Here is a 72089-nt window from a genome sequence, read left to right on the forward strand (position 1 = left end):
GGGAACAATTTATCAACGGGGTGTCTAGTGAACAAATAAGGACCCAATTAAAGATGCTGTCCGCCCAGCACCCTAACAGTACCTTTCTGGACTTTAAAGAACTGGCTATAAAAATTCTGGGGTCCGCAGTATCTCCTGAGTTGAGCACCCCACCTGAGTCACCAGCCTGCAGGCCAAAACCGCTTATCACTAACCGAGCTGAGGCCGGCCAAGCTGTTCAAGTGTCAGCTACCGATACTATTGCCATGCTGACAGAGCAAGTAAATCACCTCACTAAAAGTCTAGAGAAAGTGTGCAGAAAAATAGAGGAATGGGAAAAACCCATAATGCTAGATGAAGAATTCCTGTCACCTCCTAGGCCGTTCCCACCTCCTTACCAAGAGACTCACCCCAGGGATCCTGGGAGGCGTAATAGAGATCGCAAGCGGCCCGTGTGTACATACTGCAAAAAGCTGGGACACACAGAATCCACGTGCTGGCAGTTAAACGGGCAACCCCTGAGGCTGAGGACCACCCCTCGGGAGGTAGAACACTAGGTCCAGAGGATCCAAATTGGATGCCACGTTATGTAGGATCCCATCCTAAAATCAATTTAGAGATCAACGGGGTCCCCTTTGAAGCCCTATTAGATACTGGGTCTCAGGTCACTACTATTCAGCTGCCTGCATTTGAAAAGTTCTGGGACACCAACCAGTTGACCCAACCGCCTGAATCCTGGGTGGAAATTATCGCCAGCAATGGCAAACCAGTAAAGATTCATGGATACTGGGAACCCACCCTGCAGGTGGGAGAAGTAACCCTGCCTCAACAGGGAGTGATCGTAGTACAGGCCGGTGACAGAGGAGGACATCCTGTCATTCTAGGCACCAATGTCTTCAAAAACTGTTATTCAGAGATACTTGCTGTATTACATCAGACTTTGCCCACTGCTTCCTCTGCATCCAGGAGGGTGATTCAAAAGACTATTACTGTGTTAAGTGCCCAACAGAGGTTTGCTAATGGGAAAGGAGAAATTTGTACTGCCAGGATTAGTGATATTAAGCCTGTGACTTTGCCTCCTAATTCTCTAACTCTTTTATGGTGTTGTGCTGTCCTGGGAGTCCAAGGCCGAGATTATCCAGCCCTGGTAGAACCAATCCAGATGGAGGATTACCCTTATGTGAGAGCTGCCAAGTGCCTGGTGACCGTCTCCCAAGGTAAAGTGCCTGTCCGTCTGATTAACCTGAGTGATCATCCTGTTGCGCTTACTAAGCATTGCCGTGTTGCCCAGCTGTCCCAGGTGTCCTTCCAAGACGTCATTCGTCTTCCAGTGACAGAAAAGCCGCCAGCTGCAGTCAGCGGATGTTCGCCGGTGACCCAGCCACAAGTGCCCTGGTGGGAAGAGCTCCATGTGGGGGACGAGACTACCCCCCAACATCAACAAGAAGGGATCCTACAGCTGGTCAAAGAGTACCACGAGGCGTTCAGTAAGCATGCTACTGATTATGGGGAGGTGAGTGCCATACAACACACCATACCTACTGGCTCTCATCCTCCTATCAAGGAGAGATACAGACCCTTACCACCTACTTCATATCAGACTGTAAAAGAAATGATCCAAGAGATGAAAGACTCTAATGTAATCCGGGACAGCCGTAGCCCGTGGGCTGCACCCCTGGTCCTTGTAAAGAAAAAGGATGGTGGTATCCGTTTCTGTGTGGATTATAGGAAAATTAATTAAATAACCCACAAAGATGCATACCCACTGCCCCGCATTGAGGAGTCACTAACTGCTCTGGGCTCCTCTGCCTATTTCTCCACATTGGACTTGACCAGTGGCTACTGGCAAGTACCCATGGCCCCTGCAGATAGGGAAAAGACTGCTTTCACTACTCCCATGGGCCTGTTCGAATTCAATTGTATGCCGTTCGGGCTATGTAATGCCCCAGGAACTTTCCAGAGACTAATGGAGCGGTGTTTGGGTCACAAAAACTTCGAAACAGTGCTGCTGTATCTAGATGACGTCATTGTGTACTCAAAAACATATGAAGACCATCTGAAACATTTGGCAGAAGTATTTGAAATCCTTATCAAATATGGCTTGAAGGTAAAGCCACCCAAGTGTCACCTGCTCAAACCTGCAGTAAGATACCTGGGGCATGTAGTAAGCGGAGAGGGAGTACAACGTGACCCTGATAAATTAGCAGCTGTCCGTAATTGGCCGGTTCCTACTACCGTCAAAGAGGTGAGGAGTTTCCTTGGTTTTGCCGGCTACTATAGACGTTTTATCCCCCATTTTGCTCAAATAGCTGATCCTATCCAGGAACTCTTGAGGGGGCAACCCAAAAAGAGTCCTAGAACTCCTGTGCCCATTGAGTGGAATGAGGAAAGAGAGATAGCGTTCCAATTGCTAAAAAAGAAACTGACCGAGCCTCCCGTGTTAGGTTACCCAGATTATAGCAAGCCTTTCCATCTTTATACCGATGCTAGCAAGCGAGGGCTGGGAGCGGTGTTAGCCCAAATCCAAGAGGGAAAAGAGAGAGTGATAGCATATGCAAGCCGCTCCCTGAAAGGAGCTGAGAAAAATGACCAGAATTATAGTTCCTTCAAACTAGAGTTCCTGGCATTAGTGTGGGCGGTGACAGAAAAATTCAAGGATTATCTAGCCGCCACCCCGTTCATTGCATTCACTGACAATAACCCTCTGGCACATCTAAATACAGCTAAATTGGGGGCCTTGGAGCAGAGATGGGCCTCCCGCCTTGCCAACTATAATTTCTCTGTAAAGTATCGTGCTGGACGTACTAATGATAATGCTGATGCTTTATCCAGGCTTCCCACAGAGACAGCTCCTGATGATGTGCGAGATGCTTGGGAAGATGTAGAGATGCCGGCTTTCTATAACAAATTTGCTCAACAGGATCAGGCTCGAGCTACCAATGACAGAGCTGCAGTTCCTTCACCCTCCAGTAGGCCTGATCCTAAAGAAGAAAGGTGGGTGAAACTACAGTCTGAAAGTAGAGTGCTGGGTGAGTTGTTGGACTTCATTACTAGTGGCAGAGCCCCTGAGAGGATTCGGCGTAAGAGTGCAGATCCTGAGCTCATCAAACTGTGGAGACAGCGCCATCAACTCTTCATACAAAAGGGCCTATTGCTACGGAGAAGCCTAGACCCAGTGTCCAACGAGAGAGTGCACCAGATTCTCATACCCCGACGAGATGCAGGTATGGTGTTGGAGATGTACCACAATCAATCCGGTCACTTTGGGGTCCAAAAGACTGAGGCTACTATCCGCCAGCGGTTTTACTGGGTGGGCATGAGAGAAGACATGGAGAAGTGGTGTCGGGAGTGTGTAGCCTGTGCCTTAAAACGAAGTGAGCACCATGATCAGAGGGCACCACTGAGACCCATTGTAAGTACCCGTCCTCTTGAACTTGTCGCCATCGACCATGTGAAACTGGAGCCTAGTCGCTCAGGGTATGCTTATGCCATGACTATTATTGACCATTTCACAAAGTTTGTTGTAGCAGTGCCTGTGAGAGACCAGACAGCCAAGACTACAGCCGAAATGTTCTGGAAGCACTTCCTCCTGCCCTATGGATGTCCGGAAAAGATCCTCACCGATCAAGGACCTGCTTTTGAGTCCCATCTGTTCCATGAACTGTGCTGCTTACACAACTGTAAGAAGATCCGGACAACGGCCTACCATCCTCAAGGTAACGGATTATGTGAAAAAATGAATCAGACCTTGATAGAGATGCTGAGGGCCGTGCCTCCTGAGAACAGAGGAGATTGGCCCAGTCTGTTGCCACAGCTCATGTTCACATACAATCATACCATACATTGTTCCACCGGGTATACCCCTTTTTACTTGATGTTTGGGCGCCAAGGGACATTGCCTGCTGATCATTCATTGGACATACACGTACCTGATTGCATTAACCCATTACCTAACACCGACTGGGTTGCTGAACATCAAAGGCGACTGAATACAGCCAAAGCCATTGTTCAGGAGCGTATGGACTATGCTAGGGACCGACAGCAGAGAGACTATGATCAAGCAGCCCATGCAGAACCCTTGACAATAGGGGCCGTGGTATGGTTAACCTCCTCAGGACCGCCGTACGCAGGATTGCGTCTTTGCGGCGGTCCTGTTGTTCTGGGTGGACGCGCCGGTGCGTCCTCTCGCGAGACGCGAGATTTCCTGTGAACGCGCGCACACAGGCGCGCGCGTTCACAGGATCGGAAGGTAAGCGAGTGGATCTCCAGCCTGCCAGCGGCGATCGTTCGCTGGCAGGCTGGAGATGTGATTTTTTTAACCCCTAACAGGTATATTAGACGCTGTTTTGATAACAGCGTCTAATATACCTGCTACCTGGTCCTCTGGTGGTCCCCTTTGTTTGGATCGACCACCAGAGGACACAGGCAGCTCAGTAATATGTTGCACCAAGCACCACTACACTACACCCCCCCCCCCCGTCACTTATTAACCCCTTATTAGCCCTTGATCACCCCTGATCACCCCATATAGACTCCCTGATCACCCCCCTGTCATTGATTACCCCCCTGTCATTGATCACCCCCCTGTAAAGCTCCATTCAGATGTCCGCATGATTTTTACGGATCCACTGATAGACTGATCGGATCCGTAAAAATCATACGGACGTCTGAATGCAGCCTTACAGGGGAGTGATCAATGACTGTGGTGATCACCCCATATAGACTCCCTGATCACCCCCCTGTCATTGATTACCCCTCTGTCATTGATCACCCCCCTGTAAAGCTCCATTCAGATGTCCGCATGATTTTTACGGATCCACTGATAGACTGATCGGATCCGTAAAAATCATACGGACGTCTGAATGGAGCCTTACAGGGGAGTGATCAATGACTGTGGTGATCACCCCATATAGACTCCCTGATCACCCCCCTGTCATTGATTACCCCCCTGTCATTGATCACCCCCCTGTAAAGCTCCATTCAGATGTCCGCATGATTTTTACGGATCCACTGATAGACTGATCGGATCCGTAAAAATCATACGGACGTCTGAATGCAGCCTTACAGGGGCGTGATCAATGACTGTGGTGATCACCCCATATAGACTCCCTGATCACCCCCCTGTCATTGATTACCCCTCTGTCATTGATCACCCCCCTGTAAAGCTCCATTCAGATGTCCGCATGATTTTTACGGATCCACTGATAAACTGATCGGATCCGTAAAAATCATACGGACGTCTGAATGCAGCCTTACAGGGGAGTGATCAATGACTGTGGTGATCACCCCATATAGACTCCCTGATCACCCCCCTGTCATTGATTACCCCTCTGTCATTGATCACCCCCCTGTAAAGCTCCATTCAGATGTCCGCATGATTTTTACGGATCCACTGATAGACTGATCGGATCCGTAAAAATCATACGGACGTCTGAATGCAGCCTTACAGGGGCGTGATCAATGACTGTGGTGATCACCCCATATAGACTCCCTGATCACCCCCCTGTCATTGATTACCCCTCTGTCATTGATCACCCCCCTGTAAAGCTCCATTCAGATGTCCGCATGATTTTTACGGATCCACTGATAGACTGATCGGATCCGTAAAAATCATACGGACGTCTGAATGCAGCCTTACAGGGGAGTGATCAATGACTGTGGTGATCACCCCATATAGACTCCCTGATCACCCCCCTGTCATTGATTACCCCTCTGTCATTGATCACCCCCCTGTAAAGCTCCATTCAGATGTCCGCATGATTTTTACGGATCCACTGATAGACTGATCGGATCCGTAAAAATCATACGGACGTCTGAATGCAGCCTTACAGGGGAGTGATCAATGACTGTGGTGATCACCCCATATAGACTCCCTGATCACCCCCCTGTCATTGATTACCCCTCTGTCATTGATCACCCCCCTGTAAAGCTCCATTCAGATGTCCGCATGATTTTTACGGATCCACTGATAGACTGATCGGATCTGTAAAAATCATACGGACGTCTGAATGCAGCCTTACAGGGGAGTGATCAATGACGGAGGTGATCACCCCATATAGACTCCCTGATCACCCCCCTGTCATTGATTACCCCTCTGTCATTGATCACCCCCCTGTAAAGCTCCATTCAGATGTCCGCATGATTTTTACGGATCCACTGATAGACTGATCGGATCCGTAAAAATCATACGGACGTCTGAATGCAGCCTTACAGGGGAGTGATCAATGACTGTGGTGATCACCCCATATAGACTCCCTGATCACCCCCCTGTCATTGATTACCCCTCTGTCATTGATCACCCCCCTGTAAAGCTCCATTCAGATGTCCGCATGATTTTTACGGATCCACTGATAGACTGATCGGATCCGTAAAAATCATACGGACGTCTGAATGCAGCCTTACAGGGGGGTGATCAATGACAGTTGGGTGATCACCCCATATAGACTCCCTGATCACCCCCCTGTCATTGATCACCCCCTTGTCATTGATCCCCCCCCCCCTGTAAGGCTGCATTCAGTCTTTTTTTTGGCCCAAGTTAGCGGAATTTTTTTTTTTTTCTTACAAAGTCTCATATTCCACTAACTTGTGACAAAAAATAAAATCTCACATGAACTCACCATACCCCTCACGGAATCCAAATGCGTAAAATTTTTTAGACATTTATATTCCAGACTTCTTCTCACGCTTTAGGGCCCCTAGAATGCCAGGGCAGTATAAATACCCCACATGTGACCCCATTTCGGAAAGAAGACACCCCCAGGTATTCCGTGAGGGGCATATTGAGTCCATGAAAGATTGAAATTTTTGTCCCAAGTTAGCGGAACGGGAGACTTTGTGAGAAAAAAATAAAAAATATCAATTTCCGCTAACTTGTGCCAAAAAAAAATAATTTCTATGAACTCGCCATGCCCCTCATTGAATACCTTGGGGTGTCTTCTTTCCAAAATGGGGTCACATGTGGGGTATTTATACTGCCCTGGCATTCTAGGGGCCCCAAAGCGTGAGAAGAAGTCTGGTATCCAAATGTCTAAAAATGCCCTCCTAAAAGGAATTTGGGCCCCTTTGCGCATCTAGGCTGCAAAAAAGTGTCACACATCTGGTATCGCCGTACTCAGGAGAAGTTGGGCAATGTGTTTTGGGGTGTCATTTTACATATACCCATGCTGGGTGAGATAAATATCTTGGTCAAATGCCAACTTTGTATAAAAAAATGGAAAAAGTTGTCTTTTGCCAAGATATTTCTCTCACCCAGCATGGGTATATGTAAAAAGACACCCCAAAACACATTCCCCAACGTCTCCTGAATACGGCGATACCAGATGTGTGACACTTTTTTGCAGCCTAGGTGGGCAAAGGGGCCCACATTCCAAAGAGCACCTTTCGGATTTCACTGGTCATTTACCTACTTACCACACATTAGGGCCCCTGGAAAATGCCAGGGCAGTATAACTACCCCACAAGTGACCCCATTTTGGAAAGAAGACACCCCAAGGTATTCCGTGAGGGGCATGGCGAGTTCCTAGAATTTTTTATTTTTTGTCACAAGTTAGTGGAAAATGATGATTTTTTTTTTTTTTTTTCATACAAAGTCTCATATTCCACTAACTTGTGACAAAAAATAAAAACTTCCATGAACTCACTATGCCCATCAGCGAATACCTTGGGGTCTCTTCTTTCCAAAATGGGGTCACTTGTGGGGTAGTTATACTGCCCTGGCATTCTAGGGGCCCAAATGTGTGGTAAGGAGTTTGAAATCAAATTCTGTAAAAAATGACGAGTGAAATCCGAAAGGTGCTCTTTGGAATATGGGCCCCTTTGCCCACCTAGGCTGCAAAAAAGTGTCACACATCTGGTATCTCCGTACTCAGGAGAAGGTGGGGAATGTGTTTTGGGGTGTCATTTTACATATACCCATGCTGGGTGAGAGAAATATCTTGGCAAAAGACAACTTTTCCCATTTTTTTATACAAAGTTGGCATTTGACCAAGATATTTATCTCACCCAGCATGGGTATATGTAAAAAGACACCCCAAAACACATTCCCCAACTTCTACTGAATACGGAGATACCAGATGTGTGACACTTTTTTGCAGCCTAGGTGGGCAAAGGGGCCCACATTCCAAAGAGCACCTTTCGGATTTCACTCGTCATTTTTTACAGAATTTGATTTCAAACTCCTTACCACACATTTGGGCCCCTAGAATGCCAGGGCAGTATAACTACCCCACAAGTGACCCCATTTTGGAAAGAAGAGACCCCAAGGTATTCGCTGATGGGCATAGTGAGTTCATGGAAGTTTTTATTTTTTGTCATAAGTTAGTGGAATATGAGACTTTGTATGAAAAAAAATAAAAATAAAAAAATCAGCATTTTCCACTAACTTGCGACAAAAAATAAAAACTTCCATGAACTCGCCATGCCCCTCACGGAATACCTTGGGATGTCTTCTTTCCAAAATGGGGTCACTTGTGGGGTAGTTATACTGCCCTGGCATTCTAGGGGCCCAAATGTGTGGTAAGGAGTTTGAAATCAAATTCTGTAAAAAATGACCTGTGAAATCCGAAAGGTGCTGTTTGGAATATGGGCCCCTTTGCCCACCTAGGCTGCAAAAAAGTGTCACACATCTGGTATCTCTGTATTCAGGAGAAGTTGAGGAATGTGTTTTGGGGTGTCTTTTTACATATACCCATGCTGGGTGAGATAAATATCTTGGTCAAATGCCAACTTTGTATAAAAAAATGGGAAAAGTTGTATTTTGCCAAGATATTTCTCTCACCCAGCATGGGTATATGTAAAATGACACCCCAAAACACATTCCCCACCTTCTCCTGAGTACAGAGATACCAGATGTGTGACACTTTTTTGCAGCCTAGGTGGGCAAAGGGGCCCATATTCCAAAGAGCACCTTTCGGATTTCACAGGTCATTTTTTACAGAATTTGATTTCAAACTCCTTACCACACATTTGGGCCCCTAGAATGCCAGGGCAGTATAACTACCCCACAAGTGACCCCATTTTGGAAAGAAGAGACCCCAAGGTATTTCGTGATGGGCATAGTGAGTTCATGGAAGTTTTTATTTTTTGTCACAAGTTAGTGGAATATGAGACTTTGTAAGAAAAAAAAAAAAAAAGAAAAAAATCATCATTTTCCGCTAACTTGTGACAAAAAATAAAAAGTTCTATGAACTCATTATGCCCATCAGCGAATACCTTAGGGTGTGTACTTTCCGAAATGGGGTCATTTGTGGGGTGTTTGTACTGTCTGGCCATTGTAGAACCTCAGGAAACATGACAGGTGCTCAGAAAGTCAGAGCTGCTTCAAAAAGCGGAAATTCACATTTTTGTACCATAGTTTGTAAACGCTATAACTTTTACCCAAACCATTTTTTTTTTACCCAAACATTTTTTTTTTATCAAAGACATGTAGAACAATAAATTTAGAGCAAAATTTATATATGGATGTCGTTTTTTTTGCAAAATTTTACAACTGAAAGTGAAAAATGTCATTTTTTTGCAAAAAAATCGTTAAATTTCGATTAATAACAAAAAAAGTAAAAATGTCAGCAGCAATGAAATACCACCAAATGAAAGCTCTATTAGTGAGAAGAAAAGGAGGTAAAATTCATTTGGGTGGTAAGTTGCATGACCGAGCAATAAACGGTGAAAGTAGTGTAGTGCAGAATTGTAAAAAGTGGCCTGGTCTTTCAGGGTGTTTAAGCACTGGGGGCTGAGGTGGTTAAAGAATAACCGCCGTACCAGTAAATTGGACAGTAAATGGGAGCGAAGTCCCTATGTTGTCACGGCAATCCCAAATGTTGGAACTCACACTTATGAGATCACCCGGGAAGACAAGGGATCCCAAATTGTACACCGAAACCGGTTAAAGCTCTGCCTGACACCAGAACCTAGTGCTGAGAGTTCTGGATCTGAATATCCTGTGTCAGAGTCAGCAATACAGCCCGAGGATCCTATGCAGGCTGTCAGTAATCTAAGGTATGACGCTGATCCCATGCATTGGCTTCTGACACCTTGGTTGAACTTGCTGGTGCCTGCTCCGGCACCTACTGTAGCTTCACCTCCGGAAGAGCTGGTTCAAGATGCACCGGATCCAGTTCCCCCTCTAGTGGATCTAATTGTTCCAGTTGTTCCTGACCAAGATCTCCCTGATGGAGACCCTCCTGTTGCTCCTCTCTCTTCTACCTCGTTGCTAAGGGAAGAGGAGACCCCTGTTTTGAGAAGGTCTACCCGGATGACCAGGGGACGCCCGCCAGTCCGTTTAGGAGACTTTGACTATTCTGGTGGTGTCTCCTCCCAAACAGTTGCCACTGGCAATACCTTACTTGACATTTGTGCGCAAGAATGGACTCCTCCACGCGAGCCCTTGCCTGTGTTACACCCACAGGAAACTCCTGGGTAGTTCCGTTTTTATACTGTTTTATCTATTGTGCTGTTCTATTATGGACTTATTCATTGTCATGGACTATCCTGGTTATAATGTTACGCTGTGCCAGGTCAGCGCCCCAGTTCCATTCACTATCCTGAGGAGAAGAGAACGACGCCCCTTGTCACCACCCTTCATCTTTGCCAATTGGACCTGATATGAATGTAAATGCAGATGAATTACATGTATGTATGTCTGCATGTCTCTTTTTTCTGTTTCAGGTAGAGATTCCAGTTGGGCGAGCCCTGATGGAGTACGAGGTCGTACTCAGCTTAAAGCAGTGGGGTATGTAGTGTACGGGGACTGTAATGCCCGTCACTACAAAAGTGTCACTTGGTGTGCTGTCGTCCCCCCTTAATTATGGGGAAGTTGGTATATGTCATCTTTATAAATTGTCATGTAATGTAATGTTATGTATTTCCCTGTTACTGTGACACTTGCATGTACAGGCCTGCTAGGGGTGTCATTCCAGCTTCTAGTCACTAGAGGGAGCTAGAGAGTCCTAGTTTATATAAGGCCCAGACAGAGAAGCAAAAGTCAGTCTAGTCTAGAGCTCAGAAGTTTCTAGAGTCTGAGGAAGCTGAGAGAGAGACAGAGGCAAAAGCGCAGAAAAGCAAAAGGTACTCAAGATAACAGAGGAGGTACTTTATAAAGCTAAAACCAAGGATATACGCCAGAGTTAAGGTATTGGGCCTTGGAGAAGATTTGCTATGTTCCAGGATCAGTCAGAGATAGAGTGCAAGCTCCTGTACTGCAAGTCCTGTGTGTTTAACACTCTGTAGTCACCTTGCTCAATCTGTATTGCCTGCATCAACCGTATTGAAAAATCGACTGTATGCAAAGGAACTGTGCTTCCGTGAATGTCTCTATATTTAAAACTACTAAAGTTGGAGTTCTGTTTTAACATCACGGTGTTCCTCATTTATTCCTGCTATCAGCAAACGGCGTGCCACCGTTTAATTGGCACTGGCGTCACGAACATTTTCCTACCATCACCTGCCTATGCAGAGAGTCAGCCGTCTCAGGTTAGTGTCTATTGCACTACTACACCCAGGAACACATTTCTACACACAACTTGAGTACGCTGCAAATGCCCCCCTGTAGTGCTCCAGCCTGTAATGCCCCCCTGTAGTGCTACAGCCTGTACTGTGCTCCAGTTGTATACAGCCTGTAATGCCCACCTGTAGTGCTCCAGCCAGTAATGCCCTCCTGTAGTGCTCCAGCCTGTAATGCCCCCCTGTAGTGCTCCAGCCTGTAATGCCCCCCTGTAGTGCTCCAGCCTGTAATGCCCTCCTGTAGTGCTCCAGCCTGTAATGCCCCCCTGTAGTGCTCCAGCCTGTAATGCCCCCCTTTAGTGCTCCAGCTTGTAATGCCCCCTTGTAGTCCTCCAGCCTGTAATCTCTCCTGTATTGCTCCAGCCTGTACTGTGCTCCAGTTGTTTACAGCCTGTAATGCCCCCTTGTAGTGCTCCAGCCTGTAATGCCCCCTTGTAGTGCTCCAGCCTGTAATGCCCCCCTGTATTGCTCCAGCCTGTACTGTGCTCCAGTTGTTTACAGCCTGTAATGCCCCCTTGTAGTGCTCCAGCCTGTAATGCCCCCTTGTAGTGCTCCAGCCTGTAATGCCCCCCTGTAGTGCTCCAGCCTGTACTGTGCTCCAGTTGTTTACAGCCATGACCACCTTCATGCAACTTTGTGCAAATATGGAATCCTTTCACTTAGCATAAATGCAACTTCACATGTATTCCTTTTAACCCCTCTAGAAGTCATAAAACATGTGGTGTGGACACCACAGACCCACGTGCCACTGTATGTGATTGAATGGGCTCCATGAAATGCTTGGGGTTTTATAAAGGATATGTTTCTAGGTTGTGAAGTTTATTTTTGCTTACTAAGCTACGATTGCCTTCCAATCACACATGATAATAGCCTAAGAATACAAGCATGAAAGTGGCCTTTAATAGAGGGCCAGAGCATACAAAACGTCTTTTATATTGTGTTCTGCCCGTGGAAGGGCCAAATGCCAATTTTTGCATATAATGGCCGGGAGTGTGATGGGTGACATCAACACAGAAGCAGAAGAAAAGAATTCTCAGTGCTTTGTGTGCGTTCAGTACACAAAGGATTAGATGTGCGCTGTGTAAATCACCCCATGAGATCATACCAGGAGTAGCATGGTACTGGGTGTGTTATTACACAGGCAGGAGTGATATGGCACTAATGGAGAGATAAGAACTTCATCAATCCTGATATCTATAGGAACGAAAAAGGGAAGCTTTGCATAATTTAAAAATGTATTTTTATCATTTCTATTTGAAGAAGACACATGGAGATCACAAATGCCTCCTGGATTTGTTGACTCCATTATCCTACCATTAATAGTCCAGGGGCATGAGAGTCTGGAAGGGAATGGAAGACATCAACGTCAGAATGAGCACATGAATCGTGGCCTGTTCAGTACACAACAGCTGGGTTTGTGTTTTGTACCGGAATAGCAGGGCAGAATACAGCAGTTGGTATAATAGAGTAAGTTCCTAATTTCACATCAGTATGACTGATGGGCACTGCTGTACTGTTGAACTGCTGATATGGCCCTGGCTGAGTGACAGCTGGGAGCAGCTCAAGTAAAGCCTGGCAGGGAGGGGGCAGGCGGGGGAGCAGGATTTAAAGAGACGTTCTAATCCTCTAGAGCTCTCTTTCTGGCTGTCTGTCTGGTGAGAGTTCCCTTTACCTGTCGTTATTTCTGTGAGGACACTTAGAGGTGAGAACTTATATTTTAACATAGAACCTCTGGAGGTATGTCTGCAGACGTAAGGAGAGGGGGCATTGACTGTTTTGATTTTATAACAATTCCCATAGTCTTTTGTGGCAATTTTAGTAGGGATGCTATAGCATTATTACATAACAGGAAAGTTGTGCGGCATAATTTACATATTGTGAGGGAATATCTGGAATGGGGCTCAAGCATAATAGAGGAGCTATTGTAGAAATTCTCTAGGGTTGGACTAAATGGTGGAAATGTGTGTGTGTGTTGTGTATCCATACACTTGAATTATTCATGTTCTGCAGGTATGCATTACATAGTCTCAATACATTCTGGAAGGTTCCCTAAAATTGACCCAAATATTTCTATGACGTGTATTGTAATTTCTTTCGCCCTTTCCTATGCTTTAGGGCTCGTGCACACTAATTTACTTTCTTTCCATGTCCGTTCCATTATTTTTTTTATTGCGGACCGTATACAGAACCCATTCATTTCAATGGGGCCGCAAAAAAAAACTGAATTACTCTGTGTGCATTCCGTTTCCGTATGTCCGTTTCACAAAAGGATAGAACATGTCCTATTATTGTCCGCATTATGGACAAGGATAGTCCTGTTCTATTAGGGGCCAGCTGTTCCGTTCTGCAAAATACGGAATTCACACGGCTGTATGAGCCACGACCTGAATTCCCATTAAAATCAATGCAAGGTCAATTTGAGAGTGTTTCCCATGTAGTCAGTGCCGTAAAAACGGTGTCAACAGACCTCTTTTGTATTGGTAAACTCTCTGAGACCTTGCATTCAGGTTGTATATTCTCACTGGGTTTGACTTGGGTTACATCAAGGAGTTGTAGATTCCTACCAATGTTAAAAAATAAGCTATAGAAGAAGCAGTATCCTCTTTCGAATCACTTGCTGTAAAATGCATTTGTGACTGTGGCACAGCTAAGGCTATAATCACATTAGTATCATGGCTTATGTTCACAATCGAACCATAACAGCACTGCCAAAGAAATAGTAGTCTCAGTAAGGGATACTAAGTCTCAGTGGAGGTTCCAGTGATTTTAATTTAAAAAAATCACTTTCTTTTGGATAAAAATGTTAAAAGCAATCTGATTTGGTTGTGTAACATTTAGCTCCATTCCCAAACATGTCTTGCAGCACTATGTGACTACAGCCACTGGTGTCAGATGGTATTCATGACACATTGTCCGGTTGATGAAGTATATTCAAGGCCTCTTTCAGGGGGTGGCAAAGTGGGCAAGCTGCCCAGAAACCTGTTTTCTAGAGTCCGCCTGAAACAACTAGCAGCAACTAGCAACTGTGGAGCAGAGAACTCATTTAGACCAAGTGATCTGCCCGGCAGTACAGAGAGCCTTAACCTAAAATAATATAAGGCGTTCTTCTGAGGGTTGTCAGCCCATTATAGAGCTTTAAAATTGCAATATGTTTGTACACTTCTATTAACTTGTAACATTTCTTTAAGTTTCAGGAGAGGAATCACAATGGTGAGTAGAGTCTAACAACCTCATCACTCCACACCTGTCTTTAGGCTACTTTCACGCTGGCGTTTTGGTTTCCGTTTGTGAGATCCGTTCAGGGCTCTCACAAGCAGTCCAAAACGGATCAGTTTTGCCCTTAATGCATTCTGAATGGATAAGGATCCGCTCAGTTTGCCTCCGTTCCGTCTCCATTCCGCTTTGGAGGAGGACACCAAAACGCTGCTTGCAGTGTATTGGTGTCCGTCTGACGAAACTGAGCCAAACGGATCCGTCCTGACACACAATGCAAGTCAATGGGGACGGATCCGTTTTCACTGACACAATATGGCACAATAGAAAACAGATCCGTCACCAATTGACTTTCAATGGTGTTCAAGACGGATCCGTTTTGGCTATGTTAAACATAATACAAACGGATCCGTTCTGAATGGATGCAGACATTTGTATTATCTGAACGTATGCGTTTGTGCAGATCCATGACGGATCCGCACCAAACGCGAGTGTGAAAGTAGCCTTATTTTTCGCTGCTCCCTGTCACATGTGTCACTTTGTGTTCAGTAGCTGTCTTCCCCGTTAAGCTGATTAGCTGTTAGTGCTACTATGTCATCTTACTACAATTAAGTGGCTTTCAGAAGGATCTAAGTGACCTGTGTGGTACTGTATATTTGTGTTGTCACTTTTCTCCCATCCTTGCTGTCTCATTTTGCCTTTCTTCCACTTTTTTGTTTGCTCAACATGGTTCTCTAGCTGTCTCTTGACCAGCTCATATTGGATCATCCTATGTACTCCAAAGATGGAGAATTGAGTGAGGTGTGGGTATCTGGGGTTACCCCAGATGGCCCTCCTTGGGGAATGAGGACATCCACAGAAACACCACAAGGCAAGACTAATGGGTACAATGAAATGCAACAACACGAAAATATTATAGAGAGCTATGAAGATCTCCAGAAGGTTCTAATCAATGCGGGTCTTCCGGAGACGGAAGATAGGAGCAAGCAACCTCGTACAGGTAGGTAAAGCCAATACTATCCCTCAAGCCATGCAGTAGTTTATCTGGGCATGGGGCAACATATTTTGGCTTGTTCATTTGTGCTCCATATTATAATTTTTTTTACTATAGTCCCTTATTACTATTTGATTCTTCAATGAAGCCTAACAACTGTATAAACATAATAGTCATAAAAGAAAAACTGCTTACTTCAAATGATATCATGATATCTGCTATAGAACATGGCATCTCTTTGTCTAAATTTGCTGTTGATATTGGTATGCTTAGTATTACAATTAATCATTTATAAATATATAATCTACCTATCACAATGGTATACCTCCAATGGTGAATGCAACAGACACAGCATTAGAGGGCAACCATGGAACCATAGCACAATATTGGGACCAAAGCAGAAAAAAATATTGGGGGTAGCAGAAGGAGATCATGGCTGAAAGGAGATGTCAGCCCAGCCATAAGTTTCTGACCATGCTTCTGTTTGGTGAGAGGCAAATTAGACTTTTGCTATGTGGTACTTTCTGTGCTCCCTCAACCGATCCTTTATATATTTAAATTTAAATTTTACAAATTGCTGCAACATTTATTTATATATATATATATATATATATATATATATATATATAAATAAAATATATTTTTATATGATATCGAAATTGCAGCTAAGGCTACTTTCACACTTGCGGCAGAGTGATCCGGCAAGCAGTTCCGTAGCATGCTGCGGTATTTTCTCCGTCCTGATCAGTCAAAAAGACTGAACTGAAGACATCCTGATGCATCCTGAACAGATTGCTCTCCATTCAGAATGCATGGAGATAAAACGGATCAGTTCTTTTCCGGTATAGAGCCCCTAGAACGGAACTCTATGCTGAAAAAGAAAACGGAAGTGTGAAAGTAGTCTATCTTGTTTTCAACTGCCAGTTTTCAAGATGGCCCATACTGGGTGTATTTTAAGAATGCTATGGGAGATTTAGGCCTCTTTCACACGAGTTTTCCGCGCGGGTGCAATGCGTGATGTGAACGCATAGCACCCGTACTAAATCCTGACCCATTCATTTCAATGGGTCTGTGTACATAAGCATTTTTTTTCACGCATCAGTTCTGCGTTGCGTGAAAAGCATGTTCTATATTCTGCGTTTTTCACGCAGCCCTGGCCCCATAGAAGAAAATGGGGCTTCAGTGAAAAACGCATTGCATCGCATGCAAAGCGTTTTTCACTGATGGTTGCTAAGAGATGTCGTTTGTAAACCTTCCGGTTTTTATCCCGCGCGTAAAAAACGCATCAAAACGCATTGCACACGTACGGAAAAATCGGAAACAACTGAACGTAATCGCAGACAAAACTGACTGAACTTGCTTGCAAAATGGTGCGAGTATCACATCACAGAACGCACCCTGAATGCACCCGGACCCAATCCGTCATGCTCCTGTGAAAGAGGCCTTAGTAATTAAAATGCTCCAGAATTCTGTGAAAATTTGTGCCAAAATACTGGCATACATGCTGGTCACCACATTTATTAACTAAAGACAGTAGAACGTAAAAAAAAAAAGAATGTGTATATGGTTCCGCGGTTGGGAAAGTTCTAATGTGCAAATAGTAGATAGTGCTGGGTGAGTATGGAAACACAAATGTCCACCTAAAACAGATTCCTAGCACTCACAATACATAGACGTTCTCTCTGCTCAACATCCAATGCTATTAGGACTAACAAAGAGTTAAGTGTTACTTGAAATACGTTCTGGATCCTTCCTTGAGCTCCTTACATCCAAGGTCTCACTGACGGACAAAAGAACTGGCAAATAGTATCCAGCACAGTGTACAGCAAGGGAGTTAGAAACGCCACACATAAAACAAGATCTTCATTACTATTAAAAGAGGTGCGGCATGCCGTGCATTTACCCAACCCAAGGTTTTGCCCTTTTGCCGGGGCACACAGGCTTGCCCTCTAACACAGTATGAGTAACCACTGTTCATATACACATCATAAACTGCCGTCAAAAGACAGTTAAAAAGAATAAAATATAGCTTTAAAAAGTATAAACAAACTTAAATCTGTGATCATATATTTTTATGTTTTATCTAGTTACACATTTATCCACAGTACTGGTATAAAATACCAAAAAGAGTATATAAACACAAGACTACATGCTATGCAGGAAAACAACACTAGTAACAAAAAAAGAGAGCAGTTTTTAAAAAGATTTTTGAAAACAGTGCTGTTCACCCTGTATACTATTCGACGTGATCAGAAGCATCCTATGAATAGCCACAACTGGCTTTCATTCATAACTTTTCTAGGTCACAAGACCATAAGTTGTTAGTGGGAGAAATACCTAAACCTTCATCCATACATTTACAAAATCACATTGTTATAATTTCCCAATGAAACACTCCCCTCACGGTTCTATATCCTGATTCTGTAAAGAATACTAAGCGGGTAGCTCACTGGTGGTATAAACTGGCTGTGGAGATGAATGCTGTGGTCTGCTTTAAGGGGTCTTTACCCTGCAGGGGCGGATTGGCCATATACCTTACAGGCATTTCCCGGTGGGCCGCCTGAGCCCTCCTCACAGCCGCCAGTGGACGTTCTTGGGGATGTATTTTGTGCTGCTGGCAGCAGTATTTTATGATGGACTGTGGTATTTGGCTCTGTTGGGGTGGTAAAATGTGCCACAATATGGTACTGCTGGTGCCACCTAATTGTTTTGGCCCTGCCTTCAATCAATTTGGACCCGACTACAAAAGTGGGCCACTTTAATATTTTTTTTAGGGCCTCTTTAGATTCCCAGTCCGCCCCTGGTAAACTGTAATATTACACTCCAGAAATACATGCAATTACAAAAGTATTTAGGTCCAGGCGCTGGTTTGAAAATGTAAAATATTTTTCATGGGACAACCCCTTTAATATAGACAATTTTTAAAGGGATTTATATAACTATTCTAACAACTAATCCATATAAAAAAAATGGCAGAAAACGCTCCCAAAGTAAAGAGTCATTGAAACATCAAGTAGCTTTCAGTTCATCTGAAGCGGATTCATTACAGACCACCTCTGACAACATGGACCCTGATACTACCGTAAGGGAGCCTAATGTTTCAATAAAAGCCTCCTATGATAATAAATCTGAGGACAAAGGAAGTTAAAAAAAAATGTGGGTGGGGGGGGGCGGGGCAGGAGGAAGCACAGACAAAATGAACCCTTGCTAATTTGGATGTCTTGCACATGACCGTATGCCCTCCAAGACATACGATCCGTGAGCAGGCCATACATCGTGCGCACGGGACACCCGCGGGGCTATTGTCCTGCACTCATAAGATCATATGAGTGCAGGACAATAGTCCCGCGGGCGGCCCGATGCGCACAGTATCATAGTAACCTATGATGCTGTGCGCTCCCGTGCGCACGATGTATGCCGCTCCAGGACATATGGCCCGCTCACGGACCGTATGTCTCAAAAGACATACGGTCGTGTGCATGAGCCCTAACTCTTACACAGACACAAACGGGGTTATTATCATTAACATTTGTTCCATCCACTTATTTTTACTGATATTGTTGGGCAGACCACACAAAAGACGCTAGAATTTAGATCTTCAAACTCCTCTTTTTATTCATGGGAGTTAAAGGGGTTTTCTTGTCTCAACATTTATGGCATATTGATTAGATAGACCACAATGTCAAATAGGTGTGGGTCCTATCTCTGTGACCCGCTTCTCTCACCAAACGGGGCTCCTGAAGTAATGGGGAGAGCAGCTGCACATCCTACTATCTATTCACTGCTTTGGGAGATTTGAAAATAGCCACGTCAGCACTCGGCTATTTCCTGCAATCCCATAGCAGTGTATACGGAGGGGACAGCTGTCCATTTAATCCCTTAGGCCTCTTGCACACGAACGTTGTGTGCCCGTGGCCGTATTGCGGCCCGCAATACACAGGCACTGGCCTGTGTGCACTCCGCATCACAGATGTGGACCCATTCACTGGAATGAGTCCGCAATCACGGAGATGCGGAACGGAAGCATGAATCGGAACCCCACGGATGCACTACGGAGTGCTTCCATGTTTTTTCTGTCCGTGCCTCCGCACCGCTAAAAAAATAGGACTTGTTCTATGCGGTGCAGACAGATCACGGACCCATTCAGGTTAAATGGGTCTCAATCCATCCTGGCCGCCGCACGGACATTGCCCGTGCATTAGGGACTGCAAATTGCAGTCCCCAATGCACGGAACGGATGCACAACGTTCGTGTGCAAGAGGGCTTAGGAGTTCTAAAAATAGCTAAGCACACCACTCTGCTATTTTCAGAAGTTCCAAAGCAGTGAATTGAGAAGATGCAGAGCACGTGTTATATGCTGTCCTTCACTTCAGAGGCCCCATTCTCTCTTTTACAACTGACTCCATGGAGAGGGTCTCTCTCTATAATCTTTTTAGATTCTCCTCTCATCACTCTCCATAACAGTTCCTCACAGCCCCCTCCTTTCTAGCTCTTTCTACGATATCTGACTCAGGCTGTCTGAGCATGCTCAGTGCACTCAGTCACATATAGTAATATTGAAACACTAGACTTGAGGACGCTCAGCAACTGTACTGGAGCCTGGCCTGCTGATCGCCCCTCAGCTAAAATACACTGCCCATCCCAAAAAAAAGTCACCACCAAAAATATTTTGTTGGACTGCCTTTAGCTTTGATTACGGCACGCATTCGCTGTGGCATTGTTTCGATAAGCTTCTGCAATGTCACAAGATTTATTTCCATCCAGTGTTGCATTAATTTTTCACCAAGATCTTGCATTGATGATGATAGAGTCTGACTGCTGCGCAAAGCCTTCTCCAGCACATCCCAAAGATTCTCAATGGGGTTAAGGTCTGGACTCTGTGGTGACCAATCCATGTGTGAAAATGATGTCTCATGCTCCCTGAACCACTCTTTCACAATTTGAGCCCGATGAATCCTGGCATTGTCACCTTGGAATATGCCCGTGCCATCAGGGAAGAACAAATCCATTGATTGAATAACCTGGTCATTCAGTATGTTCAGGTAGTCAGCTGACCTCATTCTTGGAGCACATACTGTTGCTGAACCTAGACCTGACTAACTGCAGCAACCCCAGATCATAGCACTGCCCACACAGGCTTGTACAGTAGGCACTAGGCATGATGGGTGCATATCTTCATCTGCCTCTCTTCTTACCCTGATGCACACATCACTCTGGAACAGGGTAAATCTTGACTCATCAGACCACTTGACCTTCTTCCATTGCTCCAGAGTCCAATCTTTATGCTCCCTAGCAAATTGAAGCCTTTTTTTCTGGTTTTCCTCACTGATTAGTGGTTTTCTTACGACTACACAGCTATTCAGTCCCAATCCCTTGAGTTCCCTTTGCATTGTGCATGTGGAAATGCTCTTACTTTCACTATTAAACATAGCCCCGAGTAATACAGTTGTTTTTCTTCTATTTGATCTTACCAAACATTTAAGTGATCGCCGATCACGATCATTTTAGGATTTTTTTCCCACCACATTTCTTCCTCGAATACGATGGCTCCCCACTATCCTTCCAGTTTTTAATAATGCATTGGACAGTTCTTAACCCAATTTTAGTAGTTTCTGCAATCTCCTTAGATGAATCTCTGCTTGATGCATGCCAATGATTTGACCCTTCTCAAACAGACTAACATCTTTTCCACGACCAAGAGATGTGTCTTTCGACATGGTTGTTTAAGAAATAAGAAGCAACTCATTGCACCAGTTGGGGTTAAATAACTTGTTGCCAGCTGAAAGATAATCGCCCATGCAATAATTATCCAATAGGAGTCTCATACCTATTTGCTTAGTTAAATCCAGGTGGCGACTTTTTTTTGGGACAGGCAGTGTATAACAAACCCAACATGAGGTCCCAGTTAATCCATTTGTTTTATACCACTGAGGAAGGAACACTGTACCGAAACGCGTCTGGTGGCGGCAAATTGTGGATACTGTGAACAGCAACCTACCACTATTTGCTTAGTTAAATCCAGGTGGCGACTTTTTTTTGGGACAGGGAGTGTATAACAAACCCAACATGAGGTCCCAGTTAATCCATTTGTTTTATACCACTGAGGAAGGAACACTGTTCCAAAACGTGTCTGGTGGCGGCAAATTGTGGATACTGTGAACAGCAACCTACTTATATCTGGATTTATTCTGCTTAGGGTACTTTCTAGTGTTTTTCTTTTCCGGCATAGAGTTCCGTCCTAGGGGCTCTAAACCGGAGAAGAACTGATCAGTGTTATCCCTATGTATTCTGAATGGAGAACATTCAATTCAGGATGCATCAGAATGTCTTCAGTTCAGTCTTTTTGACTGTTCAGGACGGAGATAATACCGCAGCATGCTACGGTTTTATCTCCGGCCAAAAGTCCGAAACACTTGCCGGAATGCCGGATTCTGCATTTTTTTTACATAGGAATGTATTAGATCCGGCATTCAAAATACCGCAATGCTGGATCCGTCCTTGCGCAGACCGAAAAAAAAATAAAAAAAATAAATGCCGGATCCGTTTTTCCGGTGACAGCAGAAAGACGGATCCGGCATTTCAATGCATTTGTAAGACTGATCAGGATCCTGGTCAGTCTTACAAATGCCATCAGTTGGCATATGTTTTGACGGATCCGGCAGGCAGTTCCGGCGACGGAACTGCCTGCCGGATTCCTCTGCCGCAAGTGTGAAAGTAGCCTTATCCTATTGGAACACTTAGTGCATCTAGGAACTGCATGAACTTCACTGGAGCTGCTGTGGTCGGCTATCGTTACCACGGGCTGTAAGCAACTGAAACAAACACAACGGCCGTGAGAAATAACAAAAGGATCACATGTGGCACTAACGCAGTCTATTTGTAGCTCAGTGTTCAGTCCTTCTGCATATGTGGACAGACTATCACTTACACCTTGATTACAATATATCTGAAGAAGCGCATGAATTTTGCTGGAGGTGCGGCGGTCAGATATCGCTCTCATGGACTGCAAACAACTGAGAGGATAATACGGCACTAATCCAGTGTGTTTCTAACACTAATTCAGTGTGTTTCCAAATCAGCGTCTACCATTTCACTATATGTGGACAGACGTTATAGTCAGCACACAGAGCGCTGAAGCACAGATGTAGCTGTGCTAAACATACGGGCTCTGAGCCATTTATAACGACAGGATTATGCCTAGCATATCTGAAAAGGTATATATTTGAAATATATAAGTAGATCTCTGTTCACAAAGAAATATCCCAATAAATTTATAGCCACTTGTAGTTTTATTTTATTTTTCACTAATAATGCGAGAGCTCCGCATTTAGGGACCTGGATCATCTAATGTATTACATTTTATATATAAGGTTTTAATAATATACGAATTGTATAGTATTCCTTGTGTAGAAATTTTTAGAACTTAAAGACTTTTGTATGTATAGGGGGGATTTAATAAAAGTTGCAAATATTGATGACCTATCCTCAGGATCTGCTCAAGGAAGAGAAGGTACGTGCTGTGCTGCTGATCCTGAGGACAGGTCATCAATAAAAATAGCTTGGACAACCCCTTTAACTCCTTAAGGACACAGCCTTATTTCACCTTAACCATCTCCCGACCGCCTAACGCAGGGATGCGTCCTGCGGGCGGCCAGGTTATTCCTCCTGGACGCATATACGCGTCATCTCGCGAGACGCGAAATGTCCTATGAACGCGCGCTCACAGGAGCGCGCGTTCACAGGATCGCGAGGTAAACGAGTTTATCTACAGCCTGCCAGCGGCGATCATTCGCTGGCAGGCTATAGATGCGATTTTTTTAACATCAGAAAGGTATATTAGACGCTGTTTTGTTAACAGCGTCTAATATACCTGCTACCTGGTCATCTGGTGGTCCCTTTTGCTTGGATCGACCACCAGAGGACACAGGCAGCTCTGTAAGTAGCACCAAGCACCACACTACACTACACCCCCCCTTTCACTTATTAACCTCTTATTAACCCCTGATCACCCCATATAGACTCCCTGATCACCCCCCTGTCATTAATCACCCCCCTATAAGGCTCCATTGAGACGTCCGTATGTGTTTTGCGGATCCGCGGATCCACAAAACACAGACATCGGCAATGTGCTTTCCGCATTTTGCGGATCCGCACATTGCCAGAACTATATAGAAAATGCCTTTTCTTGTCCGCAATTGCGGACAAGAATAGGACATGTTCTATATTTTTGCAGACCCGGAAGTGCAGATCCGCAATTCCGGATCCGAGCGGGACAAAGTCTGTCCCCATAGAAATGAATGGGTCCGCAATTCCGTTCTGCAAAATGCGGAACAGAATTGCGGACGTGTGAATGGGGTCTAAGGGTCCCTTATCACCGCCAGTTAGTTAGCCACTTGTTAGGTAGTTAGCGCCCAGCCCACCGCACCGCAGTCTCTGATTAGTCGCTGATTAGCGTCATCGCTGTCGCTAATCAGCACTAGTACTATATAGTATCTGTAAGTGATCAAGACTGATCGCAATCAGATCTATATCAGTACATTAGGGTCACCTTAGGCTCTACAAAAACGCAGTGTTCGCCCGATCAGGCCTGATCTTGTTCGCACACTTGCGTTCAGTCCGCCCCACCGCAGTGACAGAAATGTTTTTTTTTCTGATCACTGCAAAAACACCGTAAAATCGCTGCGGTGCTATAAAGATCCCTTTTGAGCTTTTTGGATCTTTATTAGCGATCGCAGCTTTTTTTTTTTGCACATTTTTTGGCAGAGATTTTTTCATCCACATTGATCGATGCGAATGAAGAAATCTGTGCCGTTCATTTTTTCTTTCAGCCCAGAGGCTGAACGGAAAAAAAAATCTCATTACCCGTATGCTCAATATAAGGCCTCATGCACACGACCATGCCGTTTTTTGCGGTCCGCAAACCGCGGATGCACAAAAAACGGAAGGCGCCAGTGTTGACTTCCGCAATTTGCGGAACGGAATGGGCGCCAGAAATATAAATGCCTATTCTAGTCCGCAAAGCGCGGACAAGAATAGGACATGTTATATTTTTTTAGCGGGGCCGCGGAACGGAGCCACGGATGCGGACAGCACACGGAGTGCTGTCCGTATCTTTTGCGGCCCCATTGAAATAAGGTATTCGCTGAGGGGCATATTGAGTCCATGAAAGATTTAACTTTTTGTCACAAGTCAGCGGAAAGGGAGACTTTGTGAGAAAAAACAAAAAAAAATCAATTTCCGCTAACTTGTGCCAAAAAAAAATAAATCTTCTATGAACTCGCCATGCCTCTCACGGAATACCTTGGGGTGTCTTCTTTCCAAAATGGTGTCACATGTGGGGTATTTATACTGCCCTGGCATTTTAGGGGCCCTAAAGCGTGAGAAGAAGCCTGGAATCCAAATGCCTAAAAATGCCCTCCTAAAAGGTACTCGTTGGACTTTCGGGCCCTTTGCGCATCTTGGCTGCAAAAAAGTGTCACACGTGGTATCGCCGTACTCAGGAGAAGTAGGGCAATGTGTTTTGGGGTGTCTTTTTACATATACCCATGCTGGGTGAGAGAAATATCTCTGTAAATTGACAACTTTGTATAAAAAAATGGGAAAAGTTGTAATTTACAGAGATATTTCTCTCACCCAGCATGGGTATATGTAAAAATACACCCCAAAACACATTGCCCTACTTCTTATTAGTACGGCGATACCACATGTGTGACACTTTTTTGCAGGCTAGGTGCGCAAAGGGGCCCAAATTCCAATGAGTACTTTTAGGATTTCACAGGGCATTTTTTACGCATTTGGATTCCAAACTACTTCTCACGCTTTAGGGCCCCTAAAATACCAGGGCAGTATAAATACCCCACAAGTGACCCCATTTTGGAAAGAAGACACCCCAAGGTATTCTGTGAGGGGCATGACATTTTGTCACAAGTTAGTGGAATATGACACTTTGTAAGAGGAAAAAAAATATATAAATTTTCCGCTAACTTGTGCCCAAAAAAATATATTCTAGGAACTCGCCATGTCCCTCACGGAATACCTTGGGGTGTCTTCTTTCCAAAATGGGGTCACTTGTGGGGTATTTATACTGCCCTGGTATTTTAGGGGCCCTAAAGCGTGAGAAGTAGTTTGGAATCCAAATGCGTAAAAAATGCCCTGTGAAATCATAAAGGTACTCATTGGAATTTGGGCCCCTTTGTGCACCTAGGCTGCAAAAAAGTGTCACACATGTGGTATAGCCATACTCAGGAGAAGTAGGGCAATGTGTTTTGGGGCGTATTTTTACATATACCCATACTGTGTGTGAGAAATATCTCTGTAAATGACAACTTTTTTAATTTCTTTATACAAAGTTGTCAATTTACAGAGATATATATCTCACTCAGCATGGGTATATGTAAAAATACACCCTAAAACACATTGCCCTACTTCTCCTGAGTACGGCAGTACCACATGTGTGACACTTTTTTGCAGCATAGGTGCGTAAAGGGGCCGAAAGTCCAACGAGTACCTTTAGGCTTTACAGGGTTGCTCACAATTTAGCCCCGCCCAAAATGCCAGAACAGTAAACACACCCCACAAATGACCCCATTTCGGAAAGTAGACACCCCAAGGTATTCACTGAGGGGCATAGTGAGTCCGTGGGAGATTTATTTTATTTTTTTCCAGAAGTTAGCAGAAATGGAAACTTTATTTCTGGTTTTTACTTTCTCAGAAAGTGTCATTTTCTGCTAACTTGTGAAAAAAAATTAAATCATACATGAACTCACCATGCCCCTCCACGAATACTTTGGGGTGTCTTCTTTCTAAAATGGGGTCGTTTGGGGGGTATTTATACTCTCCTGGCATTCTAGCACCTCAAGAAACATGACAGGTGCTCAGAAAGTCAGAGCTGCTTCAAAATGCGGAAATTAAAATTTTTGTACCATAGTTTGTAAATGCTATAACTTTTGTGCAAACCAATAAATATACACTTATTGGATTTTTTTTATCAAAGACATGTAGCACAATAAATTCTGACACAAACAATTTAACCAGAGAAAGTTAAAAATACACATTTTTTTTTGAAAATTGCGGCCTATTTTGATTAATATCGGAAAAACAAAAAATCTTAGCAGCAATCAAATACCACCAAAAGAAAGCTGTATTTATGAGAAGAAAAGGAGGTAAAATTCATTTGGGTGGTAAGTTGTATGACCGAGCAATAAACCGTGAAAGTAGTGTAGTGCAGAATTGTAAAAAGTGGTCTGGTCATTAAGGGGGTTTAAAGGGAACCTGTCACCAGTTTTATGGTGTCCTAACTAAGGGCAACATAAATAAGTGACTGATTCTCTTCAAAATGCTGGGTCACTTTCTTTAACCACCTCCGGACCGCCTAACGCAGGATCGCGTTCCGGAGGTGGCAGCCCTGCGCACAGTCACGCATATACGCGTCATCTCGCGAGACGCGAGATTTCCTGTGAACGCGCGCACACAGGCGCGCGCGCTCACAGGAACGGAAGGTAAGAGAGTTGATCTCCAGCCTGCCAGCGGCGATCGTTCGCTGGCAGGCTGGAGATGTGTTTTTTTTAACCCCTAACAGGTATATTAGACGCTGTTTTTATAACAGCGTCTAATATACCTGCTACCTGGTCCTCTGGTGGTCCCCTTTGTTTGGATCGACCACCAGAGGACACAGGTAGCTCAGTAAAGTAGCACCAAGCACCACTACACTACACTACACCCCCCCCCCCGTCACTTATTAACCCCTTATTAGCCCCTGATCACCCCTAATCACCCCTGATCACCCCATATAGACTCCCTGATCACCCCCCTGTCATTGATTACCCCCCTGTCATTGATCAACCCCCTGTAAAGCTCCATTCAGACGTCCGCATGATTTTTACGGATCCACTGATAGATGGATCGGATCCGCAAAACGCATCCGGACGTCTGAATGAAGCCTTACAGGGGCGTGATCAATGACTGTGGTGATCACCCCATATAGACTCCCTGATCACCCCCCTGTCATTGATTACCCCCCTGTCATTGATTACCCCCCTGTAAAGCTCCATTCAGACGTCCGCATGATTTTTACGGATGCACTGATAGATGGATCGGATCCGCAAAACGCATCCGGTCGTCTGAATGAAGCCTTACAGGGGCATGATCAATGACTGTGGTGATCACCCCATATAGACTCCCTGATCACCCCCCTGTAAAGCTCCATTCAGATGTCCGCATGATTTTTACGGATGCACTGATACATGGATCGGATCCGCAAAACGCATCCGGTCGTCTGAATGAAGCCTTACAGGGGCATGATCAATGACTGTGGTGATCACCCCCCTGTCATTGATTACCCCCCTGTAAAGCTCCATTCAGATGTCCGCATGATTTTTACGGATGCACTGATAGATGGATCCGATCCGCAAAACGCATCCGGACGTCTGAATGAAGCCTTACAGGGGCATGATCAATGACTGTGGTGATCACCCCATATAGACTCCCTGATCACCCCCCTGTCATTGATTACCCCCCTGTCATTGATTACCCCCCTGTAAAGCTCCATTCAGACGTCCGCATGATTTTTACGGATGCACTGATAGATGGATCGGATCCGCAAAACGCATCCGGACGTCTGAATGAAGCCTTACAGGGGCGTGATCAATGACTGTGGTGATCACCCCATATAGACTCCCTGATCACCCCCCTGTCATTGATTACCCCCCTGTAAAGCTCCATTCAGACGTCCGCATGATTTTTACGGATGCACTGATAGATGGATCGGATCCGCAAAACGCATCCGGACGTCTGAATGAAGCCTTACAGGGGCGTGATCAATGACTGTGGTGATCACCCCATATAGACTCCCTGATCACCCCCCTGTCATTGATTACCCCCCTGTCATTGATTACCCCCCTGTAAAGCTCCATTCAGATGTCCGCATGATTTTTACGGATGCACTGATAGATGGATCGGATCCGCAAAACGCATCCGGACGTCTGAATGAAGCCTTACACGGGCGTGATCAATGACTGTGGTTATCACCCCATATAGACTCCCTGATCACCCCCCTGTCATTGATCACCCCCCTGTCATTGATCACCCCCCTGTCATTGATCAACCCCCCTGTCATTGATCAACCCCCCTGTCATTGATCACCCCTCTGTAAGGCTCCATTCAGATATTTTTTTGGCCCAAGTTAGCGGAATTTTTTTTTTTTTTTTCTTACAAAGTCTCATATTCCACTAACTTGTGTCAAAAAATAAAATCTCACATGAACTCACCATACCCCTCACGGAATCCAAATGCGTAAAATTTTTTAGACATTTATATTCCAGACTTCTTCTCACGCTTTAGGGCCCCTAGAATGCCAGGGCAGTATAAATACCCCACATGTGACCCCATTTCGGAAAGAAGACACCCCCAGGTATTCCGTGAGGGGCATATTGAGTCCATGAAAGATTGAAATTTTTGTCCCAAGTTAGCGGAACGGGAGACTTTGTGAGAAAAAAATAAAAAATATCAATTTCCGCTAACTTGTGCCAAAAAAAAATAATTTCTATGAACTCGCCATGCCCCTCATTGAATACCTTGGGGTGTCTTCTTTCCAAAATGGGGTCACATGTGGGGTATTTATACTGCCCTGGCATTCTAGGGGCCCCAAAGCGTGAGAAGAAGTCTGGTATCCAAATGTCTAAAAATGCCCTCCTAAAAGGAATTTGGGCACCTTTGCCCACCTAGGCTGCAAAAAAGTGTCACACATGTGGTATCTCCGTATTCAGGAGACGTTGGGGAATGTGTTTTGGGGTGTCATTTTACATATACCCATGCTGGGTGAGAGAAATATCTTGGTCAAATGCCAACTTTGTATAAAAAAATGGGAAAAGTTGTCTTTTGCCAAGATATTTCTCTCACCCAGCATGGGTATATGTAAAATGACACCCCAAAACACATTCCCCAACTTCTCCTGAATACGGCGATACCACATGTGTGACACTTTTTTGCAGCCTAGGTGGGCAAAGGGGCCCATATTCCAAAGAGCACCTTTAGGATTTCACAGGTCATTTACCTACTTACCACACATTAGGGCCCCTGGAAAATGCCAGGGCAGTATAACTACCCCACAAGTGACCCCATTTTGGAAAGAAGACACCCCAAGGTATTCCGTGAGGGGCATGGCGAGTTCCTAGAATTTTTTATTTTTTGTCACAAGTTAGTGGAAAATGCTTATTTTTTTTTTTTTCATACAAAGTCTCATATTCCACTAACTTGTGACAAAAAATAAAAAGTTCCATGAACTCACTATGCCCATCAGCGAATACCTTGGGGTCTCTTCTTTCCAAAATGGGGTCACTTGTGGGGTAGTTATACTGCCCTGGCATTCTAGGGGCCCAAATGTGTGGTAAGGAGTTTGAAATCAAATTCTGTAAAAAATGACCTTTGAAATCCGAAAGGTGCTCTTTTGAATATGGGCCCCTTTGCCCACCTAGGCTGCAAAAAAGTGTCACACATCTGGTATCTCCGTAATCGGGAGAAGTTGGGGAATGTGTTTTGGGGTGTCATTTTACATATACCCATGCTGGGTGAGAGAAATATCTTGGCAAAAGACAACTTTTCCCATTTTTTTATACAAAGTTGGCATTTGACCAAGATATTTATCTCACCCAGCATGGGTATATGTAAAAAGACACCCCAAAACACATTCCTCAACTTCTCCTGAGTACGGAGATACCAGATGTGTGACACTTTTTTGCAGCCTAGGGGGGCAAAGGGGCCCACATTCCAAAGAGCACCTTTCGGATTTCACAGGTCATTTACCTACTTACCACACATTTGGGCCCCTAGAATGCCAGGGCAGTATAACTACCCCACAAGTGACCCCATTTTGGAAAGAAGAGACCCCAAGGTATTCGCTGATGGGCATAGTGAGTTCATGGAAGTTTTTATTTTTTGTCACAAGTTTGTGGAATATGAGACTTTGTATGAAAAAAAAAAAAAAAAAAAAAATCATCATTTTCCACTAACTTGTGACAAAAAATAAAAAATTCTAGGAACTCGCCATGCCCCTCACGGAATACCTTGGGGTGTCTTCTTTCCAAAATGGGGTCACTTGTGGGGTAGTTATACTGCCCTGGTATTCTAGGGGCCCAAATGTGTGGTAAGGAGTTTGAAATCAAATTCAGGAAAAAATGAGGAGTGAAATCCGAAAGGTGCTCTTTGGAATATGGGCCCCTTTGCCCACCTAGGCTGCAAAAAAGCGTCACACATCTGGTATCCCCGTACTCAGGAGAAGTTGAGGAATGTGTTTTGGGGTGTCTTTTTACATATACCCATACTGGGTGAGATAAATATCTTGGTCAAATGACAACTTTGTATAAAAAAATGGGAAAAGTTGTCTTTTGCCAAGATATTTCTCTCACCCAGCATGGGTATATATAAAATGACACCCCAAAACACATTCCCCACCTTCTCCTGAGTACGGAGATACCAGATGTGTGACACTTTTTTGCAGCCTAGGTGGGCAAAGGGGCCCATATTCCAAAGAGCACCTTTCGGATTTCACAGGTCATTTTTTACTGAATTTGATTTCAAACTCCTTACCACACATTTGGGCCCCTAGAATGCCAGGGCAGTATAACTACCCCACAAGTGACCCCATTTTGGAAAGAAGAGACCCCAAGGTATTCGCTGATGGGCATAGTGAGTTCATAGAACTTTTTATTTTTTGTCACAAGTTAGTGGAATATGAGACTTTGTAAGAAAAAAAAAAAAAAAAAAAAAAATCTTCATTTTCCGCTAACTTGTGACAAAAAATAAAAAGTTCTATGAACTCACTATGCCCATCAGCGAATACCTTAGGGTGTGTACTTTCAGAAATGGGGTCATTTGTGGGGTGTTTGTACTGTCTGGGCATTGTAGAACCTCAGGAAACATGACAGGTGCTCAGAAAGTCAGAGCGGCTTCAAAAAGCGGAAATTCACATTTTTGTACCATAGTTTGTAAACGCTATAACTTTTACCCAAACCATTTTTTTTTTACCCAAACATTTTTTTTTTATCAAAGACATGTAGAACTATAAATTTAGAGCAAAATTTCTATATGGATCTCGTTTTTTTTGCAAAATTTTACAACTGAAAGTGAAAAATGTCATTTTTTTGCAAAAAAATCGTTAAATTTCGATTAATAACAAAAAAAGTAAAAATGTCAGCAGCAATGAAATACCACCAAATGAAAGCTCTATTAGTGAGAAGAAAAGGAGGTAAAATTCATTTGGGTGGTAAGTTGCATGACCGAGCAATAAACGGTGAAAGTAGTGTAGGTCAGAAGTGTAAAAAGTGGCCTGGTCTTTCAGGGTGTTTAAGCACTGGGGGCTGAGGTGGTTAATTGACCCAGTCAATCTGCCAACATCTTGTATTGAAAAGCTCCAGCTGATAATGATGAGTCATGAATAGAGATGAGCGAACTTCTGTTTTAAGTTCGGCGTCTAAAGTTCGGCTTCCGAATAGTGGAGGATCCCGATATGGATTCCGAATTCCGTTGTGGTCCGTGGTAGCGGAATCAATAATGGCCATTATTGATTCCGCTACCACGGACCACAACGGAATTCGGAATCCATATCGGGATCCTCCGCTAACCGGAAGCCGAACTTTAGACGCCGAACTTAAAACAGAAGTTCGCTCATCTCTAGTCATGAATATTTATGAGCTCCTGACTCTCCCCGCCCACCTGCTGCTGAATGACAGTTATTTTCCATATGAATCAGCAGCAGGTGGGCAGGGGAGTGGCTATAGCTCTGAATTAAATATACGCTGGACTCAATGACATCACGCTGGACTCAAATCAGCTCATTAGCATGCGGCATGCGGCATCTTTGTGTGTATATTATGAGGTAACCATCTGTCACACCAGTAAGTGAATACATCTAAGGCACTTTTTAGTAGTTAAAGGGCTTCTGTCACCCCACTAAACAGTTTTTTTTTTTTGTGTACTTATAATCCCTATACTCCGATTTATCCATACATAATGTGATTAATCATTTTGGTTCAGTAGATTCTGCTAAAAACGTACTTTTATAATATGTAAATTACCTGTCTACCAGCAGGTAGGTGGCTACTTGCTGGTAACAGCCGCATCCTCCTCTCATAATGACGCCCCCTCCTCATGTTGATTGACAGGGCCAGCGAATGGGATCTTTCTCTGCTGGCCCTGTTTGCATTCAAAATCTGGCGCCTGCGCTGTACCTGTCTTCAGTTGGTGCAGGCGCACTGAGAGGAGGACACTCGCTCGGCCGCTCCTTCCTCAATGCGCCTGCGCCGGGTGTAGATGTGACGTCATCGGCGCAGGCGCATTAAGGATGGAGCGGCCGAGCGAGCATCCGCCTCTCAGTGCGCCTGCGCCGATTGAATACCGTTACGGCGCAGGCGCCAGATTTTGAATGCAAACAGGGCCAGCAGAGAAAGATCCCGTTCGCTGGCCCTGTCAATCAACATGCGGAGGGGGCGTCATTATGATAGGAGGATGCAGCTGCTACCAGCAAGTAGCCGCCCTACTTGCTGGTAGACAGGTAATTTACATATTATAAAAGTACGTTTTTAGCAGAATCTACTGAACCAAAATGATTAATCACATTATGTATGGATAAATCGCAGTATAGGGATTATAAGTACACAAAAAAAAAACTGTTTAGTGGGGTGACAGAAGCCCTTTAATGATTGTATATAATTAGTTAGATTATAATCCAATATCCACATGACAGATTTCCTTTAAGCTAGGGGCGCTGAGGTGGTTAAGGACCAGGCCATTTTTTGCAAATCTGACCAGTGTCACTTTAAGTGGTGATAACTTTAAAACGCTTTGACTTATCCAGGCCATTCTGAGACTCTTTTTTCGTCACATATTGTACTTCATGACAGTGGTAAAATGAAGTCAAAATTATTTTTTTTTATTTATAAAAAAAATACCAAATTTACCAAAAATCTGTAAAAAATTGCTAATTTCCAAGTTTCAATTTCTCTACTTCTATAATACATAGTAAGGCCTCATGCACACGACCGTTGTTGGGTTCTGTGTCCGTTGTTCCATTTTCAGTGATTTTCTGCGAACCCATTGACTTTCAATGGGTCCGTTAAAAACTCGGTAAATGCACCGTTTGTCATCCGCGTCCGTGATCCGTGTTTCCAGTCCCTCCAAAAATTATGACCTGTCCTATTTTTTCACGGACAACGGTTCGCGGACCCATTCAAGTCAATGGGTCCGGGAAAAAACATGGAGGCACACAAGATTGTCATCCGCGTCCGTCATCCGTGTTTGTTTTTTTCCTATCATATTCAAGGCAAACTTGACTTAGATTTTTTTTTCACTTTTCATGTCTGGTGATCCTCCAAAAATCAAGGAAGACACACGGAAACAAAAACAGAAACGGATCACGGAACAACGGAACCCCGTTTTGCGGACCGTGAAAAAATACTGTCGTGTGCATGAGGCCTAATACCTACAAAAATAGTTATTACTTTACATTTACACCAGTTTATTTACACCGTGTCCTGTTTCAACCCCCCTGATGCACCCCTGGAGTAGAAACTCCCTAAAAGTGACCCCATCTAAGAAACTACACCCCTCAAGGTATTCAAAACTGATTTTACGAACTTTGTTAACCCTTTAGGTGTTGCACAAGAGTTATTGGCAAATGGGGATGAAATTTGAGAATTTCATTTTATTGCCAAATTTTTTATTTTAACCCATTTTTTCCAGTAACAAAGCAAGGGTTAACAGCCAAACAAGACTGTATCTTTATTGCCCTGACTCTGCTGTTTACAGAAACACCCCATATGTGTTTGTACACTACTGTACGGCCACACGGCGGGGCGTAGAGGGGAAAGAGCGCCGTGTGGTTTTTGGAGGGCTGATTTTTATGGACCGGTTTATTTACACCGTGTCCTGTTTCAACCCCCCTGATCCACCCCTGGAGTAGAAACTTCCTAAAAGTGACCCCTTTTTGAAAACTACGGGATAATGTGGCGGTTTTGTTGGGACTATTTTTAGGGTACATATGATTTTTGGTTGGTTCTATATTACATTTCTGTGAGGTAAGGTTACCAAAAATTTAAATTCTGAAATTTCATCTCCATTTGCCATTAACTGTTGAGGAACACCTAAAGGGTTAATAAAGTTTGTAAAATCAGTTTTGAATACCTTGAGGGGTGTAGTTTCTTAGATGGGGTCACTTTTAGGGAGTTTCTGCTCTAGGGGTCATCAGGGGGGCTTCAAAAGGGCCTTCCAGAAACCATGTCGGTCCTTTCCTTTTGCGGCCTCCCTTTTACTGATACAGCAGTTTACGACCACAAATGTCGCATTTCTGTAAACTGCAGTATCAGGGTAATAAATATTACGTTTTGTTTGGTTGTTAACCCTTGCCTTGTTACCGGAATAAACGGATTAAAATGGAAAAGTGCCAAAAATAGCTGTTATGGCACCGTTTAGGGGGTTAGGTCATACCTAATAAGTCTACTTTTTTACAATTATTTAGGTTTTAGACTATATTATCCTTTTTGATAATTATCCTTTTTTTTTGTTTTTTAGCCGATTATCTTATGTAGGGGCTCATTTTTTGCGAGATGAGAGGACGGTTTTATTGGCACTATATTGGGGGCTATATGACTTTTTGATTGCTTGCTATTAAACTTTTTGTTATGTAAGGTGACAAAAAAGTTCTCTTTTTGCACCGTTTTTTTTTTTTTTGGAGCGTATTAATCTGGGGGGTTAGGTCATGGGGTATTTTTATAGAGGAGATTATTAACAACGTGACGATACCTAATTTGTATACTTTTCTTTTATTATTTTAGTTTTTACAATTTTTTTGGGTGTCTCAAATCTGAGAACTAGTTTTTTTATCCGATTGTCAGTGGCTAAATTGGGATATAAATTTAGTACTCCATGGAAGTGTGGTACTCCCTGAAGCAACCGTCAATGCAGAGGCCTGGTTGATCGGGGCACGTGTCGCACTGAGTAGTGGTGTCCTTCCGTATCCCCCTCCTGCGACACACTCTGCACTTTTTTTGGGTTCGTCCCTTCTTTCCAGTATGGGGGACCACACCTGGAAAGTGTTGGCCAGGGACGATTCGGGCGCCTCCAGTTCCCGAGGTACTCCGGCCTGCTCTTTCCCGGTCCGAAAAGATCAGGGCCTTGAGGACTGCCTCATAGAACTGAAGGAATGCCCCTGTGTTGCCAGCGCTCCGGGACAGCACAAAAGAGTTGTACAAGGCAACCTGCACCAAGTAGACCGCAACTTTTTTGTACCATACCCGGGTTTTGCGCATGGCGTTATATGGCTTGAGGACTTGATCAGAGAGATCAACTCCTCCCATATACCGATTGTAGTCGACAGTACAATCGGGCTTGAGGACCGTTGCCGCGGTACCATGAATTGTGGACAGTACAAGGACATCCCTCTTGTCCTTATATCTGACCAGCAACAGGTTTTCACTGGTAAGGGCACGGGTCTCACCCCTGGGGATAGGTACATGGAGGGGGTGGGCAGGGAGGCCGCGTTGATTTTTCTGCATGGTCCCACAAGCGGACGTGGATCTGGCGGCGAGGGACCTGAACAAGGGGATACTAGTATAAAAGTTATCCACGTACAGGTGATAACCTTTATCTAGCAGTGGGTGCATAAGGCCCCACACAAGTTTCCCGCTAACACCCAGAGTGGGGGGACATTCTGGGGTTGAATACGGGAATCTCACCCCTCGTACACACGAAACTTGTAAGTGTACCCTGAGGTACTCTCACAAAGTTTGTACAGCTTCACGCCATACCTCGCCCGTTTTGAGGGAACATACTGGCGTAAAATGAGTCTCCCCTTGAACGCAATGAGAGACTCATCAACCGCGACCTCCCTTCCAGGTACATAGGCCTGTACAAATTTGGCCCCAAAGTGATCGATGACCGGCCGTATCTTATACAGACGGTCATAGGCAGGATCACCTTGGGGGGGACATGCTGCATTATCTGAATAATGCAGGCATTTCCGGATGGCCTCAAACCGGATACGTGTCATGGCCGTACTGTAAAGTGGGGTCTGGTAGAGGACGTCCCCACTCCAGTAATGCCTGAAACTAAGTTTCTTGACTAGGCCCATGTGCAGCACGAGGCCCCAAAATGTCCTCATCTCGGCTGCACTGACCGGGGTCCAGCCACCGGGCCTAGCCAAAAAGGACGTTGGGCGTACGGGTTCGTCTGCTCCACCATTAGATTTACTAGTTGGTCACTGAAAAAAGACTAAAATAGTCATATTTAGTGAAGCCCACTGTGGAAATCTGGATTCCTGATTGGCCTACAAACTCAGAAATCACGGGCTCAAATCGCTCTGGGGTACACCAGACAAGTTCACCGGCAGGGGGCTCAGGTGGATTTAACTGGTGGGCCGGAAAACTAGAACGAGCCCCAGATCTGCTTGTACTAGGGTGGGCCACAGGGTCCCTAGCATGGCGGTCCCCTTGCTCCGCCTGGCGGCATCTCCGCCGCCTTGGGGGCTCATCATCATCGCTAGATTATGAGGGGGATGCGGATGACAACAGGAAAGTGGGGTCATGCTCGTCCTCACTAGGACTCTTGGACTCAGAGGCAAGCTGGGCGTATTCCTCCTCGGCCGAGAACATCCGGCGGGCCATAGGGGAGTGTGCGTGTGTGTGTGCGTGTAAATCTTTATTCAGTGTGCGTGTGTGAGGGGGCACGGGTGTTCACGTACTTATCCCTAAAACTAACAGAAAAAAAAAAGACAAACTAAAAAAAGGGGAAAAATGTTATTATTATTTTTTTAATTCTAAACCGCTGATCAACAGTCCGAAGTTGATCAGCAGTGGGGTGTGCAATGCGCTAACAGTGGCCGGACGCTAAGAGTGCCGGCCACAGTCAGCGTACGCACACAAAAAAAATAAAATAAAAATGCCTACGCCCCAAAAAAGTTGTGGGAGGGGGGCAAGCGGAAGCACCCCTGGGGGGTCTAGGGTCACACAGCTGTGCTGTGGAGACCAGACACCCTACTTAGGGTGATGCAATAAAACTTTTTTTCACACTAACTTTCCCTTTTATTATCCCTGCCTAGCCCAACCCTAGACTTTCCCTAATTACCTGCTGATCAGATGGGGGGTGCTGGGGCACAGATCGGGTCCTGGGGGCAAGAATGGGTGCTGGGGAACAGATGGGGTGATGCTGGCTCAGATCGACACGTGCACAGCAGCACTCCTCTCTCCTCGGGCTCCGGACACAAAAGGAGGAGGAGAGGAGCGCTGCTATGATTTGAATCTCCCGCCGGCCCGCCCACCTACCAATAAGAGGCGATCCTGAGAGGTGATGTCACCATCACCACTCAGGATCTAAGGATGGTAATTGGTGGGGTAAAAACAAACCACCGATCACCATCCTGTTCCGGGTTATTGGGTCCTCAGAGACCCAAATAACCCGGAAACGCAGCAAACCGCAGGTCTGAATTGACCTGCAGTTTGCTGCGTTCGCCTACGCGGGGGGGTCACAGGACCGTACGGCAGTGATCGAAAATACACAGGGTGTACAGGTACGCCCTGTATTCTTAAGTACCAGGACATAAGGGCGTACCTGTACGCCCTGTGTCTGGAAGAGGTTAAGTAGAGCTAGGAGTACTGTTATGCATACATCCAGAGCTACATTATTACAGGGACAGGGTAAATCAACCCATTGAACCTATTCTGGTGTTACAGTATAGTAACCAATTTACACAGATTAGAAATATTGTGTCAGAGGATCACATATTCTACAGGATGGGTGTTGAGTTGTGTGTACATGGCCACCTAATTTGGGAAATCTCTTGACCCCAAGTATTTACATTACTCCTTAAGAGAACAAAAAGAAAACATGGTTGGTTTATAGGTTTTTTTTATATATTTTTTTCAATTGTGGACCACACCCCTGCTAAGTACCGTATGTAATTATGTAAAATCGAGTAAAAATTTAACAGCTGCCAGTGACACATATGAATTCCTAATTAAGCAATTGTGCATGGAATTTGTTATAATAAATGTTGCATAGGCTGTGCAGCTAGGCTTTTAAAAATATGCATTATGGAACATCTCAAATAATATTTCCAATGTATGACGTAATTTTATTTCAACACATGGGGATACACTAAAGAATCAGGAGGCCTATTAGAGGAAAGGACAATAGACAGGCAATTGTGAGGCCTATTGGATTTTTCATTGCGATACTCGTGTACCTATTGGTTTAAGGGGGTTATCCATTGATTCATTTAAAAATAAAAATCTGACATCATACAATACATGACAATCTCGTTTTAATAAAGCTAGATCCAGGCCAGTACTGCACATGGATCCAGAGATCTCCCCATATTCACTGCTCCAATTGCTCTCCTAGATTTACTTCAAGTTATTGCAGTAGCTCAGATGGAGTGTCCTTTCACAAGGCAGTTTGTCCTTTCTCAAAGAGCGTGTCCCTACCACACTTGCTATGATTGGTTATATGTTTCAGGATTTAAAATCTGAATATCCTATGTGACACTTATGCTATGACTAAAATCAGGTTTTATGCTACATGTGCTGGTTATTTTTCTTTTGGATGCCGAAACACTGGGCTGGAGCTATATCCAGGACATCTGATCTGCAACTGCTTCCTCTTCAAGCTGACCACTTTTCTACTTATCTGTGTCATGGGCCTTTCCTCCAGGACTTCAGCAGTCATCTGAAAAAGGGATACACTAGAACAGTATATTACTGTACCTTCTACTACTGACACAGTTTCAAACGTCCATGCCGCTGACCTGGGTCAGGCTGAGCTGTAATACCAGCCTCATGTGGATGAATGTCATTGTGTTGTAATCAAGAGGCCGATGTGTGTAGTAAGCTCCATTGTCCTCCCATTGTCATAATGATTTAGTGTTCCGCAACATTCAGACACTGATGACCTATCTTAAGTAAAAAAAAAAAAAAATTGGAGATAAGTCAGCTGAGATACCTGAATAAGGATGAATGAAAACATGAGCAAATTCTGTATATTTTTTTAACTTGTCAGGTCATACCATGGATACCACAACAATATGCGTATTTGGGGCTCCCAGTTTTGCTATGTCTATTCTGCTGGAGGGTGCGAGACAATGTCCTGGTAAGTAAGGCACAGAGATAGAGCCCATGATATGGAGGAACAAAGCAAAAACATTTCTAAGTTGTTCTTTTAAATTTCTTTTCAGGAAAAATACTACTTTGCCTCTCCACCTCTTGGTTCTGCCCAGCTCCACCTTCACCAGCCACCACAGTTCCTCTTTTCATCAAGCAAGCTGTCACTTTTGACCTTGGGGGTCGCACTTACTTGGACACTTTTTCACCTCCAAGACGTGTCACTTACCTCTCTTGGCTGGGTGGACCTCAATTCCTGATGGGAGAGCAGTGGGACTGTCCAATAGGAGGATCTCCCCAACTTTCTCTCCTCCTTGCTAATACCTTGGGTGTACGAATCCTTTTGGATACTAAGGGACTACCTCTGACTCCTTCCCTGCTTCTTAGTAATTCTTACCAGTTAGGCTCTTGGGGAAAATGTACTATGAAGGCCAAATCTACAAGGGTGGTAGAGCTTTGTCAAAAAGGCCAAGAAGAGACAATTCGACAAGAGATCTCTGCATTTCTTTCCTCACTAAAAATGAAGGGCTATCAGAAGGTATTCACAAAAGTTCTTCCATTGATCCATAGTTTTTATTTGCCTTAGTATTGTTTGCTTTCTAGTCACTCTTTATTTTTCTTAGGTTGTTTTGAAGACCTTCTGGCCTTATCCTGGACGATCTCCATCCACAAGTTTCTATTCATCTCAAGACACTCTTCAAGTGTCAAATGTGGTAGTGGGGTTTTTTTCTGAGCTCCCACTAGGACAAGCAGTCCTGCTTGAGGGCTTTGTGATGACCGTGCCCCCATGTAGGATCAAGCCATCACCACCTCCAGCCTGTATACCACGTAAGCGAGGGGATTTTTGCGGGGAAAAAATATTCTGCATGGGAGGGGCAAGGAGAGAGTGATACTCTGTAGAATCCTCTCCCAACACCACCTTCCTTCTGTCTCTTTCTTCCCATTTGTATTCTTTTTCTGTCCACTTAACTTTTTGTTAGCTTCTATATTTTCGATACAATCCCTCATCTATGCATACATTTCTCATCATGCCTCAATTTCTTGATTCATAGTCAGTCCGTATTTTTTCATGTTATTTATTAAACATGTTCCTCTCTTATTGCATACCCTGTCAAACTTTTCTTTTTACTTCCTCTATATTACACTGGGCCCTTACTCAATAAATACATCTGCCTCCTGTGCTGGAGAAGATTTTATTTCATTTTTTTCAGTTCAGTTTCATTTTTTTTCCCCAGCACTAGACAGCAGCTTCATGGAATTCTGAGAAGAGGATTCCCTCTTCATATCCCAGATATACAAAATTGTCAGATTTGATTGTATCTGTATTGAAGGAGGGTCAGTTCTTTCTTTCTTTCTCTCTCTCTTTCTTCTATCTATACTTCTTTCATTCTTCACTTTCTTCGACCTCTACCTTCCTCCTTCTCCCACTCTCTCTTCCTATATTACTGTCTCTGCCCCACCCCCCAGGCTGCTCCGTGCGCCCCCCAGAGCTGACGATCCGTCTCTGTGCCGTTGTCTGCCGATCTCGCGGAGACCAGCCAATCCTAAGCAAGGTAACGGGGCTGTCCCCATTCTCCAGGGGCTTGTGTCCCCCCCAATCTTCAAACCCATATCCTGAGCCCCTGAAGAGAAGAGTTCTTTACATTTTTTTTAATAAGGCATCACTTTCCCAGATGTTTTATGAACATATATTGTATATTCACCATTGATTGTTTTATCTTTTTGTGCTCGTTTTATAGTTTTTTATGTAATTCATAAAATCTACGATGATTCTTTTGCAGGTGGTATGTATGGTTGGACGGGCAGAGAAGCCTCTCTGTCACCGATTCACACTTCCACAGTCCTTGGATACCACACTAGAGTTATGGGGAGTGCTAAATGAGACTCAGAAAAGAGAGATAATGGTCCAGATCAAGGATGCAGCAGAAAAAGCCATGAAAGCAATAATGGAGGAAGAAAAAAAAATGAATGATAAAGAAAGGGGAGGAAACAAAGTACAAACTGACATACTCGGTATTTATTTCAATTGAGTAAAAATTAACAGAGAAAAATATTTAGCTTGGCTTATGTGCTTAAAGGGAGTCTGTCACCACATTTGGGCATATTAGACCGATCAAATAGGGTTATATGATCCACCCAGAACTTAAAAACGGTACCTTTGTTGTAGAAAACGGACTTTTCTTTTAGCCGAAAATGAACTTATAAGGTTATGTTAATGAGCCCTCTCAAGTGCCCAGGGCGGTCTCTCAATCCTCGGAGCCCCAGGCAGCACCTCCTAAACGGCTCATAACCCCGCCCTCCGTGCGCCTCTGCCCGCCCGTTTACTCCCTTCCCCTGTCCTTTTCCACTGCGGCTGTGCGGTCCAAATCGTAGCGGGCGCATGCACAATGCGATGCCCGCTCCTGGCAGGGCATCGCGATACCTACTGCGCATGCGCCCGCTATGATTTGGACCGCACAGCTGCAGTGGAAAAGGACAGGGGAGGGGAGTAAACGGGCGGGCAGAGGCGCACGGAGGGCGGGGTTATGAGCCGTTTAGGAGGTGCTGCCTGGGGCTCCGAGGATTGAGAGACCGCCCTGGGCACTTGAGAGGGCTCATTAACATAACCTTATAAGTTCATTTTCGGCTAAAAGAAAAGTCCGTTTTCTACAACAAAGGTACCGTTTTTAAGTTCTGGGTGGATCATATAACCCTATTTGATCGGTCTAATATGCCCAAATGTGGTGACAGACTCCCTTTAAAAGGACAATCATCTTGGCTATCTCATACATAAATTGGATTTGCAACTATTTAGCATATGATTAGTTATGCAGATTCTTGCCATGTAACTTCATTGTTACTGTTTTGCTCCTGGTGGTGGAATAATCTTTTTCTTCTTGTATACTACAAATTACAACCTATTCTCACATTCCCTAATATCTCAGTGTGTTATTAGTTTGATTCCCAAGCGAAAAAACATTGGCTCAAATCCAGGAGCAGCCATGAAGAAGATTTCCCAAGAAAAGAGAAACAGCATCATCCAGCTCATCGATAGCAGTATCTTTGCCATGAAAATTGCCAAACTGCATCATGTGAGTGTCAGGACGGTTGGAACAATACGAAATAAAGTCCATCCATCCATTCCAAACCCGAGAGGTGGACGACAGCAAAATATCAGAGTCAACAAGTCGGCAGTGGAGGTGGCTCACATGCTTCGTAATAGTGAGATCACAGATGTCCATGTAAGCACAGTGTGATGCTCATTACACAAGTCTGGAATGGTGGCTCGAAAGAAAGGTGGAGAAACCTATCATCATAAGAAGCATCAACTCGAGTCTGCAAAAAAGTGTGGACAGTAGAAGATTGGAAACTGGTGATTTGGAGCGATGAGATGAAAGTCAATAGACTCGGCTCTGATGGGTGCAAATGGGTCTGAAAGAAACAAGGGAAAAGGGGGCTAACAGATTGAGAAATTAGTGTTCCAGCAGGACAAAGACCTGAAGCATACATCGATATTGGCAAAGAAATGGTACAATGACAATTAAGTAGAGGTGCTATATTGGCGCCCACAGTCCCCAGACGTCAATCCAATCAAACACTTGTGGGTAGAGTTGAAAAAAAAGCTGTATTCGTACCCAAGTGAGTCGGCCAGTATGCACCAACATTGGGAACATGTAGAAGAGACCTGAGAACAGATTTTAGTCAAGACATGCTTGAATCTGATCTAGAGTATGCTGAGAAGGATTCAGGCAATGTTGAAAGCCAAAAGTGGATTTGCAAAATACCAAAAAAATGATAAAAATAAAAATTCTGAATTTTAGGAGCAAAACTGTAACAATGCAGTTATATGACAAAGAATCTGCATAACTAATCATATGCTAAATAATTAAAAGTCTAATTTATGTATGAGATAGCCAAGATGATTGTCTGATTGTCTATAAAATTATGGTAGTCTCACATTCGAAGCTGTAGCGGATAGCGAGATATGGAGCCTAAAAATCAAAAGTTCAAAACATTGTTACCCTTTTGCTCATCAGTGTATATCTTGTGGAGGTTTAACACCAGATACCCTTGCCATTTAGTTGCTCAGGAGTAGCTCCGTTGCTGGAAGGAGGCACCGGAACTACACAGCTATATCTATTGTTTAGTGGATGGCGTTGGTTATTACAGCGCTGCTTCCATTAACTTCAATGGAGAAGCAGTGCAGTTACCAAATCTGTCCACTACACAATGGACAGAGCTGGTAGTTCCAGCACCAACTTCTGGCACAAGAGCTGCAAGGTAACAGCTGATTGGCGAGGGTGCCAGTTGTTAGACCCCCACTGTTATGATATTGATGGCCTATCCCGAGAAGTGGCCATCAAAATCCTGGACAATCTCTGTCAAGCACTGGATAATCAGTTAAAATAGGGGACCCTGACAAAACAAAAACCTGCTAATATGGTAATATCAGTATTCTAAACTATGGACATATACTGTATTATAATCTTGATCATTGATTTTGGTTTTTCAATATGTCCTAAACATTTTAATTGTCTATGATTTTTGGATAAGTTGTCCAGTAAAAAGAAAAAATTGGTTGCCAATAGAGATAAGCAAATTTCTTGAAATTCATTTTGGGTCCAATTCTAGCAAATCAGTCAGCAGATTCAATTGGGGTATGAATAAATTCAACCCAAATTGAGAGTGCTCAGATTGCTTAGAAAAGTCATGTATGACACTCTGAGGTATGACATATAGCTAGTACCACGGCACTCATCAGTTTATATCAATTTATTGATGCATATAGTCTCAATAATTCTGTAAAAACGTGAATATGTAATTGCCAGAAATACTCATTACTAGTGATGAGCGAAGTTTTCGATTCGTTAAGAATCACATTCCATTGTACGGAGTGGGTGCAAAGAAGGGGAACGGCAATCGCACAGCCCCCTGTCATTGAACCCCTCAAATGCCGGGTTCAACAATGATCGCATCTGAGAGTCACATTGGGGCCTTTCAGGGGTTAATTGGAGGTTAAAAAAAGAACATACTTACCGCATCCATTTGATCGCAGAAAGACTGTCGCAGCCATCTTGATTGAAGAAAACGTGGCAAATCTCTTGCACTGACGTGATGACATCGCCACGTCATCGCACTGGGTGGGCGAGATTTGGCGCGTTTTCTTCAATCAAGATGCCTGCGATGGTCTTTTTGCGATCAAATGGATAAGGTGAGTTTTTTTTTTTTACTGCCATTTCAGGAAAATTTGTCGAGCAAATTTGTCCTGAAACTCAGATTGAAGTCCACTTCGTTGACTTTGATTTTCTCAACTCTACTCCTCTACTACATTTCCTCAGCACAATAAGTCTATGCAAAAAATAAAAAATAAAGCAAAAATACTGTAAGAATATACATAAATAACAAAAACAAGTGGCATCATCATAGGATCAAAAAATAATAATGTTCTGTATGGCGAAAATAGCCACCAATATTGCGGAAACGTAGAGCATATATCAAAGTGTGATATGTAATCATGTATAATACATAATCATGAGGTATGACACTTTCAAGCTCTTTATCGCCAAGACGGCATTAATTATATCAAAGTGACATATAAGGCTACGGGTAACCGCATGGAAGCCGGTGGAAGCAAACAGCCTGTTTAATAACACACTGCACGGTCCAATTTTATTTTTAAATTAAAACATGATCTGTCTGTAAAATGTTGGCTGCCATATTCAGAGATTTGTCTGACTAGAACTGCAAAAGATTTGGCTCACTCTGAGGCTGTAAAATGGTGTCATACATTTTAGATAGCTGTCAGATAAAAACTTTGGCTAGCAGTTATTTCTCCAGCCCCCTTTATACACATGCATGCTCAAGGCAGCTGAGCATGCACATATTCTGCATGGGGAAAGTGGAGTAATCTTCTGCCAGATACCTCTGGTGGAGGCTTAGCTCCCTGAGAACGGAAGGATCAAGCATGTTAAAATCTCACAGCTCGATCCTTCTCTTCCGTGACATCTGCCCTCAGAGGTTAGTTTGTGGGGGCCTGTATACACATTAGATGGTCGGGTGGTCCTACCGAACTCATCAGGTTCAAAAGATGTAAATCTAAGGCTACTCTCACACTGGCGTTTTGGCTTTCTGTTTGTGAGACCCGTTCAGGGCTCTCACAAGCGGTCCAAAATGGATCAGTTTTGCCCTAATGCATTCTGAATGGAAAAGGATCCGCTCAGAATGTATCAGTTTGCCTCTGATCAGTCTCCATTCCGCTTTGGAGACGGACACCAAAACGCTGCTTGCAGCCAAACGGAGCCGTTCTGACACACAATGTAAGTCAATGGGAATGGATCAGTTTTCTATGACACAATCTGGCACAATAGAAAATGTTGACCTTTCAATTGACTTTCACTGGTGTTCAAGACGGATCCGTCTTGGCTATGTTAAAGATAATACAAACGGATCCGTTCTGAACGGATGCATGCGGTTGTATTATATGAACGGATCCGTCTGTGCAGATCCATGACGGATCCGCACCAAACGCGACAGTGAAAGTAGCCTAATGTGTATGGCCAGTTAAATAAACGTATGCTGTGGAGCACAGGTATCTCTTGATCTGCCTTTCCTGTGAGGAACCTTTTGAGAACCTATTTGTTTTTTGTCAGAGCACTTGAAGAGACAGTGTTGCTGCATATTTTTGGATTGTCTGGCCCACCTTTTTATAAACTAATGATGGAATGCCATTGATTTTTGCTAAGTTGTAGTACCATCACAGAAGTTGGACATTGTCATAATGCAACTGATTGGCATGATGAATCAAGAAACAAGAAAAACTATTCTGGAAATTAAATGGAAGTATAAGATTCTTCCAGAAACAGCCCCACTCCTGTCCCTGTGTCTGTCTTGCAACTCAAGTAGCCCTAGGAAAAGAATGGTGCTGTTTATGAAAAAAAAAAAAATTCTACACTCATACTTCCCCTTTAAGGCCTCTTTGACACGACTGTTTCTCCCCCCCCCCATTTACGGGCCGTTTTTTGCAGTCCGTATACGGTACCATTCATTTCAATGGTTCCGCAAAAAAAACGGAATGTACTCCGTATGCATTCCGTTTCCGTATTTCTGTTTTTCTGTTCTGTTGAAAGATAGAACATGTCCTATCATTGCCCGCAAACCACGTTCCGTGGCTCCATTCAAGTCAATGGGTCCGCAAAAAAAACAGAACACATACGGAAATGCATCAGTATGTCTTCTGTATCCGTTCCGTTTTCGTGGAACCATCTATTGAAAATGTTATACCCAGCCCAATTTTTTCTATGTAATTACTGTATACTGTATATGCCATATGGAAAAACGGAACAGAAACGGAAACACAATGGAAACAAAAAGACGGAACAACAGATCCGTGAAAAATGGACTGCAAAACACTGAAAAAGCCATACGGTTGTGTGAAAGAGGCCTAAGTAACAGAATAGTTTTGCTTGAAACTACCTGAGGGGGAGATATGAAATAATCCTATTTAAACATAGAAACAAACAATCTTTAAGACCATAAGGAACATACTTCCTGTCAGGTGTGTCCAAACTTGGTGTGTCTGATACGGTAAACCAATTTTTTCATGTTTTTCCACGCTTATGCTTACTGTTCTTCATGGCCAATCTGTTACAAAGAGGAGAGAAGTTGTCTCACTAATGTAACGGCTTTCCATATGCCAAAGTAGGGCATATAAAAGATATTGAGGCCTCCATCCTTATGACTACCCTTTTAAAAGCTAGGGAAGAGAACCAATACAAACAAGTGCCTATCACTTTGGAGAACTGGGCTCATTCATGTTCTACATTGAATACCATTTGTAAGGTGAAACACTCCATTTTGTCTGCCTCAGTACTCATGTGTGATATTTCTGTTTTTCTATAGAAAAACGGCACCAGCATTGGTTGTCCCACCATGACAACCTGTGACCTATTCACAGATTAAAGGATACGTTTCTGATCAGTGGGAGCCTAACTGCTGGGACCACCACCGATAACGAGAGTACAGTACTTATTATCTACAGCTGTACCATAGAGATGAATATCATAGCGTACCATAGGGATGAATTGAGCACCAAGCATGCATGCACGAAAATGGTTCCTTTCACTCTTTAGACCTGAGGGGCTCCCTTTCTTGCAGTCCCAGTGGTCAGACATTTACCCAGTGGTCAGATATTTATTAGCTATGTATAGGGTAGGACAACCCATTTAGTGATAACATTCTGACTGTAGCCAATAGGGGGAGCTGACTGCATACTGCTTTATTACTGAGCTCAGTAGGGACTATATAAATCAGTGTGCAGTGACCCCTTCCTCCCTCCCAAGTGGAGGAACTTTATGAAGTGAGGGATTCAGAGCCCTGTATTCTACATTTTGTATGTTTGTTCTTATGGTTGTTAAAGACAAGACAAATTTTACACATCAAATTTCTCTTTCCTTTTTCCTCTATGATTTCAAGGTGTTGATATGCTACTTACATATGTTGACTACATGGTATCACCAGTCATTCTTGGTGTAACCACTGATCTCTGTCTGGAAAGCTGTGGGATCCATGAATCAGTGCTCGGAAGCCTGGCAGCTGGAAAATCCACATCTGTAGGCTCTGCATCGGGACTTCTTATCGAAACAATGCTTAGACGTTCTATGATGTATGTAATGGAAGGAAAAGAGGTTTTGGTGATCGGTGCTGGTGGCATTAGCAAAAACTTCATCTGGGAGGTTGCTCGGAATTATGGGATCAAGGTAAAACAATGACCCGCATTTACTAATGTGAGTAAACCTAGTCCATGGCGTAAATGTAAATTGCATCAAAATGTGCAATTTAACGCCTCTATGTTTATGCAAATGATCTATGTCTAGTTGGAAAGGGGGCATGAATTACCAGAAAGGGGGCATAAGTTCATGGGAAAATGGGCATAGCCTAATATGCAACATTTTGCGCCACAAGTCTGGTGTACAAATCTGAAAAATTAAACTAAGCCAACCAAGAGTTGGGAGTTAGATACTGTAAATGTGTATAGCCATGCCCCAGGTTTATCATCCAGCCGGAGCCCCTGTGATAAATTTAGTGCATGACTACACAGCCTGTCATTCTGCCAGACCTGCAAAGGAAAGATGACTTGCCTTCTTCCCGGTGCAGGCTCCCCTTCTCCATTGTTGACATCAAGAGATCCCAGGGGAGCATCAAAGGTCTGCAGGAGAAGGAGCGGGAATCAGGTAAGTAATTTTCCCTTTGCAGGTTCTGCAGAATGGGGAGGGGGGGTGGGTTGCCAAACCCCAGCCCATTCTTGCACAACCCCTTTAAGCTGGGGGCCCAAAAGGACACTCTGCCAAGGGCATACTATAGACTGATGAAGCACATGATGGATGGTGGCTGCAAGGGTGAGGGTTGGTAACAAGCCCTAGCTAGGGTATATAAATATAGGGCTACAGCAGCAAACAGATTTCTTTCCCTGAGTAAAAGGAAGTCTAACTATGTTCCATATGAAAAGACCAGAGCTATAAATGATGTGTTAGATGATGCACCCCTGTTACAGGTTTGTCTTTGGCGCCCAATAACATGACACAAAAATATACATATTCAATATATTTTACACATATTTCTCTCTTTACAGATACATTTGGTGGACTCAAACCCAGGGCATTTTGCCTCATCACTTGTCACCTCCTTCATCCATTATAATTATGAAGATCGCTCTTGTGATGATGAGGAGCATGCACAGAACATCTTATCTACAGTTAGGGAAAAGGGTCTACATTTTTCGGGTTGTATGACATTTTGGGATGAGTGTACTATCCTTGCTGCCATAATGTGTCAAATGTTGGGTCTAGCTGGGCCACCTCCAAATGCTGTGAGACTTGCCAAGCGCAAGACTCAAACACAGTTGCGTCTCCTCAACATGACAGCTCCATCTCCACCATTTCCATATGCTGGGGCATTTGCTGTGCCTTGCTTTCCTCTAGGCCCTGGAACAGGGGGGGTAGAGGCAGCAGAGTCAGTTCTCTCTTACCCATTGGTTTTAAAGCCAGAATCGGGAGCAGGAGCTGTGGGTGTGCGATTAATCCAGGATGCAGAGGAGTGCAGAAGGTTAGTTAAAAAAATGGGGGTAGAACCTGAATCTTGTAACCTTTTAAACAATGATGGGCACTCTACCATAGATGCAGGTGGAGTGTGTCATAAAGAAGAAGTTTGTAAGCCAAGAAATGTGGGGCGATATGAGCCAGAAGTTCCTGAGGTAGGACTATCAAATGGAGTAAGCAGTATTGATCCTACAGAACCAATAAAAGCAGCAATTCAGACACCTCCACCACTACTGGCAGAGTACATCACAGGCTCTGAGCACGATGTGGATTTGGTCATGGGTTTTAATGGTCGTCTTTTGGCAGCTTATGTATCAGACAATGGGCCAACTTTACTCCCTGGTTTTACTGAAACCGCAGCAGCACTTCCTTCCCGTCTTAGTCAAGAACGATGCTGTCATTTGGTTCAGGCTGCTTCACGCAGTTGTAGAGCACTAGGCCTGTACCCTGGGGTTTTCAATGTGGAGCTCAAAATGACAGATTCTGGTCCACGGTTGCTGGAGATTAACCCGCGAATGGGTGGATTTTATTTGCGTGATTGGATTCATCATATCTATGGCACTGACCTAGTGCTTGTTGCCCTAGCACTGTCTTGCGGGCTGGAGCCTGGATTGCCAGAAAAAGGTGCCCAGGAGAATGGAGTTCTAGTTGGGGTTATGTGCACTGGCGAATCTCACGAGGAGGCTTTAAGAACCACTGCAAATCCACAGAGGTTTTCTGAGCTGCATAATTCTGGATACATCAGATTCAACCGTATGGAGGGTAGTCCAGTGCATAGACCAGATCAGGAACCATATGGCAATGTGGCATGTCAGGGCAAGAGCCAGAAGGAGGCCAGAGAAAGACTTCTAGGGGTGTGTTCTGTGCTTGGGCTAGATTCTCAAGGATATCCACTGCATTATCTGACAGGAGAGTTCCAATAAGCTATGTTAGATAATGAAAACTATGTTTTCAAAGTGGAAGAGTGCAGGATTGGTGGGAATACATATAATGGGATCCTCTTTCCTTCTGTTAACATAATATGGACCCATTATCCCTATACATTTAAAGTAGGCATCCATGCACACATCATCCTTGACACCCAGTGTGGTAAAGAGGTATTTCCATGTCAGTCATTTATGGCCATAAATAACAGACAGGTCTGGGCCTCACCTCTGGGACCTTTCCCCTTTGGGGAGAATGGGGATCCCCTTATCATTATGTATCATTGTTTGTTCCACTGGCTACAAAGCAAAGTTGGTCATATGCCATTTAGACTGTGAGAGTTACAGAAAGAGCTAAGCAGACAGCAGTCAACTCTTTGTATAACTCTCATAGACTTCAGTGGAGAGAGCGACCACTCAATGAAATCAATGCAACTCATGACTGCTTTATATTGGCAAGTAGAATTCATGGGACCCTCTTACTTCCAAAAGATGGAGGTGCCAGAGGTGAGATCTCCACCTAACAGATATTTATAGCATATTTACTGGATGGGGAATCCCCTTTAAGGATATAAAATCTAAGTACTGTATATTTGTAGGTATCTTAAAGAACATAATACACAGAACAGAGTGTAAGTGTTCTTCCCACTAGTTGGAGATTACATTTCTGGGTATTATTTTACATGTATTAAATGCATTTGATATGTTTTAAGTATGCAATAAGGAATGGGATCAACATGATCTTGTACAGGCTTGCTAGGATCAGGGTAATTAGTATAAATACTGTAAGAGAAATTATATTCAGTTTGTTAATGAACATTTTAGAGTATTTGCCCTGTCATAAGAATGAACAACATAAAGCTGTTTTCCACCTATTCTTTTGCTCTAATTCCAGAAAAACCCACCATCAACAGAATGGGGCGGACCTGTAGTATCATATGTAATGCAGTAAGTCTACTGTGTTATGTGCCACTTGTGCAGGGGGTGGAAGACTAGGGGCCCACCAGGGGATTCACCTGTAATCCTGTAGGCCAGTCCGAGTCTGGCCACACATGAGGATGATCTTCGATAAACACATGCTTTGTTAAATCTGAAATGCACTCTGTAGCCATATTCCAGATGTCAGACCTCCACCCATCCACTGATAAGGATAGGCCATGCATGTTTTTTTCCTGGAAAATTCATTTGATGACAAATTTTGTAAAAAATAAAAAAAATATTTAATCTCCAAATGTACAATATATTCTACAAACAATAAAAGATGGATATACATGATTCTTCTATGCTCATGACATCACAGGTCAGAATGAAGCATGAAATATGTTATTATTATGTCATTGTCATGTTCTCTGAATCTGTTTCTTTTGTCACTACTCCTACTTATCAGCTGTGTAAAGGGTCAATGGTTGGTTGGGCGCACATTCCTTCAGAATACTTAAGGCATCATCAAGATGTATTACTTTCGATTGATCAGTGATCCTGAATTTTATAGAGGTCTTAATGGTACTTCCCCGATCCTTCCTGAAATAAGCATGCACAAGTTGCTCCATTGTCATCTAATGGTTCATTTACACGGAGTCTACACTAGGTTAAAGGGAACCTGTCACCGGGATTTTGTGTATAGAGCTGAGGACATGGGTTGCTAGATGGCCGCTAGCACATCCGCAATACCCAGTCCCCATATCTCTGTGTGCTTTTATTGTGTAAAAAAAACTATTTGATACATATGCAAATTAACCTGAGACGAGTCCTGTCCCTGACTCATCTCTTTTTACACAATAAAAGCACACAGAGCTATGGGGACTGGATATTGCGGATGTGCTAGCGGCCATCTAGCAACCCATGTCCTCAGCTCTATACACAAAATCCCAGTGAAAGGGTTCCCTTTAACAATCACTTCATGTAACTATTATCTACATATTTCTGTTTTCACGTATTAAGGTAGCCATTCTTCTAGAATAACTGGAGATCTATTGTGAAACAAAATATGAAAATCAGAGGAGATGGGGAGAGCTGGGATCTCATAAATATCAGGACTCATCGGCTCATGGTGTGTATTGAACAACTCCAGGGATGGAGCTGTTTAATACAAGGTTTTAGAAAAATGGCTAGGTCAGGGCTACCATTCACCAGTTTATGCCACCCCTGAACAGCAAAAAAATTGTGACCGATTCCCTTTACTAGTACCACTGAGGAACTCCCATTATTGGTGCTTTCTGAGTGCTCAACTAAAATCTAACTGAATACCTAAAGTTCTAAAACTCTTGCCTACATTGCTGTTCAAAGGATTTTTGCCACTGGGCAGGAAATTTGGTAGTTCCCATCCGACCCCCTATTACTCATGAGGAAGAGGTTGTAGTGCATGTGGATCTACAGGTACAGGAGTTATGGAGATTGGGGAGCTAGTAACGGCAAATCAAATTATAAAGCCTGTTAGGATGAGGTAAAGGGTTCCCTCAGTTGCATGCCAGATTGGTTGGATAAAAGACATTCTTCACACGTTGGTGGTACAGAAGACTTCTGAGAGCTATAGTTTGCATATCAGGCACAGAAGCCTAATGGTTACGATACACTCTAGGTGGAGCTATTATTATAGCTTCAAAACAGATCAATGCCACAGATCTCAGCCCACTGTTAGCTTTGAAGTTTTAGTTTCCAACTTTTTGTCCTTTAAACAAAAATTACACCTGGCCCTATTTCTGAGAGTCCATCCATAACCCCCTTTTTTACAACTTTTGTTCAGTGCACTATACCCTAGGGCTCAAACATGCAGGCCACACCACAGGCCTCAGGGCAACCAATTTACAACTATAGATCTAGATCTAAATCCCTCCTCTGACATCTGAACTTGCCCCAACTCTAGACTTTCCCTAGGGCTGAAGTCTTCTACAACCTAAGGTTCCTTGCCTCCCCTTCGGGGCAGGCATTTTTAATAGACCCAGCAGACTCTCAAACCTGACTCCTATCAAGATGGACAACAGACACGGCTTCAGCAACAGCCCGAACAAAGCCCTGCATGGTACCACTTCCAACAAAAAGACTATGCCGGCCCATTATTAAGAAATGGTAACTAGTGATGGACGAACATCTGCCGGAACGGTTTTGCGAACGCGATCCCGTGAACACGATCAAATGTTCGCGAACCGCAAGTTCGCGGCGGGTCCCATTCATTTTAATGGCAGACGAACCTGAAAAACCTTCAGCTCATATTTGCAGCCAAGAACTAATTACTAAAAGTGCACAGATAGTCCGACAACATGGACAGTGACATACCAGATGTATTAATCAAATTTGCGATCTCCATTCATAATTTATTTCAATGCGAAATATCGACAATATAATTTTCGGGTATGCACATGCACTATACAGTACCCAAATGCACAAAAAAAGAAAGTATATTGGCAGTGGTGTATACACAATCCATGGGGCCCCCCTCCCCGTCGCCCCCCCCCCCCAACCCCCCCCCCCCAGCAGCAGAGTTAGGCTACTTTTACACCTGCGTTAGGTGCGGATCCGTCTGATATCTGCACAGATGGATCCGCACCTATAATGCAAACGCTGGTATCCGTTCTGAACGGATCCGTTTGCATTACCACGAAAAAAAAAAAAAAAAAGATAATGCAAACGGATCCGTTTTGACTTACACTAAAAGTCAATGGGAGGCGGATCCGTTTTCAATTGCACCATATTGTGTCAGTGAAAACGGATCCGTCCCCATTATTGTAAGTCAGGTCGGATCCGTTTGTCCCCGCATCGCCAGGCGGACACCAAAATGAATCTGCACAGATGGATCCGCACCTATAATGCAAATGCTTGTATCCGTTCAGAACGGATCCGTTTGGCTGCAAGCAGCGTTTTGGTGTCCGCCTCCAGAGCGGAATAGAGGCTGAACAGAGGCAAACTGATGCATTCTGAACGGATCCTTATCCATTCAGAATGCATTGGGGCTAAACTGATCCGTTTTGGGCCGCTTGTGAGAACCCTGAAACGGATCTCACAAGCAGACCCAGAAACGCCAGTGTGAAAGTACCCTAAAGCTACTTTCACACTGGCGTTTCTGGGACCGCTTGTGAGATCTGTTTCAAGGCTCTCACAAGCGGCCCAAAACAGATCCGTTTAGCCCCAATGCATTCTGAATGGATAAGGATCCGTTCAGAATGCATCAGTTTGCCTCTGTTCAGCCTCTATTCCGCTCTGGAGGCGGACACCAAAACGCTGCTTGCAGCCAAACGGATCCGTTCTGAACGGATACAAGCATTTGCATTATAGGTGCGGATCCATCTGTGCAGATACCAGACGGATCCGCACCTAACGCAGGTGTGAAAGTACCATAACTCTGCTATATTTCTGTAGCCTGCAACCTCTGACTGCCCAGTTGCGCTGAAACTACTACACCCAACATGTTCTGGCAGTAATAGTAAATGGATATTGGTGCAATTCTGAGCTACTAGTCTATATAATACAATATAATATTATGTATTATATAGACTAGTAGCTCAGAATTGCACCAATATCCATTTACTATTACTGCCAGAACATGTTGGGTGTAGTAGTTTCAGCGCAACTGGGCAGTCAGAGGTTGCAGGCTACTCTGAGTCTACTTTGAACTCACTCACTATAAATGTGGTGAGCAATTATGAAGACCCTTTTTTTTTTTTTTTTTACAAATCTTATCTTCACTTCCGGACCGGCATCGGCTTCTTCGCGCTCTCCCGAAAGCTTTTCAGGCGCCTTCTCCCTGCTGCGTCTCGGCGTTGTTGTGCGCCTGCGCAGCCTAGGGAAACGTCATGTCCAGTGCGGCCGCTCAACAGGAAATGACGAGGCACGCCGCACCCGCACGGGGAGGAGACTCAAGGAGGCTAGGGCTGGCCTGGCACTGAAACGCAACACTGGACGGCGGGCCCCGGGTCGGCCGTCCGGGTTATACAGGCAGGCGCAGCACTACTGCAGGGCGGGGCCAGGGGTCCACAGGCGGCCGGGCCCCCTGGAGTGCCGGGCCCGGTTGCAACTGCGACCCCTGTATGTACGCCCCTGTATATTGGTATATAACACCCCGCTTCAATCAGTTTTTTTGTAGAAATTATTTGTTCCAATAATGCTTGTCCCTCTATATACCTGCGGTATCGCAGCAGAACCGCACACAACTGCCGCACAATACAAATGCACTATATTATACTTTCTATGTTAGAAAGTATATTATAACATTGTACAAGGAAGGCAATCCATTAGAATATACATAAAGATAAAACGTAACCTTTAATAATGTTACTATAAGGGTCCATTCACACGTCCGTAAGTGTTTTGCGGACCCGCAAAACACGGACACTGGCAATGTGCATTCCGCAATTTGCAGACCGCACATCGCCGGCACTATAATAGAAAATGCCTAAATCTAGTCTGCAATTGCGGACAAGAATAGGACATGTTCTATTTTTTTGTGGAAACGGGAGCACGGATGCGGAAGTGCGGAACCGCAAATGCGGATGCGGACAGCACATTCCGGCCCTATTGAAAATGAATGGGTCTGCACCTGTTCCGCAAAATTGCGGAACGGATGCAGACCCATTTTGCGGAAGTGTGAATGGAAAAGATATCCCTCAAAATGAAAATAAATTAAATTATTAAAGTTAAGCAAAAAACATAGATGTGCTAGGCGGCAGTGGCGTAGGGATCGCCATAGCAACCATAGCAGTGCTATGGGGCCCTACGCCACTGGGGGCCCGTCCGGACCACATTCAGTTTTTTTTTTTTTTTTTTTTTTTTTATTAACACACACAGACACTCAGGCAGTGGCGTAACTACCGGGGAAGCAGCTGCTTCGGGGCCCGACAGTTTATTTTCAAGTTAGTTAAATATCGAATCTTGTCTTAATGTTCAGGGCCCCTTCACAGCAGCAGTCTTAATGCTCAGGCCCCCTCGCTAATGTGATCTAATCTTACTGTATTCTAAAGTCTCCTGATGTGTCTGGGATTCAAACCCACAACCTCCAATGTATCAGTGTATCAGAGGCAAAGCATTTACCCGATACTGGCACATGGGGGGGAGAGAGGCACCTGATACTGTGGATGGCACTGTTTAGGGGAGGGGGATCTGTGGATGGCACTGTTTAGGGGAGAGGGATCTGTGGATGGCACTGTTTAGGGGAGGGGATCTGTGGATGGCACTGTTTAGGGGAGGGGGGATCTGTGGATGGCACTGATTAGGGGAGGGGGATCTGTGGATGGCACTGTTTAGGGGAGAGGGATCTGTGGATGGCACTATTTCACTATTTAGGGGAGGGGAATCTGTGGGTGGCACTATTTAGGGGAGGGGGATCTGTGGATGGCACTGTTTAGGGGAGAGGGATCTGTGGATGGCACTATTTAGGAGAGGGGGATCTGTGGATGGCACTATTTAGGGGAGGGGATCTGTGGATGGCACTGTTTAGGGGAGAGGGATCTGTGGATGGCACTATTTAGGGGAGGGGGATCTGTGGATGGCACTATTTAGGGGAGGGGTATCTGTGGATGGCACTGTTTAGGGGAGAGGGATCTGTGTATGGCACTATTTAGGGGAGGGGGATCTGTTGATGGCACTGTTTAGGGGAGGGGGATCTGTGGATGGCACTATTTAGGGGAGGGGAATCTGTGGATGGCACTATTTAGGGGAGGGGGATCTGTGGATGGCACTATTTAGGCGAAGGGGATCTGTTGATGGCACTATTTAGGGGAGGGGGATCTATGGATGGCACTATTTAGGGGAGGGGGATCTGTGGATGGCACTATTTAGGGGAGGGGGATCTGTGGATGGCACTATTTAGGGGAGGGGGATCTGTGGATGGCACAGGGGGAGGGGCCCATAATTTTTTTTTGCTATGGGGCCCATGCATTTCTAGCTACGCCCCTGCTCGGCGCCACTAAATCAGGTGCTTGGCAGCGCCAAATCAGAAACCATATGTCCTACCACAATCCGGGGGGTGCACATCCATGAATCCCGGAGGGAAAGAAAAATAAATCTATCCCTGGGCTAGATGGTGATGTGGTATTGAAGAACAGGGTGGGCAAGGAACTGTCCCTGATATTGCCCTACAGGGAGGTGCTATTCTGGCCCTGATAGCCTAACCACAGACCACCCTCCCTGATAAGAGCGACCCTGTCCGGAACCTTACCCTATATAAAAATGGCCCTAGTAAGCCCCTAGCCCCTAGGCCCCTGACTTCCAGGTGATCACTATATAGATCTATGTGTTTTTGACTCATTATAAAAGTATATTATAAGTATATCGCACCCCTCTGTGTATCACACCTATCGATAGCACACCTATACCAGTCCTTAAAAGGACTTTTGTGGCCCTATTAGCTAGCGTTTGGTGTCCCTAACAGCCAGTCCCTGCTCCACACAGCAACCTCTCCCTACACTGGCAAAACACTGAACGTAAAAAGGCGGCCAGATCAGGTTTATTTTATAAGGTAGGGGGTATGTCCATGTGCTGAAACGTCTCAATTGGCTGTCCTGTACCACCTGATGGATGTGTCATGGGTCAAAGTTCTTCACAATGTAAAAGAATATGGCGGGCACGAATATCTTCAGATGTTCGCGTGTTCGGCGAATCGCGAACATGCAAAGTTCGCCGAGAAACGACCGCCGGGCGACCCGCAAGGACATCTCTAATGGTAACTACTCCCTTTGTCAGGAGGCTGCTTTACTGCAGCTAAGTGACATTCACCAGGCCTTGTTAGGCAATATCATGATGGCACCTCTCCCCTTTGGGTCCTCTAAAAGGACACCAAGTGACCCATTATACAGCATCTCCACACGCTTTTTATCACTCACTTGCTTTCAGCCCACCAGCAATCCTCCAGTAAAGAAGTTGCTTTAGCTTTTATCTCACCATCACCATCAATGGACAAGCTTGAACACCCACATTCAGCTCCCTTGGCTACAAAATGCTCTGTTATCTTCCTCTCCATGGCATCATACTTGCCAACTCTCCCAGAATGTGCGGGAGTCTCCCAGACAAAGCAGACACCTTCTGGACCCTTGGAGGAGTTGGCAAATCTCCCGTGGCTAATGGAGGGAGCTTCCTCCTGGAAAGCAGCCCTACATGAGTGTTAACTGTATGTGATACTGCATCTGCCCCAGCGCCCAAACTCTGAAAGGGGTGAAGTATAGGAAGAAGGGGCAATCCACGCCTGAAAATAGCACTGCAATCCAACCCCTCTTGTAAATCAGCTTTGAAGTGTTGGCAAATACAGTGTGTCTTAGACTCTCAGTCACTTGCTCCACAGTTGCTGGATCCATGTCTACTTTATTTTCACAAGTTGAGTGGGCTCCTTTACCACAGAATGTGACTTCAGTCAAGCATTGATTAATCAAATTTGCCAACTTTTAGGGTCCATTCACACTTCCGTATGTGTTTTGCGGATCCGCAAAACACGGACACCGGCAATGTGTGTTCCGCATTTTGTGGACCCCACATCGCCGGCACTATAATAGAAAATGCCTTTTCTTGTCCGCAATTGCGGACAAGAATAGGACATGTTCTATTTTTTTGCGGAACGGAAGTTCGGATCCACAAGTGCGGATGCGGACAGCACATTCCGGCCCCATTGAAAATGAATGGGTCCGCACCTGTTCCGTGGACCCATTTTGCGGATGTGTGAATGGACCCTTAAAGGGAGTCTTTCACCTATACTGACCATTTTTGAACACTAACACCATTCTCAGCATTATAGTACCCATATGTGAATGCTACTTACTGTTTAGCTGTCCCTCGCTTATTTCCTTCAAAAAACACTTTAATCCAATATTCAAATTAGGTCTGAAGGTGCCCAGGGGCGGCATCCGAGCATTTATTGCGCATGTGCTGGCCCCAACATCCCGATCTAGCCAGCGGAAGTAGCCGCCGGCTAGATCGGGATGTTGGGGCTGGCGCATGCGCAATAAACGCTTGGATGCCGATGCCCATAATGGGTAATGCTGTGCGCAGGCGCTGTGATTCGGATGCACGGCGCAGGCGCGGCATTTCACACTGAAGGGAGGCGGTAATAAGAAGAACCTAGAGCTGGCCTGAGTGTTTAAAGGGGAGGGGTTTCATATGAATAACGAAGAGGGGCCTGGGCACCGGCCGCTTGAACGCCGCCCCTGGGCACCTTCAGACCTAATTTGAATATTGGATTAAAGTGTTTTTTGAAGGAAATAAGCGACGGACAGCTAAACAGTAAGTAGCATTCACATCTGGGTACTATAATGCTGAGAATGGTGTTAGTGTTCAAAAACGGTCAGTATAGGTGAAAGACTCCCTTTAATGGTTGGATTTTTGGAGATAGGAGGGTTTGCTCAGCAGCGAGATACTGACATGTTCCTTAATCCCACAAAAGAAAAATACTATAGTTCAAGCATCCAGAGTGGTAGAAAAAGATAGTGATATTCAAAAATAGTGTATTTTGTTTTATTTCCATTTTAAAACCACAAAGTGCACATCTGGCCAAAAACCTCCCCAAACCTCTTACGCATTTCTGACCTAAACTGTGGCCCTATACTATTTTTCTACTTTGCATTTATACTTACCTGGCCTCCAATCCAGTGACTTTCCCTCCATTTTTGTATGGCACCCCGTTCCCTTTCCTATGACACTTCACTCCCTCAATGCACTTTGTTTGCTAAAACTGGATCTAATGATGCAGAATATTGGTACCATACATGGAAGATGGCTTTTGATGACATCTCTTCAGGGAGTCTGGGTGGTGTCTCCTTTTTCCAGGAGCCATCCAGACGTTTTGGGAATGCCTGCTTGTACAGTATATAGTGAAATGTGTTCTTCTAGGAGGGTTGCATATTATATGGTGTAACAGAAAATTTGTCACATGAAATATGGTCTGGATAAAGAAGTGGCCTTTACTAGAGATGAGCGAATTTTTAAAAAAATTAGATTCGGCTGGTTCGCCGAATTTTCCGAAACAATTCGATCCAAATTTATTTGCAGAGAATCGCGTAAAAGAAATTGCTATTTCCTGGCTGCACAATGACAGAATGTGCAGGTGGCAGCAGCAGCAGCATGAGGAGACAACAGAGTGGCCTAGTGACATAGTGTTGAGGTAGCAGCAGCATGGGGAGACCACAGAGTGGCAAGGTGACAGTGTGGAGGTGGCAGCAGCAGCATGGGGAGACCACAGAGTGACCCAGTGACAGAGTGGGGAGGTGGGTGGGAATAACAGTTCCCGCTGACGATGGTGGGTGTAAGAAGGAGCACTTGGCATCAGGTGGGTGGAAGCATCAGAATAATAGCTGAGGCAGGTAGCCAGAAGAAACCGGTCTCTTTTGTCAAGGTTTGGGTGAGGCAGCATGGATGATCTAATCTGATGCATCAGTCATTAGTGGGTGGAAATCCTGGCTGATCCACGCCTGATTCATCTTCACAAAGATCAGTCTCTCCACATTTTGGGTGGACTCCTTGGTGTAACTATGGCCCCCGCCGCACTAAACACCCGCTCTGATGCCACACTACTGGCCGGGAAGGACAGCTTTTCCAGAGCAAACTCAGCCAGTTGCGGCCACAAATCCAGTTTGGCTGCCCACTAGTCCAGCAGATCTTCAATGACGGGTGGCAGGGTGCAGTCCAAGTATGCCACCACCTACTGGTTCAGTTTCTGCTTTATGTCTAGCTGCTGGTGAGTAGTTTCTTCACTATGCGGGTAAAGAAAGCTGCTCATCAGCAACTCTAGACTTAGACTGCCGCTAATGGAGCTGGTACTGCTGCTGCCAAACGCAGCCATGGTAGTGGAACATGAGCCCCCCGGTCAGACCTGCAAGAGATGGACGATGGCGCATATAGGCAGCGGCCAACTGACTACATAGGATGTCTCTATAGTAGTTTAGTTTGTCTTCCCTCTCATCGGGTGTAAAAAAGGCCCCCATTTTGGACCGGTAGTGACAGGGGCGTACATAGAAAACACTGGGCCCCATGGCAAGAATCTGAATTGGGCCCCCTTGTGAGTGACCCATCGCACCCCTTAGGGTACGTGCACACCTACTGCAGAGGTTCCAGCAGAAGCCTCTATTGCAGATTCTGGCAAAAACAAAGGGCAAAACACCGCTGCATGTGGGATCTGGAATTACCTTATTATTGTGAATGGGATCCGGCAGGTGCCAGAAGTGTTTGGCATATGCTGGATCTGGCGATTCTGGTATTTTGCTGGAACAGAATACAAAAAATCTGATCGCAACTGATTACCTAGCCTTACCCGATGAATTGCGCCCGCTGCTGCTACTTCTTATATAGTGTGTCATCCTTCCCCCATGGACTGTGCCTGCTGCTGCTTCACCTCCTCTCCAATGCTGACTTACTGTTTATGCTGCTGGCAGAGCGTGGTCAGGGCCTGGGACAGATCTTCACAGAGCTGGACTGGAGTCTAGACTGGTGATGGTGCGGGAATCAGGTCAGGTCCGGACTGGTCAGTCAGGTCACAGTACGATGTGTGCTGGTGGAGGAACAGAACAGGGACATTTTACAAAGTGCAGATACAGAAAACTAAAGGATTTAATCCAGTCACAACTGATGTTTCTCTGACTGCTGCAGAACCTCCTAATACACACCTCAGCTGCTGCAGAACCTCTTAATACACACCTCAGCTGCTGCAGAACCTCCTAATACACACATCAGCTGCTGCAGAACCTCCTAATACACACCTCAGCTGCTGCAAAACTTCATAATGCACACATCAGCTGCTACAGAACCTCATAATACACACCATAGCTGCTGCAGAGCCTCAAAATACTCACCTCAGCTGATGCATAACCTAATAATACACACCTCAGCTGCTGCAGAACCTCCTAATACACACCTCAGCTGATGCATAACCTCATAATACACACCTCAGCTGCTGCAGTACCTCCTATTACACACCTCAGCTGCTGCAGAACATCATAGTACACACCTCAGCTGCTGCAGAAGCTCCTAATACACACCTCAGCTGCTGCAGAAGCTCCTAATACACACCTCAGCTGCTGCAGAAGCTCTTAATACACACCTCAGCTGCTGCAGAAGCTCCTAATACACACCTCAGCTGCTGCAGAACATCATAGCCTGATGCTAGAGAACATATAAAGCTTTGATCACTTCTGTGTTGTGGCCTCATTCACACATCAGGTCATAAATGCTGGACACAATTTTATATCCTAGCAGATGGAAACCCGTCAGATCTCATCATGGTCAGCGGGATCCATCAGATGTTGACGTCTATTAAGCCCCAGATCCGGAATTGCAGTGATTTTCGTTGTTCTGATCCTATGACCAGGCAGAACAGTGAACGTCACCAGCACAGATGTGAACAAAGCCTAATACACACCTCAGAATCTGCAGAACATTATAATCGTGACAAGGGAACTACAAGTCTCATCATCACCAGACTGTTATTATTGGAAATTAGGGGCCAAAACAGGGAGAGGTAAAATGGAGAGAACTACAACTCCCAGCATGTCCAGGCTGTTATTATTGGATACAAATGGATATTACACAGAGAGAGTATTAGGCCGGGTTCACATAACCGTTTAGTTTTCCGTACGTCTGATCCGTCAGAACAGAAAAATAAAGAAAAAAACAGATCACATTTCAAGCATCAGTTCTGCACATTCCGCATCCGTTTCAGCCATTTCAGCCTGAGAGCCGTTATTTTAGATGGAAAAAAGTCCTGCACGCAAAACGAAAAACTAAATGGTGATGTGAACCCAGCCTAAGAAGAGAGCACTACATCTCCCAGCATGTCCAGATTATTATAGGGCATCATCCAGTTGTACTAGGTGAGAGCTTTATAAGGAAATAACTCTAACCCCCAGTATGGCCAGACTTATTATGGGACATCAGTATACATTACATAGAGGGAGTATAAGAGGAGAGAACTACAACTCTCAACATTACCAAACTGTACTAGGGCATAAATTAAAATTACATGGAGAGGGATATAATAGGACAGAACTACAACTCCCAGCTTTCCTAGGATGTTATGTAGGTTATCCCGGGACACCACCAACCTCTACTCCAGGCACCACCCCGAAACTCCGCCCCCTCACAGAGACATCCCATAGGTCTTTCACCAGTCCTTTGCACTGGTCACATGATGATGACATCACCAAAGGTCCTTACCAACTTCTACTGCTCTGCTATTCCTTGGCTTCCTGGACTGATCACATGGTTGATGACATCACCAAAGGTCCTTCTCCACTTCTTACATTCTCTTTTTACAAAGGTTGCTATGCAACTGTAATTAGTGGGCGGGGCCTATCCTCCACTGCGGGCCCCCTTCCCTCAGGGGCCCCATAGCGGATGCATGGTCTGCCTCTATTGGAGGTACGCCACTGGGTAGCAAGGGTCTAACATGGTGGAGAGCCAGTAGTCACTACGCAAGCAAGTGAGCATGTATCATCGGGCCATTTGCGCAAGTGACTTGGAGGGACTACCTGCCTCCATCTCCACTGCATACTGCCACGGTGTGCCTGGGTCATCTGCCTCGTCTTTCTCATCTCCCTCTTGCTCCTGCTCCTCCTCTCCTGTCACCTGTGTAGAAGAACCACCCATTTTGCTACACATTGCTTGTGCTCCAATGGAGGGTGGAATTCCAATGGGTGGAAACGTCACATATCAGCCTATGTTGGAGGATGCCGTTCTGGCGCTGCAGCTTGAGGAGAGTGTGCTTGGCGGTGTACGAGTGGCTGAAGTGCATGCAAAGTTTCCTGCCCATTTTTAGGATGTCTTGCAGATGGGTCGAAGACTTCAGGAACCACTTTACAACCAGATTGAACACGTGTGCCATGCAGGGCGCATGTCTCAGCCCCCCTTGACACAACACGGACACCATGTTCTTCCCGTTGTCGGTCACTATGGTTCAGATTTTGAGTTGTCGCGGAGAAAGCCAGGATTTGATTTCTTGATGAAGAACACGGAGCAGTTCCTCCCCTGTGTGACTCAGTTCGCCCAGGCAAACGTGGTGTAGAACAGCGTGACACCGCAGTGCCCTGCACATGTTGTATGCTGGAGGAGCACTGTGAATTGTTTCTGCAGTGGAGGCTAAGGACACGGTGGAGGATGAGGAGGCAAAGGCGGATATTGTCCCAGGACCAACGGTGTGAGAACGTGGAGTCAGAAGCGGCATCACCTAGCCAAGTTGCTGGTGTGGCTGGGCAGGAACGAAATTTACACAGTGGGCCATACAGGACATATATTGTTCTTGACCGAAGTTACAGCTACCGACCAATTTTCCCCAAAAACATTGTTTCACAAAAAATTTCACCACTGAATGGCTAATGAATGCAATTACTCAGTCCCTACAGAAGAAAGTCTACATTCACCGACCAATTTTCCAAAAAAAGGCTGTATCACAAAAAAATTTCACTACTGAATGACAATGTAAATTCACCGCAGAACAGCTAATAACACGTACTTATTTTTCCCATTAATGCACTCCAACAAAGGCTGTATAACAATGTTGGTTCACTGCAGACCGGCTAATAAGATGTATTCTTTTTCTTATTAAAGGGTTTCTACCACCTCGTTTTGAGAAATTTAGCTGTCAGACACTAGCGATCCGCTAGTGTCTGCTCTACCAAACAATGCTATTATAATAGCTTTTTGTGCAGCCGTTTCCATAAAAAACGAACTTTTATCTATATGCTAATGAGCCTCTAGGTGCTATGCGGGTGTCTTTTCAGCACCTAGAGGCTCGGTCTACCTTCACAAAATGCCGCCCAGCGCGTCCCTCCAGCCCGCCCATCTCCTCTGGAATGTGATCCTCCCTCTGAGTCAGCGGACGAATTCCCGCACATGTGCTGTGCGCAGGCGCAGTTAATGTCTGACCGCTTTCTGAACAGACATCTCCGCGGTCAGACATTAACTGCGCCGAAGACAGGCGCGCACGGCGCATGCGCGAGAATTAGTCCGCTGACTCAGAGGGAGGATCGCATTCCGGAGGAGATGGGCGGGCTGGAGGGACGCGCTGGGCGGCATTTTGTGAAGGTAGACCGAGACTCTAGGTGCTGAAAAGATGCCGGCATAGCACCTAGAGGCTCATTAGCATATTGATAAAAGTTCGTTTTTTATGGAAACGGCTGCACAAAAAGCTATTATAATAGCATTGTTTGGTAGAGCAGACACTAGTGGATCGCTAGTGTCTGACCGCTAAATTTCTCAAAACGAGGTGGTAGAAACCCTTTAACCCCTTAAGGACACAGCCTTTTTACACCTTAGGACCAGGCCATTTTTTGAAAATCTGACCAGAGTCCCTTTAAGTGCTGATAACTTTAAAACGGTTTGACTTATCCAGGCCGTTCTGAGATTGTTTTTTCGTCACATATTGTACTTCATGACACTGGTAAAATGGAGTCAAAAAAAAATTTTTTTTTGCACCAAAAAATACCTAATTTAACAAAAATTTGAAAAAAATTTGCAAATTTCAAAGTTTCAGTTTCTCTACTTCTGTAATACATAGTAATACCCCCAAAAATTGTGATGACTTTACATTCCCCATATGTCTACTTCATGTTTGAATTGTTTTGGGAATGATATTTTATTTTTTGGGGATGTTATAAGGCTTAGAAGTTTAGAAGCAAATCTTGAAATTTTTCCGAAATTTACAAAAACTCAATTTCTAGGGACCAGTTCAGGTCTCAAGTCACTTTGCGAGGCTTACATTATAGAAACCACCCAAAAATGACCCCATCTAAGAAACTACACCCCTCAAGGTATTCAAAACTGATTTTGCATACGTTGTTAACCCTTTAGGTGTTGCACAAGAGTTATTGGCAAATAGGGAGGAAATTTGAGAATTTCATTTTTTTGTCTAATTTTTCATTTTAACCCATTTTTTCCACTAACAAACCAAGGGTTAACAGCCAAACAAGACTGTATCTTTATTGCCCTGACTCTGCCATTTACAGAAACACCCAATATGTGGCCGTAAACTACTGTACGGCCACACAGCGGGGCGTAGAGTGAAAGGTGCGCCGTTTGGTTTTTGGAAGGCTGATTTTTATGGACTGGTTTATTTACACCATGTCCCATTTGAAGCCCCCTGATGCACCCCTAGAGGAGAAACTCCCTAAAAGTGACCCCATCTAAGAAACTACACCCCTCAAGGTATTCAAAACTGATTTTACATACGTCGTTAACCCTTTAGGTGTTGCACAAGAGTTATTGGCAAATGGCGATGAAATTTGAGAATTTCATTTTTTTGCCTAATTTTCCATTTTAACCCATTTTTTCCACTAACAAAGCAAGGGTTAACAGCCAAACAAGACTGTATCTTTATTGCCCTGACTCTGCTGTTTACAGAAACACCCCATATGTGGCCGTAAACTACTGTACGGGCACACAGCGGGGCGTAGAGTGAAAGGTGCGCCGTTTGGTTTTTGGAGGGCTGATTTTGCTGGACTGTTTTTTTGGCACCATGTCCCATTTGAAGCCCCCCTGATGCACCCCTAGATTATAAACTCCATAAAAGTGACCCCATCTAAGAAACTACACCCCTCAAGGTATTCAAAACTGATTTTACAAACTTTGTTAACCCTTTAGGTGTTGCACAAGATTTAATGGAAAATAGAGATACAATTTCAAAATTTCACTTTTTTGGCAGATTTTCCATTTTAATATTTTTTTTCCAGTTACAAAGCAAGGGTTAACAGCCAAACAAAACTCATTATTTATGGCCCTAATTCTGTAGTTTACAGAAACACCCCATATGTGGTCGTAAACAGCTGTACGGGCACATGGCAGGGCACAGAAGGAAAGGAACACCATATGGTTTTTGGAAGGCATATTTTGCTGGACTGGTTTTTTTGACACCATGTCCCATTTGAAGCCCCCCTGATGCACCCCTAGAGTAGAAACTCCAAAAAAGTGACCCCATTTTAGAAACTACGGGATAGGGTGGCAGTTTTGTTGGTACTAGTTTAGGGTACATATGATTTTTGGTTGCTCTATATTACACTTTTTGTGCGGCAAGGTAACAAGAAATAGCTTTTTTGGCACCGTTTTTTTTTTGTTATTTACAACATTCATCTGACAGGTTAGATCATGTGGTAATTTTATAGAGCAGGTTGTCACGGACGCGGAGATACCTAATGTGTATACAATTTTTTTTATTTATGTAAGTTTTACACAATGATTTCATTTTTAAAACCAAAAAAATGTTTTAGTGTCTCCATAGTCTAAGAGCCATAGTTTTTTCAGTTTTTGGGCGATTATCTTAAGTAGGGTCTCATTTTTTGCGGGATGAGATGACGGTTTGATTGGCATCTATTTTGGGGTGCATATGACTTTTTGATTGCTTGCTATTACACTTTTTGTGACGTAAGATGACAAAAAATGGCTTTTTTTACACCGTTTTTATTTTTATTTTTTTACGGTGGTCATCTGAGGGGTTAGATCATGTGATATTTTTATAGAGCCGGGCAATACGGACGCGGCGATACCTAATATGTATACTTTTTTTTTATTTATGTAAGTTTTACACAATGATTTCATTTTTGAAACAAAAAAAATCATGTTTTAGTGTTTCCATAGTCTAAGAGCCATAGTTTTTTCAGTTTTTGGGCGATTATCTTGGGTAGGGTATGATTTTTGCGGGATGAGATGACGGTTTGATTGTTACAATTTTGGCGTACATGCGACTTTTTTGATCACTTTTATTACCTAAGTAAGGTGGGCAAAATTTCAATTTCATCATAGTTTTTTATTTTTTATTTTTATGGTGTTCACCGTTCGGGTAAAGTAACATGACCGTTTTATAGATCAGGTCGTTACGGACGCGGCGATACCAAACATGTGTAGGGAATTTTATTTTTTTCATTTTTTATCAGTGATAAATGTGTTTTTTGATTTTTACTTTTTTTTCACTTTTATTCACTTTTTTTTGACCCAGACCCACTTGGTTCTTGAAGATCCAGTGGGTCTGATGTCTGAATAATACAGTACAGTACAATATATATTGTTCTGTACTGTATTTTACTTACACTGAACAGATCTATGCCATTCAGCACAGATCTGTTCAGCACCATGGACAGCAGGACGCCTGAGAGGCGTCCTGTTGCCATGGGAACCTTCCCCGTCTGCTCAGTACTGCTCAGAACTTCGCAGACGGGGAAGGGTAAGGAGGGGATCTCTCGGGGGGCTCTCTGGGGGCTCTCTCCCTCCCCATCGGGGGGCTGCAAAGGCACAGCAGCCCCCCGATGGGAGAGGGAGGGAGCTCCCTGCGCTGTTAACCTTTTCCATACAGCGGTCCGTACGGACCGCTGTATGGAAAGGGTTAAACGGCTGACATCGCATCGCAGATGTCAGCCGTTTATACCAGGGTGCCAGCAATGTGCTGGCACCCTGGTATCCCCACTAGACACCAACGATTATACAAGGGGAGGCGGGCGGGGGATCGCGATCCCGCCTGCCGCACCGCCCGCCTCCCGCACCGCCCACACCGCCCGCAACCCTCCCCCTGCACCTCCCGCCACCATAAAAATCATTCGGGGGTGCAGGGGGGGGGGTAAATAAAACTTTTTTTTTGGCATATAAAGTTTCTGATCCCTGCGGTCAGGGACTGCGGGGACCAGAAACTTCAGAAATCGCAGCAAACCGCAGGTCTGAATTGACCTGCGGTTTGCCGCGATCGCCGACATGGGGGGGTCACGGGACCCCCCCGCGCATTTAGCCTAGGTGCCTGCTCAATGATTTGAGCAGGCACCGGGTTCCGATCACTGCCAGCCGCACGGCAGTGATCGAAAATACACAGGGCGTACATGTACGCCCTGTGTCCTTAAGTACCAGGGCACAAGGGCGTACCTGTACGCCCTATGTCCTTAAGAGGTTAATACACCCCAAAAAAATAAATATAACAATCACAATTGACCGCAGAACGGCTAATAGGACATACGTATCTATCCTATTAGTACACCCCGTAAATGGCTGTAATACAATGGAACTTCACCACTGAACAGCAAATAATATATATTTTTGCAATTAATACACGCCAAAAAGGGCTGTAATTTTCCCACTTCAACACAGAACGGCTAATAAGCCCTTTTTCTTTCCCCCCGCTAATACAGGGAAAAAAAAGCTTCAGAACATATAACTGCGGCTGTGAACGGCAAATAATACTTTTTTTTGCCACTAATACACGCCAAAAAGGGCTGTAATTTTCCTACTTCACCACACAGCGGTTAATAAGCCCTTTTTCTTTTTCCCCACTAATACATGCCAAAAAGGGCTTTAGAACTTATATCTGCGGCTGTGAACGGCAAATAATACTTTTTTTTGCCACTAATACACGCTAAAAGGGGCTGTATTTTTCTCACTTCAACACACAACGGCTAATAAGCCCCCCTTTTTCCCCACTAATACACGAGAAAAAAAGGCTTTAGTACATATATATAACTGCACCGCACAAGGGCTAATAAAACCCCAATAACAAGAACGGTTTAATGGAATTACAGAGGTATTGCAAACCTGAACTGAGCAGCAGTATAATGGCAATGTACACACCCCTATTGAACCCTGTTCTGCTTCAATACTGTGGAATAATTGCTCCCTATCCTTTCCCTACACTTTTAATGCTCTTTCCCTGAACTTCTATTAAGCAAAATATAAGTTTTCAAGTCTTTCCTAGCACTTTCCCTAGCGCCTGCTCACGTCTCTCCCTGCACTAAGTACACTGGAAAATGGCTGAATCCAAGATGGCGGAAGCTATTTATAGGGCTGTGAAATCACAGGGCTGCTGATTGGCTGCATGCATGACATTGTGGTTGATATCTCGTTCCCAGAGTTCCTTGCTCCATGTCCTAACATGTGTAGCAGCGATTTTAGAAAAAAATTTGATTCGTTACCACGAAGTGTGAGGAAATTTGGATTCGGTGCGAATCGAATAATTCCTGAAATTCAGATCGAATTCTACTTTGTCAGCTTCAATTTGCTTATCTCTAGTCTTTACAATGAGGTTATCTTTTGGAGACCTTTCAGTGCACATCATCTCCCTGTTGTTTGTTATAACAGAGACATCTAGTGGCAACAACAAATATTACAGCCTATGATTGTAAACCTGTGATTGCAAGCCATAAGGACATAAGGGCAGGGTTGCAGAATTCTTCTTTTTCTAGACAACTTATCCCAGAATCACAGACAGCCAACATTTTTTTACTAACAAATTGGAAAACCCTAATGAATTATGAAGATTATAAGTAACACATGTCTATAGCTCAATATCCTGAGAAGAACTCATTACCAGCATTTACTGTGAGCTGTAAAATAATCATAATTACCACCAAAATAATCTAGTCAAGTACAACCAGCCTCAAAAAAATCACGGACACATCTATATTTTTTCATGGACACAGGAAAAAAGTCACCTATTTTTATGGACTGTCCAGAAATTCTTGGACAGTTGGCATCCCCACATAAGGAACTCCAACATTACATATAATTCTAAAGAGAGAAGCCAGAACTGATGAGTGCCTACGCTCTAGATTACCAGGGATCAAATTTTACTATTCAAAAAGGTAATCCTAAAACATAACATTTATTGGTAATACAAATAAAATATATTGTGTCCATAAGTAAAGTGCAAAAACAATATCAACATTTGGGATTAAGGGTAGATGAACCCCCGATTAATACAACCATAAATATCCCAAATGAAGGTATATAATAAATAAAGTGAGTGCACGGCGGCACTAGTAACCAGCACGTCCTACCGTCACCAAGGGACGGTCACCAGATCCTTCTCCAATAACTAGAGCCGTGTCATACCCATCTGAGGATGATGTCCAATCAACATAAAGATGGCAGTGATGCACAGCTATGTAGGGTCCCTATTCAGGCCCTATGGCTAGCTAACTGCTCAGCCCTGATACTAGGTAATATGTAGCAGCCTGACCACAGGGCACTCGTCCTGATAAGGACGACCCCGTCCGGAACCTATCCCTCAGTAATAAAATCTATATGTCCCTATATGTACATGAAACACTCCCTACACGCATGTTTCACTGACAGGACAAAAGCAGTTCATCAGGGGAGATGGAAAAAATACTAGGGATCAATACATAGATAAACTATCGATCCCATACAGCAAGTTGAAGATTATAAGTCTGCTGGTAAAGAGGGGTGCCAAGATGGTGGGACCCTCCAGGGGCAACCTCAAAGTTGGGAGGTAAAGGTGGTGCAGGGTAAAGATATATATCCCTGCACATGGGACGCCAACTGCACTGGCGCTCCCACCTCATTTAAATAATTACCTGGCTCTGTCTGCCGCCACCTGTGATGC

The 72089-nt window shown here is 44.4% G+C and overlaps 1 protein-coding gene across 2 annotated transcripts; it reads left to right on the top strand.

The window, feature by feature from the left end:
• The first annotated feature begins 13062 nt into the window (after positions 1-13062).
• CARNS1 (carnosine synthase 1) lies at positions 13063-52087 on the top strand. 2 transcript variants are annotated; one of them, XM_040434637.1, is made up of 10 exons: positions 13063-13177; positions 14664-14685; positions 15427-15688; positions 39722-39811; positions 39897-40360; positions 40446-40650; positions 41290-41375; positions 41604-41835; positions 48274-48557; positions 49430-52087. In XM_040434637.1, exons 2-10 carry the CDS (start codon positions 14683-14685, stop codon positions 50816-50818), a joined length of 3015 nt encoding a protein of 1004 aa, XP_040290571.1. In that variant the 5' UTR covers positions 13063-13177; positions 14664-14682; the 3' UTR covers positions 50819-52087. The 2 variants fall into 2 exon arrangements, with proteins under 2 accessions (XP_040290571.1, XP_040290572.1); XM_040434638.1 differs by having other exon boundaries at positions 13104-13177; positions 14670-14685.
• Positions 52088-72089: the final 20002 nt, after the last annotated feature.

The sequence above is a fragment of the Bufo bufo genome, chromosome 6 (genome assembly GCF_905171765.1).
Source record: "Bufo bufo chromosome 6, aBufBuf1.1, whole genome shotgun sequence".
Lineage (NCBI taxonomy): Eukaryota > Metazoa > Chordata > Amphibia > Anura > Bufonidae > Bufo > Bufo bufo.

Bases quoted from the DNA above. Each gene is read 5' to 3' on its own strand.
- CARNS1 (XM_040434637.1), top strand. The intron at 41,836-48,273 runs GTATTTATTTCA...TATGATTTCAAG, and splicing joins AGTACAAACTGACATACTCG to GTGTTGATATGCTACTTACA. The intron at 48,558-49,429 runs GTAAAACAATGA...CTCTCTTTACAG, and splicing joins CTCGGAATTATGGGATCAAG to ATACATTTGGTGGACTCAAA.